General features: G+C 42.1%; 5 protein-coding genes across 6 annotated transcripts in view; 3 read left to right on the forward strand and 2 right to left on the reverse strand.

Annotated features, from left to right (window-relative positions):
* Positions 1-6,724: 6,724 nt before the first annotated feature.
* Positions 6,725-10,590, reverse strand: LOC127766857 (receptor protein kinase TMK1-like). Its single transcript, XM_052292017.1, has 2 exons — positions 8,211-10,590; positions 6,725-7,515 (listed from the first exon to the last, which is right to left on the reverse strand). Exons 1-2 carry the CDS (start codon positions 10,573-10,575, stop codon positions 6,986-6,988), a joined length of 2,895 nt encoding a protein of 964 aa, XP_052147977.1. The 5' UTR covers positions 10,576-10,590; the 3' UTR covers positions 6,725-6,985.
* Positions 10,591-18,517: 7,927 nt separating this feature from the next.
* On the forward strand, positions 18,518-21,641 carry LOC127767843 (probable transmembrane ascorbate ferrireductase 3). 2 transcript variants are annotated; one of them, XM_052293298.1, is made up of 3 exons: positions 18,518-19,117; positions 19,284-19,332; positions 20,866-21,641. In XM_052293298.1, exons 1-3 carry the CDS (start codon positions 18,941-18,943, stop codon positions 21,384-21,386), a joined length of 747 nt encoding a protein of 248 aa, XP_052149258.1. In that variant the 5' UTR covers positions 18,518-18,940; the 3' UTR covers positions 21,387-21,641. The 2 variants fall into 2 exon arrangements, with proteins under 2 accessions (XP_052149258.1, XP_052149259.1); XM_052293299.1 differs by having other exon boundaries at positions 18,522-19,117; positions 20,926-21,635.
* Positions 21,642-29,220: 7,579 nt separating this feature from the next.
* On the reverse strand, positions 29,221-35,477 carry LOC127768256 (splicing factor SF3a60 homolog). Its single transcript, XM_052293798.1, has 12 exons — positions 35,166-35,477; positions 34,575-34,685; positions 33,961-34,065; positions 33,151-33,293; positions 32,719-32,815; positions 32,311-32,469; positions 32,135-32,206; positions 31,880-32,041; positions 30,735-30,812; positions 30,328-30,456; positions 29,874-30,020; positions 29,221-29,675 (listed from the first exon to the last, which is right to left on the reverse strand). The coding sequence occupies exons 1-12, from the start codon at positions 35,337-35,339 to the stop codon at positions 29,529-29,531; spliced, it is 1,524 nt and encodes a 507-aa protein (XP_052149758.1). The 5' UTR covers positions 35,340-35,477; the 3' UTR covers positions 29,221-29,528.
* Positions 35,478-42,284: 6,807 nt separating this feature from the next.
* Positions 42,285-48,668, forward strand: LOC127766757 (probable histidine kinase 4). Its single transcript, XM_052291893.1, has 11 exons — positions 42,285-42,956; positions 43,320-43,553; positions 43,649-43,815; positions 44,117-44,335; positions 44,427-44,613; positions 44,696-44,747; positions 44,842-45,071; positions 45,303-45,401; positions 45,543-46,249; positions 46,686-47,201; positions 47,820-48,668. The coding sequence occupies exons 1-11, from the start codon at positions 42,612-42,614 to the stop codon at positions 48,076-48,078; spliced, it is 3,015 nt and encodes a 1,004-aa protein (XP_052147853.1). The 5' UTR covers positions 42,285-42,611; the 3' UTR covers positions 48,079-48,668.
* A 6,502-nt stretch (positions 48,669-55,170) lies between these two features.
* Positions 55,171-56,776, forward strand: part of LOC127767243 (UV-B-induced protein At3g17800, chloroplastic-like) — a 2,593-nt gene continuing 987 nt past the window's right edge. Inside the window, exons 1-3 of the mRNA XM_052292513.1 lie at positions 55,171-55,484; positions 55,765-56,057; positions 56,636-56,776. The exon at positions 56,636-56,776 is cut by the window's right edge and continues 987 nt beyond it. Of these exons, the coding sequence (XP_052148473.1) occupies positions 55,227-55,484; positions 55,765-56,057; positions 56,636-56,776 (692 nt within the window). The 5' untranslated portion in view covers positions 55,171-55,226. The remainder of the gene's footprint in view (positions 55,485-55,764; positions 56,058-56,635) is intronic.

Below are 56,776 nucleotides of genomic sequence, written 5' to 3' on the forward strand. Positions count from 1 at the left end.
ATCACCTACGGCCTTACTTGAGCCCAAGCAGCCAAGATTTTGGAGAAGCTCTCCCACCTTAGGTCCCCTCTCGAATCCTGACGCCGTCCTCGCCTTCCTCTCTGGCCTCGGCATCCCTCGCCCCGACATCATCGCCGTGGTGGTCGCTGCCCCTAGCATTTATTACCTATATGGCAACATCACCGGAGGAAAGTCGATCGATCGCTGCGGCACCGCGTCTGGACCGCTCTACCACTACGGCGGTGGGCGCAGAGGCGGAAGCGCACATCGGGGTGGTGGATGTAGAGACGGAGGCGGGTGTCACAGCGATGAACTCAGAGACGGGGACTAGCGCCGCGGCAATGGGCGCGCCCACACAAAGGGGGAGGCGAGCTTCCCGGCAGTAGGCATGCCCGCACAGAGTTGGAGGTAGACGCCGTGGCGGCGGGCGCAGAGACGGAGGCGGAGGCGAGCACTGTGGAGGTGGGCGCGGACACGAGCGCCGCGTCGGGAGCGGAGGGAAGAGAGGGGCGGTGATGATTTTCTTATGACATGTGGGTCCCACGCTGATCAGTCGCCACGGCAGCGAAAACCGCTCTCAGTTTTGTCTTAGGATTCAATGTGACATGGTTTTGAAGGATTAGGGATGCGATATATTTGGTATTCCGGTTTTGAGACTATTTTGAAACTCGACGACAAGATGAGGGACCTCCAGTGAACTTTTTCCTTTTCAGATGCAGAGTGGTGCCAGTGCCATGGCAACATTGTTTGGATGTGAAGAATTTCCCTGGCGAACGTACGTAGCATTGGGCCTGAAGCCCTGAAGTTATCCCCATGGCGTCCACTGAAACCTGGACCTTCCTGTTCCATTTATCGAGCTGTTAGGAGGAGATTACTCTTAGCTTATGCTCCGTAGCTAAAATTTAAATTTTAAAACGATTTTAAGAACTTGTTTATTGTGGTTTATTTTTCACCATGTATATTGTTCTTTTACGCTAATAAGTATTACGGCTTATAGTGATACTGACGAAACAGAGGGACGTTATGACGTATGTGTTCATCATGTCTAAGGTACAAGAAAACAAATTACCACGCAAACCCTGAACAACAAACATCATGTGCTATACTAGTAGCTAGCTCCATCGGCCATCCTATTTTCCATCCTTAATTTCGTAAGACAAGTTAATTACTTCCCTGAAAAATCATCAATGGATAAGAACGTACCTAGAATTAGAAACAGCTAGCAGGTCAACTAGTCCCAAGAAGGTGAGGAACATTCCATACCATATTTCGATCCACTTGGAGGCATAGGGGCCCTACTGGATCGAGGCCTCTCTTCTAGCTAGTCCCGGACCAGCTATGGGCATCCATTCTACGCAGTGGTCACGCATGCAATGCGAGCTGGAGTACTCCTACTTTAGCTAGCAAGATAACCCACTTTTCCGGCCGGCGCAATTATCGCCAAGCCAATTAGCCAAGCACAAACCGGTTCGGTCCAGCCCTTATCGACATAATCCTACACAGTTCTTAATTACTATGGCTACTAATCCCCGCGGTAGAAATCAGTACATGGATCAGATCGAGTCAAACCTTTGCATCCAACCATGAGAAGATTTCAACATAATACAAAGTGGAAATAGTTGCCATACTTTTAGTATATATCATGTGGAAAGGAGCAAGGCGACACCGTGGCAGCGGCACGCGATGTTTTTGCCCGGCTGTGTGACAGCGAGCAAACAGCTAGCGTTCGGACGGCGGACGAGAGTCGCGACTCCGGCCAGGCCTGGACGCTGATCGGTTTGCTTGGTCCCTTTCCGTCCTCACGCTCCACTGCACCACACCACACGCACGCCGCGGGAGCAGGGGTAAAAACGGTATGAAAACTTTCCGGATTCCGAATCTATTTTCGAAAACGGAATCTGTCGGTCGGAATTTTTCGGAAACGGAAGCGAATTCGGAAATATTTTCTCGGAAACAGAATCGGAAATGATAAGGGCAGTTTCCGTCGGAACTCGGAATCGGTCGGAAACTTTCCGGAAATTTTATTGGAATTTCTGGAAATTTCCTCGGAATTACCAGAAATTTTGTGACTGAAATACCCTTGATTCTTTTTTTAAGTGATATAAATAGTGAATACTATGGTGTTTTGCTGTTATTTTTTTAAAAAATATTTGTTATGCAAATCTAAAATTACATAATAATATATATTTTTTGTGCTACATTGATTTATCAACAACATTACTCTTTTAAACATAGATAATTTATTCAATTGGATTTATCAGTTTGAGGGGTTTTTTATTCCGATAAATTTTCGTTACCGTATTTGCGCCGGTTCGTTTTCGCTCCGTTTTTTATTTCGATAATATTCGATTCCGTTTTCGTATCCGGGGTTTCCGATTCTAAAAAAAAATATGAAAAAAAAACGATAAAGTTGCGCGCGGGAGCCAGAGACGCGAAGCGACGCGACCCGCGCCTCCTCCCGTCTCCCGAGCCCGAGGCGCGCGCAACGCACGGCGCGCGGCTCGGTGGATGGATTGGATTGGATCGATCTCGCGGCTCGCCGCTCGCGCGCGCGCGGTCACCACGGGTCACGGGGGGCGCGTCTCTCGTGTCGTGGCCGCCCATGTATGATGATGCGTACGAACGAACGCACAGCGCGCGCGGGGGAGTGGGGTGGGGGTGGGGGGAGGTCGGGGTCGCCATCGAGCGCGCTCTTTCGTGCGCACGCCGCCGTGGCCCGCTGCCGCGCACCGTACACTCGCGTGTCTCTTCACGCAATGCAGCGGGGGGGTGGCGGGCGGGCGGGCGGGCGGGCCGCGGGCGTACGTCCAAGCGCCCCAGCTGGGCGCTGGCTGTCGTAACGTAACGTCCTCCCCCTCGTAGAAGCAACGTGTGGTGCCTGTACCATCATGACGCATAATCGTTTCGGAGCTCGCGCGCGCGGCTGCTCGATATGGTCTGTGGAGCGTGTGTTCGCGTAGCAACGTGTGTTGCCTGTGAACACTTCTTAGATTAATTCCATTTGCTTTGGAATGGAATTAGTATATTATTTTAAGCGATTGTCTATGCAATATGTGAAAAAAAAAGGCTTATACAGTATCACGTTGTGTGAATTTTGTGCTATATATTGTATTTGCTTTAAGATTTGTGCAACTCAAATGGAAGTAGTATATTATTGTGATTGTCTATATATCATGTGACAAGAAATATTACTCCCTCCGTTTCTAAATATTTGATGTCATTGATTTTTTTTAAACATGTTTGACCGTTCGTCTTACTAAAAAAATTAAGCAATTATTAATTCTTTTCCTATCATTTGATTTGTTGTTAAATATATTTTTCTATATACATATAGTTTTACATATTTCACAAAAGTTTTTGATAGGACGAACGATCAAAAATGTGCTAAAAAGTTTTTCAGTATTTAGAAACGGATGGAGTATATCACATTATGTGAATTTTGGACTATTCTATTTGCTTTGAAATTTGTGCAACTACCCCCTCCTACTTCCTTACTCGTATGCAAGGTTGATTTCCCCGCGCTTCCTTTGATGCCACTATACCCAAGGAAGGCACTCGGCCTCGGGGCACGCTCCGCTCGGTCTATATCATCCGTCCTATAAAAAACGAATCTAGGACCGAATGTGACATATTCTAGTACCAGTACTAGGATGTGTCATATCCGGTATTAGGTTGATTTTTTATGGGATGGAGGGAGTACTCCTCAAGCCGGTGGCCCCCACCTCGACGATCCCCTCATCAGCGCTAAGAGCATCTCCAAGAGCCTCTCTATCTCTCTCCAAGTTACAATTTGATAATTTTGAACCAAAAACATACTCCAACAGACTAGCCAACTGGATGGGCAAGCCATCCGGCTAGCCAAACTCCTCCTCGCACTGGCCAACTTTGGCCAGCCAAAATTGCCTTGCCAAACATGGGCCCCACGGCTTTTCCCCTCTCCCTCCCCTCCCCCGGTCCCGTGTTCTCCTCCATCTGCGAGCGCTCCCCCTCCTCCTAGATTGATGACGCCAGCGCCGCCCCTCTGCCGACGCTGCCCCTTGTCCACCGCGCCGTCGACCGCTGCCGAGGCCGCCGCCGTACGCTGCCTCATCGTTATCCGCCGTCGCTGGCTTGCTCGCATCCTCCACCCCTGCTAGCCGTCACCGCCGGGTCAAGCGCCTCCGCGGCCGCTCGCTTGCATCCTCCGCCTTCGCCGCCGCTGCCGGGTCAACCGCTGTGGCTGACCGGTGCAGCGAGCGGAGTGGAGGCGGCGGCGCAACGGTGAGGGAGGGAGTAGCAAAGGAAGGAGGCTCGACGGCGGATGGCTATCGAGGAATACAGGGCTGGTGAGGAGTGGATCCGCCGTCACCGTCGCCTTGCGCGCATGGATTCGACGTCGCCATAGCCACCGCTCCCACCGGCCTTCGTCGCCCGCGCCTCTCCCGCCGGCGTCGCCTCCATCCCTGTGCCGCCCCCGTCGTCCTCCGCCACCTGCGCTGCTCCCGCCGGCGCCGCCTCTATCCCCGTGCCGCACTGCAAAGAAGAGGGGAGAAGGAGAGGTGGGTGAAGAACAACACGGAGATTGACATATGGGACCTACTATTAAATTGGAGGGTGTAAATGGAGATGCTGTTGGAGTAAAACGTAGATTTGGCTCTCTAAATTTTTATCAAGTTTTCAAATAGGATATTTGGAGTAAAAAATAGCCACTCTCTTGGATATGCTCTAACTCGTTGGGTCATCACCGATCAACAGAGTTGGACAAGATCACGCGTACGAATCTTCGGAGTGGATGGACTAAAATCTGCAAGATGAGGGCTTTGTTTATTTGTTGAATGGAGGTTAGCAATTCCGTTATTTTAAATCGAAGCCAAAAATCCAACCAAACATTACATATGACTTATGTCCAACCAACCAAGACACTACCGTTTATATTTTCGTTCCAAACAATATATTTAAAACTCAGCCAACCTAGGAGAAAACATGCACTCAAATTCGCCTCGTTGAGAACTTAAACTCGGGTGATCTGGGCATACATTGCTCAGTAGATCAGTTCCTCCTCAGTTCCAGACAATGTCAATACACAAAATATAGAAAACTGGTAGCCGACATTGTTGCTAACATCCATACCATTTTCATCCCTGTTAACTAAGGCTTTATTCGTTTTGAAAGATTCCTAAAGGAAATCTCAAATCCTTTGGAATAAGCACTATTCATACATTCAGTTTGTAGGATTCAAAGAAAAAATTTTCATAGGAACACTATGCCAATCCCCCAAAAATCCTCCAAAATGTACTAATTCCAGAGGAATGAAAACATATACTCTATCCTCTTTTGTTTAGCTTAGTGTATGAAAAATTCCTATATTGCAATCCTTTGTTTTGCACATGCATTCCTATACTATTCCTACGTTTTTACTATTCCTGTGATTTGGAAATTCTGTGAACCAAATAAGCCTTAAATCTTTCAGCTGCTCCTCCAACTAGCAACTAGCCATATGCCCATATATCCGGAGGTCGTCGGCCTCGCATCGCAGGAGTCCCAAATAGCAAGCCAACGACCACTCACAGAAAATCGACTTTTCTTTGCAACACCAACGCGGGAAAGCGCATGGTCCCCCGGACCGGCGCGTCCAACGCCAACTCCAACTGCCAACCAAACCAGAAAACTTTCCCACAAATCAAGGACGCTGTCCAAATCCTACTCACCCCCTCATCCAGCCACAGATGCTCAAATGGAGTAGTCGTGATCACACACACACACAAAATAAAAACAGCCTTGCCTTCTCCTGTTTTTGAGCCGGCAGACCAATGGCAGCTCATAAAGCAGGTCATGAAGTAGTATCCCCCAATTATGCCTACAGGCTACAGCGTCTACTGGCCCCATTTTCCCTGGAAATCCTCCAATTTGAGCTGCTAACTGCCACACTGTGACACCCTGGAGCCGAGAGTGACATGGCTTGGAAGTGAGCAGCTGGAAGAAGATACATACGCAGTGTTTTTGTCCATTGTCCGTCCATCCAACCAGGCAAAACGAGTGTCCACAAGAACCGGGAAATCGCCAGATATGATGTATGGAAAAATCTGCATTCAAACAACAGTGCCATGCAGATGAACACGCGCACCTGTGGGTCGCGATCAGAGAAAACTGGATCGCATTCCAGGTCTCAATCACCGTCCAGAAACCAGCGTCACAGTCGCCTCTTGTGTCTATTATTGTCTTATTTCGGTTTTAAGGCTACCTGATGACGCATTAATTCAGCAAAGCATCAGCGTCACTGTCCGTTGTCCCAGCTCCTATTGCAGTTAGGTTTCTCTAACATGGGAGCATAGTACGCTGTGCTGTCGATGCGTCGCACAGCTGCCTGAAACCTGAAGCTTTTTTTTTTTTTTTGGCAGGCACCAAACTGAAGCTGTGTGTCACATGATCTTAGGTACAACAGTGCAATCAGGGTTAGCGTGTTGGAGCAGCTGCAGCTTTGAAGATTGGAGCCGCACCCGATGCCTCTTCAGGCTCCAGGTACCAAACGGATTAGTTTTATAACTACTTCCAACCTGGTTAGCAATCACATGACAAGGTATCTATCGGTTCAATAATTTTGACAGTTAGGAGACGGCCTGACGCCCTGACCACGGTCTCCAATAATTGAGATGGTTCTGGTACAATCATGATCATCATAGAACTAAAAGAATACAGTAGCAACAATGACTACAACTGAGATGATGTTAAGGAGCAGGGAGTAGTGTTGATACAGCCCAGCAGCCCTTCACCGCTCCTGTTTTAAGCTCAGAAATATGGCAGAACAGAACAGTTAGCAAATTTGCAAACTTCCAGGCAATTCTTGAGTCAAGATCACAAGATACATGATCAAAGGACAGCTACAAGGCAGCACATAGCCAAACCAAGAAACATTAAAAAGCAGGGGAGTGAGGAGACTAAAGGAATGAACAAAAAGGATCACTTGGATGTTCTGCTTCCGTCAAGCTTGAGATTTCACACAAGCTACCTATCTTCCATCAGCAGAGGTGAATGATTCTGCAAATCCTGGAGGCCTCGTCGGTATGCTTGTCTGAGTATTATCCAAGCTAGCAAGGAATGAAGACGTCGCGCCATCAAAATGGCTGCTATCCTCAAAGGCCTGCCATTTCTTCAATGCTTGCGGCAGTGTCATGTCTAGATCGATACCATAGCTGTCATCTGAATCTGGATCAGATGGTTTCCAAACATCCGAAAGAGTAGAGAGCACATTGACAGCATGACCCATATCGGGCCTCTGGTGTGGTTCCCTAGCACAGCAGTGACCAGCAAGCTCAGCGACAGTGCTAACGCTTGCAAGTGTCTCCTCAGTGAGGTCAATTGTTGGGTCAATTGCTTTCTGGAATGTGTCTTTGCTAAGTTGCATTCTTCGGAACCATGTTACCAGGTGCATGCTGTCTTCAGGCTGAGTCTCATCAAGCGCCTTGCGTCCAGTGATCAGCTCCATCAAGATGACACCAAAGCTGAAGACATCTGCTTTTGTTGTTACTCGTCCAGTAACTGCAAATAGAACATAACTTGTAGGGTTAGTGCAAGTGATATACAAATACCAGAAGTGACAGTCCTGGGCATAAGAAATAATGATTTTAAAAATTGCATTGTTGCTCAAATCATCGAAGAGCTGGTATAGCATGCAAAAGAAACCTCTTATAAAAATGTTTGTCAATGCTTGTGTACATAATTAGAAATCAGCATTTCTTACATTAACATTTGTGCTTCATGTAATCAGAACGGTTAGCTCAACCATAGGCTAAAAATAATAATTCAAGTGAAATATCAAATTCTGATTACATGAACCTACTCAGGACACTGAACTCATCCTAGTTTATCACAGAAATGATTACCCAAGACTTCATATATGATTGAGTAAATGCATTTCGTTAGTTTTCAGATATCACATACTGCCCTACAACTTTTCCTTCGGAATCATCAAATTTTATTAATAAGCAACTACCACATCTCCTATAGATGAGATCAAATTTTATTAATAAGCAACTACCACATCTATAGAATGAGTAAGCTCATAACTAAATGAGAGTTAAATGATCATTTCAAACTTGAGCACTAAGCCTCTAGTTTTGGCATTTGGTCGGTGTTGCTACTTTAGACATCCCTCAGTTCTAATATATTGCGCTTGTTTGTTATACTGAACACAAAACATCTGAATACTGAAGCAAAAAGAAAAGGATGATCACCTGCATATTCCGGAGCAAGGTATCCAAAAGTGCCAGCAAGCCTTGTCTCTACTGACACGCACTTCCCATCAGCCGGTGCAAGCCGGACCAATCCAAAGTCTGCCACCTTTGCCTTCATGTCATCACCGAGAAGTATGTTTGATGGTTTCAAGTCTCTGTGGATGAAGGTCTGCTGTGCAAGGCTGTGAAGATACTCAACACCCCTTGCAACATCAAGCGCAATGCTAAGTCTCTTCTTCCATTCCAACGGCCGCAGATTGTGTTCTTTCCACTCAAACAGGTGTTGACTCAGTGTCCCCTGTGGCATGTACTCATACACTAGAATCCTCTCATTGCCATCGAGACAGTAGCCAAGCAGTGACACCAGGTTCCGATGGCGAACCTTGGTCAGCACAGCAATCTCTGATTTAAACTCATTTAGCCCCTTGTTACCCATCACACCAGCCTCCATTCGCTTCACAGCAATTTTTGTGCCATCATGAAGCTCACCCTTGTACACAGTGCCAAAGCCACCACGGCCAAGGACATTCTCATCACTGAAGTTGTTGGTCACATTGCGGAGGACTTGAATTGAAATTACCATATTTCCAGTTTCAACAACATGAATATCCCTTGGACCACTGCTCGCTTGACTGTATGTCTCACTTGCAGCTGCACCGCCATTGACATTGCCACCAGCAACTGTGATTTTAACCATATCAGGATCTGACCCTGAGTGCCGAGGATGAACGACCATAGCGTGTGGACTTTGAACCCTTCCAAAAGGCTTCTGTTTTCTTTTATAGCAATAGAAACCTAATGCAGCAAGAAGGCCTACTCCAGCAATAGCACCAACCACTGAGCCAGCAATGATTCCAGCAGAAGACGAAGAGGGACTCCCATTGCTTCCATCACCGCCATTCCCACCATCTGGCGCATTGCTGCCGCCACTACCACCTGATCCAGATGGTGCAGGAGCATCCTTGCCAATGTTCGGGTTGCCATTAGCTTTCACCAGCACATTCTTCGCTGCAAAGGTAGGGAGTTTCCCATAAAGATTGTTATTCGACAGATCAACCTCCGTCAGAGCAGGCAAAGCAGCAACCTCCTTCGGCACCGTGCCAGTAATATTGTTGTCTGCAAGAATAAGCTTCTGAAGTGTTGTAATCTTCCCGATAGCTGGGGAGATGCTCCCACTGAACCCCATCCTGGCAAAATTCAGCACTGTAATGTTCCCTGCATCGCATCCAACACCAATGTAACCATCACACGGATCATTCCCTTTCCAATTATCTGCGAGCTTCGCCGGGTACTGGAACCCAGCCGCCACCTCCAGCAGCAGGCTTACACGGGGATCACAAGGTTGTCCAGGGGTGCTCAAGCAGAACCGCTCCGTAGTCGGCACCACATCTGCTTTCACCTTATCGGCAAATTTGGGCGTCGGCCCCTGCAGCAAATTGTTCGTCAGGGTTACCTTGGTCAGAGATCCGAGCTTCAGAAGACTGTCCGGCACCGGACCGGTGAGCTGGTTGTCACGGAGCTCCAAATCGGAGAGACTTGCAAGCCCCGAGAAGTCAGGCAAGGGGCCAGTGAAGTCATTGGAGTGAAGCCAAAGCTCTTGGAGCGAGGTCATGTTGGAGATGAAGCTAATCGACCCGTTGAACTGGTTCTCCCCAATCTGGTTGTTGAGCCAGAGCGCCTGCAGCGGCGCGGTGGCCAGAGACGCCGGCACAGGCCCGGACATCTTGTTGAACGCCAGGCTGAGCCGCTGCAGCGACGGCAGCGCGGTCCCGAAGAAGTCCGGGAGCGCGCCGGTGACGTTGGCGGTGTTGGCGGAGAAGTTGGTGAGCGACGTGCAGTCGGCGAGGTCGGCGGGGAGCGGCCACGGGTCGAACGGGTTGTTGTCGAGCGAGACGGCGGCGAGCGCGGTGAGCCCCTTGAAGAAGTCCGGCGGGATGCGGGTGAAGCCGTTGTTGTGGACGAGCAGGTACTGCAGCGACGAGAGCCCCGCGAGCGACGGGAGCTCGCCGGAGATCGAGTTGTCGAAGAGCTCGAGGCGCGCGAGCGCGGTGAGGTTGCGGACCTCGGGCGCCAGCCTCCCCGTCAGGCTGCGGTTCCCGACCTGCACAGCGGTGACCCTCCCCGCCGAGTCGCACGTCACGCCGGCCCACGCCCTGGGCGACGAGCAGGGGTCGCCGGTGCTCCACCCCAGCGCCTTGTCCGCGCCCAGAGCCCTCGCCACCGCCCGCATCGCCGCCGCGTCCGACGCCGCCGTGTCCCCCACCGCCGCCCCCACCACCAGCATCACCGCCAGCGCCAGCGCCACCGCCACCGCCACACCCCCTCCTCCTCCGCCACCACCACCTCCCCTCCGCCGCCGCCACATTTGCGCCGCTCTAGAGAGAGAAACAAGGAGAGAGAAAGAGAGAGAGAACTAGAGAGAGAAACAGGAGTAAGTGTTGGGGTGGCAAGGATTTAAGCGAGGAGAGAGACGAGAGCACACCGCACCGGGCACATGGGCACATGCGTGGGACCCACGGGTTTTAGGGTTTTTTTTCCCCTCCCTCCCCGCGCACGAAATGACCGTTCTACCCCTACCGGCCGGTGCGGTCCGGACCCGGTTCAGCCGGCCCGCGCGGTCACCGAGACGTGGGGCCCACGTGGGGATGGCGCTGGATAGGAGGGGCAACCCGGGTATTTTCTCCGGGAGTGAAAAGGCGGGGGGGGCGATTTCGCGCTGGACCGGAGCTGGCAGGTGGGGCCCCGTCCGTGTGGGCCCACGCGGCAGCGTCACAGGTGTCTCCCGCGCCCGCGCGGCGGGGATTAGGGGAGGAGGAGAGAGGAGGCGAAGGGGAATCCAAGACGGCTCTCCCATCCGTCCGAGGGAGGCGGTGGGGGTGGGCCCCACGAGTCAGTGACCCGGAGTGGTGCCGCGTCCGAGAATTGAATGGACGGACCGCGAGGGATTCAGATTCTCGGCGGCTCGAATCCGTGTGACCGTCCCTGTGATCGCGAGTACTCTCTCCATTCCCGAATAAAATTATTTTTAGCCATCTGATTTGTTCTAAAATAAGTTTAGTTTTGAATATTCATTGCATCAGGATTTATAAAAAATTGTATCAGGATTTATAAAAGTAAAAAGCTAAATATATTTAAAGTAGATAAAATGAAAAACAATAACATCAAGATTTGACAAAATGAAAGTATATTAGTACTTTTTTTTTAGTTTTGTGAGGTAGCCCGCGCGATTGTGCGGGCTTCTCTTTTTCTCTAAGTATTAAAATCTTTTTATGATGACTATTTTTTTATACATATATAAAGTTTCCGTAAAAAGTTCATATTTATATATATAGCAGTCACCCACATCATGTAGTTGTTAGTCATTCAAATTTCTGATGGTTAAGAGTTTCACACCTTTGCACGTATAAACTTTAACTACAGCTGAGATCTTTCATAATACCGAACTAATTATTCTTTTTTATATCTGTATTTTTTTTCTTAATGACTCATGAGCATTTAATTTTCTCATGATTTATAGTGATATCAAATTGGGCATCCACAAATATGACTTCTAAATATGAAATTTAGAAGTTCCTATGGTATATATCCATTCTTCAAGCAACCTACGATCCATGATTCCCTAGCGTGTTTGTAGCCTATAAAACGGTGTAATAGAGACTCATCTATGCAAAAAGTTATTATAATTAAGTGGTGGTTTGGTACCACCATAAAAGTTTAAAAGTTTACATGGATAATTAGGTCAGCTTATAAATCAGTTTTGGCACTTTAAATATGATAATAGTGTGTTAACCATTTTACACTAAGTGAGAATGAATGTCTAAGTGAAGTACTATGTATGCATATGTATACATAATCCACATAAAATTTAGGGTAATATAGATTTTGGAGTTAGGGTATGACATGGCTTTGTTCTAGTTTCCCTACTCCAATGATGCTATGTAATATTATTCATTGTACTATAAATTTATAGCGTGGTAATAAATATGTAGTGCCTCATTAAAGTTTTTTTTTGTTAGTCTTTGATCTCCAAACATGACATGAAAAAAATCATTTAAATATGTTTTCATCAAATAGTACTGTAGAAAAGTTTCATCAAGTTCATCATTAGATAGTTCTATTATAAAAACCTCAAATAAAATGATTTTGATAGAATGTCCTACCTGCTCTACTCTTAAATAGTATGTTAATACTTTGGAATAAGTAGTTTGCTGAACCGTCTAATATTTTTAAATAAAACACTCATCTTATAAAATGGGTAATATTCACTAAATGCTTGAACCCTTCTCTTTGTTTCTCTCTTTCCAGGGATTAAAATTCAATATCAAAATTGTTTGTTACCCACTTGAGTTCTTGTTTGGTATTATTATTCCAAGGTTAAGGGGATTAATTGAATGATTTCATATGTAGCCTCTTTACCGCAAAGATTTACTATGCTATCATTTTGTGCATGTTAATTTTAAATGATGTGATATAAATAATAATGCACATATATGGCAGTTGAAAGAACGTTTTATCATTATAATTTAATTATCATGGCCTTTCCTTGTTGGCTTGTTGTTGTGGCTCTTTGGAACTCCTACTGGGTTCTTTTAGTGTTGTGATTGGATGGTTGGCAATCTCGTACGACTCGGTGCTAATAATCCTTGCTATAACACCGTACACCTTGCAACAATCACTATAACCCCACTTGACACCTTAAGTGATTTGATTTTCTATAAGATAACATGCTTTGATTATTTTTTTCTTCAATATGGTGGCCTAGCTATCATGTGTGTATACATATGTAAAGCGATTGAAATCATCCAATGGCCAAGATAAAAGGAACCATGAAATTAATGGAGGATTAAGCGTTGAATGTTTTGCCTTTTATAGAGAATTTTTGAAGTTTATTTTCTTATTTCTTAGAAGCTTTAATAGATGATGTAGGATGGTTCTATAGGACGTTTAATGGTCCTTGAAATGGTTTACAATTCTATATATCCTATAGATTAGCCGTTGATATTTTTTGTTTACTGTTAGGATCAATGCTCTTGAGTTTTTCTATTGTTTAAATTCTTATAGAATCTCTTTCTCATTATCGTGGACATGTATGTTTTTGCGTTAGCTTTAAATTAAATAATGTTTGTATTCAACTACGTATATTTATAAAGTGATATAAGATAATATAATCTACAATATAATGTCACTTTATCTTTATGATATGATGTTACACACTCATAGTAGCCGATGTGATGGACGGATGCTTCGCTACCATTTGTAACTCGACGATCGGTGGATATGTATTTCTACATGAAAGTGACACATTAGAGATTAGTGGAACATATATATGCTTGACCTTTAATTTATTCACGTATAACCTGACCAGATTGAACCCTACTAAGAGCTTTATATTTATCTTTTCTACTTCCGTTTCACAATAAAAAAATCTGTATACATGAAAAATAGTTTTCATAACAGATTTAATAAAATTATTATCAATTCAAAATAAAATGAGTATTTTTTTAAGGAACATCGATCACTCATAGTTAGGTTCTTTTATTTCTTATGGCGTCGTAGATATAATTTAGTTATCTGTATCTGTTGACTTCTATACAATAATATAATCACGATTACCATGTTTTTAGAATTTTATGATGGTTAAGATTTGACGTCAAGATATGTATTCGTAATATATATATTTAAAATATAAATACATGAATTTAGTTTTCTTATAGTTTTCCTTATAAATCATATAGTATCATGATTCCATAGTAGCAGGAGTATTTTCTTCTCTATTTTTCATTTACATTTTTATGATTATTTGAGTGACCGGTAAAATTTTAGAACATGAGCCAACACAACGTATTTTATTTTCAAGAATACCTACGAAGTAGATTTTTTTTCTCGCACCATAAATTTAGTCGTGATAATTTAAATTAGCAGCTTGATTTATATGTTATAATTTTTTTAGGTTTTTTGTTTTTTACTTAATCAATATAGGAGAAAAGGGTGGACACCGGCTGATTAAGTTTTTTTTGAAAACTATTATGATAAATAGTGATTTACATCTGACTAATATAGCATGGAAATAGGAGTTATCATATAGCATAGAAATAGGAGAGAATTAAAGGGATAGAGGGGAGAGCGTACATCTCTGATCTCCTGTACGCACGGCATGGCCAAGCGGGATATGGATTTTTTTTTCCAAAAATATATCTAATTCCATATAATGTTGGGTCCACCAAATAAGTGTAAATCAAATAACTGAAAATCTGAAATAGCGGGTCTACCAGTTTATTAGATTACCACGTGGCGGCTTAAGAGCGTTTGTAGAAGTCCCATGTGGCGGCATGAGAACGTTTGTAGGAAGTTTAATGGACTTTTAGTATATAATAGATAGATAGATAGATAATAGATAGATATGGGTATGTTTAGTTTGCGAACGAAAAATTTTTAGTGTGTCACATCGGATATACGGACTCACATTCAAAGTATTAAACGTATACTAATAACAAAACAAATTATAGATTTCACCTTAAAACTATGAGATAAATTTATTAAATCTAATTAATTCATCGTTACCAAATACTATTTCGTTCAAAAAGAATCCTCGCGATCAAATGATTGCTAGAGTTTGTCTTTTTTTTTTTTTTAACTCCTACATGCGATTGTTGAGGCAAAAGGCTGCAGAGGTGCAGGCGTTTCAGTGTTTTCGCAGCCTTTATTGTTTTTGCTGTGATGAACAGCTCGTGTAGTACTACTGGATGAGAAGAGAACAGTTTCTCTTTTTTGGATTCCCTGTATCCAGCTTTGCGCGTGATGGCTTGTGTAGAGTTGTAGTAGTACCAGCTGTGGCAGCTGTGTGTTGAGATGGATGCAGTGCAATTGTAGCTTAGCTTATCCACAGTGCAGGCTTTGTTTCTTCCATTCCTTTTTCACGTAAAATGAAATTAACAACGAAACGAACCGATCAATCAGGGCTACCTGAGCATGCAGCAGCAAGCATCCTGGATGCATAGCCACGCGCCTTTGTTTTTTACTACGCGCTGTGTGGTGGCTTGTGTACTGCGTCAAAACAAATGAAAAATTGTCTCGATATGCTACTGACATGTGCGCGAACTGCGAAGCCGGTGCACCTCCGGCTGCTTGGTAGCCAGAGCTTCACTGGATTTTTCCTTTTGATTTGTACTCCACGAAAGAATTTTTTTTTCCTTTTTCTTGTGTAGCCAGAGCGTCTGTTTATTACTGTGCTACTAGAATATATAGTAGCACATTCCAAAATAAGCAAGCGCTGAATATGTTAGAGCATTAATTAATATTACAATGAATCTAGATACGCGTACGATAAGTCTGAATAACCACTTATACAGGTTCGCTATACTAGTTAACTTCTCATTTTATTTTAAATTAGTTTTTTTAAAACGGATGAAGTACTTTCTCCGTCACGAAATAAAATTCCTTGTAGTATTATCCTACTAGTAGTTTGGAACAGAAGGACTGAAGGACTATCGGCCCAGTGTGTTTATTTGGAGAATTGGAGGTACCTATACTTTTGGCCCAGATTTGGCGGTTCGTGCTAACTGCCTAGCTAGTTTTTGTGAACTAGTTTGGGCCTGAATCTGAATTGCTGTTTGTAAACTGAGAGGACCCGGCTACACCTCCAATTTTATTTCTGAAGATAGCACGTACCAATCTATCCAAAAACAACGAGATGACCATATATAGAGTAGGTTATTAATCTTTCCTTTCCATCTCCCTTTTAGAAAGTGGCTCGCAAAGCTTACGAGTGTGCAGGCCAGTTTAAGAAATTATAACAAACAGTCCTTGGCTCCTTAAACAGTTTAGCACAGGGGATCGCAGTAAAGACATATATGTGGGGTGTTACACTGTTACAAAAGCCGGTACTGCTAATTAATCACCCTCAGTTAATGGACCGTACGTACTGTCTGCACAGACAGGGCGTAATGCATCATTCAGGCGTGTAACTAATCTCTCGTCATATTTACTGCGGTTTGCACGCCTTTAATTACCCTATCCACGCTGTGTACGTACTACCTACCCTCTCTCGGTAATCATAAAAAACCAACTTTAAAGGATGCTTATTGAGATTCATTTCTTAGAAATTGATTTCCATATTCATCTCCAGAAATTTTTTTTACGAGACGAAGGGTGTATACGTTGTACATAGTTTACCGCATTTACGCGACAATAATGACTTGTTTAGATTGTACACATAGCCACTTTCAACTCTACTACTCTGTCCCAGAAAGAATCAAACCCTAGGTTTGAATCTGGACACATGTGTGTCTAGATTCAAATCTAGAGTTTGATTTTTTTGGGGACGGAGGGGTACACTGCTAGAGAACTCATCTTTTATCCAATGCTCCAAACACATAAATACTACTCCCTCCATCTATTTTTGATAGGCATATTTCTAAATCTGAAAAATTTATTTTTGATAGGCATATTTCAATCCAACAGCCTATCAACTTAATGACTTTCTCGAATTTAATGCATGACTCTTTATTCTTTCACGCAAGATTGGCTACATGGGCATCGAGAAATGTAAATATTAATGAATCGCTTGTTTACGAGAAATGACTAGTAGCATGTTTAAATAGATGGTAAGTAGAATTACTTACCCTTGGTCTGTGTGTCAAGATCAAATATAACTATTAAAAGTAGATGTAGAAAGTATCTTAGATGGACTAAGAACCGATACTTAATCTCTTTAGTACCGATTCTAAAAACACAAGTCCCTAAAAACATCTTTAGCATCCAGTTGATGTTACCAACCGGAACTAAAAATGCATTTTTAGTACCGGTTCGTATTACTAACTAGTACTCCCTCCATCCCAAAATGTTTGACGCCGTTGACTTTTTAAAAAATGTTTGACCATTCGTCTTATTCAAAAAAATTAAGTAATTATTAATTCTTTTCCTATCATTTGATTTATTGTTAAATATACTTTTATGTATACATATAGTTTTACACATTTTATAAAAGTTTTTGAATAAGACGAACGGTCAAACATGTTTAAAAAAGTCAACGGCGTCAAACATTTAGGGAAGGAGAGAGTACTAAAGATGTATCCAGGATTAGTTCAAAAAGAAAACAACTCTATCCAAATTAGATGTTTGTAGTAGGTGGAATGGTAATACGTGTGAGGGTTGAAATGCGAGATCTTGAGTTCGAATCCTACATCCTACATATTTTTTTTATTTGGTATGCATCTTATCTCGATTTATTGATCAGGTTGCTATAACCAGGATTAATGGTATGTATTTTGTCTCGATTTGCTAATCACGGTTGCTATAACCGGGATTAATGGGGTTCTCAACCGGTGTTAAAGATGATTTCTCTACTAGTCCTAGTGGTAGATTTTGGCATCACCCAACACGTTGGTTGTGTTTAGTTCAATGCCTTGCGAAAATAATGCAAACTTTTGAAGAGCGAAAAATATAGAATTACCACATTAGTTTGTTGCCTTAAAAAATTTGATAATGCTAAAATTTAGTATGGTTTAAAATGGCAATAAAGCGAACCAATTTTGGGAAAGCACCATTGTTGTGGTGTAGTAGTGTGTGCAGAACTCAAATTATGGTGCTCATGAATATTCCGCATATGTAGGTAGATTTTCAACAAGATTCGGTAAGATCAGGGATGTGTGCTGCTAGTTTTCATTTCTTAGACCATGTGTTCGGGGACGTATTTATAGGAGTATGAGTGTGGTGTTGCATATACTAGCTCTGTTCGTAAGTCCTAGTTCCCAACCCCATCCGCCTTGTTTTCCACGCGCACGCTTCCCAAACTGTTAAATGGTATGTCTTTTGTAAAAAGTTTATACAGAAGTTGCTTAAAAAAAAATCATATTGATCCATTTTTGAAAAAAATATTAGCTAATACTTAATTAATCATGTGCTAATGGACCGCTCCGTTTTTCGTGCGCAAGAGATGGTTCCCAACCCATTCCAGCGAACACAGCCTTAGCCGTGTTCGGTTTCAGGGGATGGGAAGTAATCCCTCCCGCACAGAAAATGGAGCGATCCATTAGCACGTGATTAATTAAGTATTAGCTATTTTTTTGAAAAAAATGGATCAATATGATTTTTTAAGCGACTTTCGTATAGGAACTTTTTTAAAAAAAACACACCGTTTAGCAGTTTGAAAAACGGGTGCGTGTGGAAAATGAGAGGCGAGAGTTGGGATCCCCTGGATAGGAACGCAGCTAGTGGTGTGAGCGTGCACGTGAATAGTAAAGAAAAAAAAAAGAAGGGTGAACAAAGCTCTAAAACGTTAAACCCGGAGAAATATAATGGTTTTTCTCCGCGCGTGATGGAGATTACTTGCTCCCTTGCAACGCTAGCTAGCCGGCACGCATGCGTATGTGCACGTAAGTGCTTCGTTCGCTACCTTAAAATGGTGGGAGATCACCATGTGTGTGTGGTGTGTTTGAGAGCGAGAGAGAGATGCCTTGCTTGAACACCGGAGACTCGCGCGCTGCTGATTATACCAAACCCAAAACCCCCTCGCCGGTGTAACCCCAGATTCCTCCCACCCCCCTCCCGGCCCCGCCGCGCTCGCGCGCGGCCGCCGCGTTCGCCCGCGTTAAAAACCTCGCGTTCTTGAAGCAGCAGCAGCAGCAGGAGGAAGAAGAAGAAGAAGAAGAAGAAGAAGCGGGTGATCGAACGAAGCTACTAGCGCGAGCGCTTCCCGAGAGAGATCATCGGTTAGCGAAGCAACTAGCGGCATGGCGATCGGGGGAGGGATCATCGGCGGCGGGGGGCACCACTCGGCGGTGGCGGCGCGGGTGGCGGCGGCGGCGCACGTGCTGTTCCTGACCACCGCTGTGCTCATGCTGGTGTGGCTGCTGCACTTCCGCGGCGGCATCAACATCCAGTCCGACGACCCCGAGCAGATCTTCAACGTATGCATACTTAACACTTCAATTCTTCGATCTTTATCATATTAATTAATTAATCTGCCCTGATTGATTTCATGATTTCCTTGGCAAATAGTAAAACGTTTGTTGATTAATTAAAGCTCGTTTCATTCGCGCTTCTGATAACACTATTGTTTCTCCAACAATGCAGGTCCATCCATTCGTGATGTGCTGGGGGTTCATTCTTCTAATAGGAGAAGGTATGTGACATCGATCATGTTTTATCCGAAATTCGCTTCAGGATATATGTTTTTACATTGAGAATTTAGCCCCTCAAATATCACAATATAAAATTCGCTACTATAAAGATTTGAACTCAGAATTTTAAAGTGGATTCGTATCATTTCGCTCATGTGACATCGATCACGTACATACGTACGTTGTTTGAAAGTTCAATGTACGGTTCGATCATGTGTTGTTGATCTGGTAAAACAAATACTACCAAGTACCAACCTAACACACTCTGAATCGATGTGAATTAGTGTCTAGTAAATAATTAAGGTCCAGTAACTAAGCGCTGCTCTGACAAAACGTTGCAACAAATTAAATTAACCAATGCCAAAAGGGGCGGAGCTAGTATATATTAGGGGATGCTCAGGAACCTGGTTAAGAAATTTTTTTAGCTATAACTCATCTATTTTCATCATGTATGTATCCCCTCAATACAAACTTAGGTACCCGCATAAGCTTAAACTCGATCAAAAATAGAGTAAATTAAGCAAGTGGTACCACCATCCATTTCGCTCTAGCTCCGCCCTTGCCAAAAGCCCCCGGAAGATGGATCGATGTAGTAGTAGTAGTGTTGTTGTCAACATGGGCCATCATCGGCCACTGGCTTTTAGTGAGAAGATTACAATAATTTGTTCAGTAATCAGCACTACTGCACTGCACTTTATTTAGTAGGATATGGGCTTCTGTAGAGGTTTGGTGGCTGCAAAAGGCATTCGACCTGTGCCTAGCTCATTTGATCAGTGCAAATCAGTGTGTTGGGTGGTTGTCCTTACCAAGGGTCACCTCTGATTTTCGCGATAATGAACCCCTGCGATCGCTACGTTTTCCTGCCAAGTTCAGTCCAACTGATCGATGTCCTAGTTATTTTTCCCTGCAATACTATTTTGCCAGGTAGCACAAAAAGTTTTTTTTTTCAAGAACAAGGATAAAGTTGAAGCCACATAAGCACTGAGAGAACTTTTCAAAAAGTTAATAACATTTTTGCAAAGTACAATCATAATGCCACTTATTATATTTTATATTTCTATATAATTCAAATCTGATGGTAAGAACTTTAAGTCTTCGATAAAATCCTGCTAAACAACAGGTAACTATAACTTGGAGGAAATGAAAGAAACTATAGATTAATATTAATCTGAAATTTTAGATATTCTCACATTAATCTAAGGGCATGTTCACTTTGATGCCAAAAAAAACTTTACCAAATTTTGGCTGCCAAAATTTTGGCAGGATTTCTTATATAGTTATCAAAATTTGGCAGCAAAGTAAATGTAGCCACTTTTTTTTAAAGTAACTTTACCAAAATTTGGTAAGGTTGAAAATGACATCAAAGTGAACAGGCCATAAGGCTATGTTTGGCACGACTCTTTATCATAGATATGGTAAATTTGAAGTTTGTATGTTAAATTATAGTAATTTAAAATTTTAAATTTCATATAAAATATGACGTAATCAAAGAACCAGATTTATGGATTCGTGAAACTAGAAATACCCTGTTTCAGAAAATCTTGGATCCAGAGTTGTGTGCAAAGAGGGCCTAAAAAACAAAAAAAAAAATGCAGCTATACTGGCGTACACGACGATCCCGATGGATCACCGGACGCAGAAGATGGTGCACATGCTGGTGCACCTGGTGGCGCTCATCCTCGCCATCTTCGGCGTCTACGCCGCGTTCAAGTTCCACGACGCCGCCGTGGCGCCCGACCTCGTCTCCCTCCACTCCTGGCTCGGCATCCTCGCCGTCGCCCTCTTCGGCCTCCAGTGGCTCTTCGGCTTCTTCGCCTTCTGGCTCCCGGGCACCCACGAGCGCACGCGCGCCGCCGCCGCCCCCGCCCACGTCGCCGCCGGCCTCGCCATCTTCATGCTCGCCGTCTGCGCCGCCGAGACGGGACTCGTCCAGAAGAGCGCCGCCGCCGCGTCCGCCGGCGAGGCCAAGCTCATCAACGTCACCGGCATCTTCATCCTGCTCTACGCCGTCGCCGTCGCCGTCGCCGTCGCGCTCCGCAAGGCCTTCTTCTACTGAGGCGTGGCGTGCGTGAGAGCCGTTGGATGGCTTGTACGGCTAGATGTTGTTTGATCTGGTCCGTCGATTTGATGGCGTTGGTGATTTTTATGTGGTGTGAGTGAATTTTTTTCTGTTACATTTATACAGTGAACGTATGTTCACCGAGTGTATATAAAAAAGTGACATAATTTTTACTGTGATGAATAAAGGAAAAGGGTACGTGTAAAAAAAATTGTAACTAACTTCTTAATTACTAACTCCGACGTGGCGATTGAATCAAATGGTTGATAGCTCTGTTACTAAGAAAAAGTTAAAATTATGTTAGAGTAAGTTTAATAATAAACCAATTACTGGTTCGAAATCATCTATAATCAATCTAATAGCTCAATCATATAATAGTCGTGTTGTAGCTGGCTACAAATTTGTAGTCCGATTTCCTCTCTATCCTCTCTTCTCTCTTTCATATATGCTTATAGCTGACTTAGCCTGCTATTGTACTTGGCTACTTGCTCTTAGTAGGCATAGCACTGCTCAAGGATAAAAACCGAGAGAGAATCCTCGCCCCCCAAAAAAATAGGGAATAAGTTCACTTGAGGTCCCTTAACTTATCAACGAATCCGATTTTCGTCCTTCAACTGAAAAACAAGATATAATGGGTCCCTCAACTATTAAAACCGGTGCAAAGCATGTCCCTCAGCGGTTTTGATGATGGTTTTGGCTGATGTGGCACCTATGTGGCCGGTTTGACTTGGTACTCGTACTACGTGGCGATGACTTGGCATTGGAAGCAAAATATAAAAATAAAAAATAAAAACAAAATGTGGGGCCCACATGTCAGTTAGACAAAAGGAAAAAAGAGTGGGACCCACCATCCTCTTTATCCACGGACGACTGGACGACGGGAGAGGGAGCGACCGGCGCCTCCTTTCTCCCTCCCGGCATCCTTCCTTGTTGGCCGGCGAGCGCGCACGGAGAGGGAAAAAGGCATCGGCCAGCGAGAGGGGCGGAGACAGCCGCTGGCCGCCGCCCGCTGCGCAGTACTAGGGTTGCGGAAGTCAGAGGGCAGCGGAAGGATGGCGTGGATGACAGTAAGGAGGGTGCGGACGAACTAGTCCGGGAGGTCAGCGCCGTTGGCCTTGAGCTTGGTGTCGAAGTCGGCAACTCCATCTCCAAGGTTCTCTGGATGGCCACCCTCCACCCCACCTCGCTGCCTAGTAAGCTTCTTCTACCTCAAAGTTCTCATCCGCCATTGTTGCAACCAAAAACTGCATCAAAGCTCTAACCGATCTATAGATTTCACGCAGACTGGAACAGGATGCGGATCTCGGTGAACATCATCACGCAGAACCGCGCCAAGTCGCTGCGGCGGCTGCTTGCGTCGCTGCGGAACGCGTACTACATCGGTGATGAGGTGGTGTCGATTAGCTTCAACATGGACAGCCGTGGCGACGCTGAAAGCCGTCAACTCTTTCGACGCTGAACCAGTACTAATGTGATTCACTCCACCTGACTGACATTGCTCAATGTTGAGGTTTATAATTTACCCAACATTGTTCTTTGCAGCTTGTGCTACAGCAATTAGTACTGGTAACAAATTTCATTGTGTTTCTTGACATGCTCTACCCCTTGTATATATGTACACAGCAACAAGACCTGTCCATGGTGATGAACCTGCTCTACATAAAGCAGCACCAGGCTCGCGCCCTCTCCTCATCCACCACCGCTGGAAGATGGAATCCATCCTGGACCACATGCTCAGGGAGGCTGGCGTCGTGATCCAGCAGCAGCAGGCGGAGGAGAAGAACAGCAGCGGCGGCACGGCCATGGTGCCGCCACCGCCGTGCCCCGGAAGTAGCGTGACCTGCTACGTGTGCTTCGAGGAGGTCTCACCGGACGCCGATCAGCTTCAGCATGGACAGCTACATCGACGCGGCGATGCTGAACGCCGTCAACTCCTTCGACTGGCCGCACGGCGGCAAGACGCTGCAACGGAGGATCATCCAGGGCGGGCTGATCCGCGTGCAGAGGGCGGGCGGCCAACGGCCGTCTCCGCCCCCCTCGCCGGCCAACGCCTTTTTCCCTCTCCGTGCACGCTCGCCGGCCAGCGAGGAAGGATGTCAGGAGGGAGAGAGAGGATCAGAGGAGGCGTCGGTCGCTCCCTTTCCCATCGTCCACTCGTCCGTGGATAGAGAGGATGGTGGGTCCCACTCTTTTTTCCTTTTGTTTGGCTGACATGTGGGCCCCACATTTTTTTATTTTTTATTTTTATATTTTGCTTCCAATGCCACGTCATCGCCACATAGGACGAGGAATAAGTCAAACCGGCCACGTAGGCGCCACATCAGCCAAAACCACCATCAAAACCGCTGTGGGACCTACTTTGCACCGGTTTTGATAGTTGAGGGACCCGCTGTATCTGGTTTTCCGGTTGAAGGACGAAAATCGAATTCATTGACAAGTTAAGGGACCTCAAGTGAACTTATTCCAAAAAATAGAGAGAAACCCAAAATTGAGAAGATTAGGCCTTTTACTTTGCAAAATAAAGCCCATAAGGACTCGCTAGAAGGGCCCAAAAATTGCTCAAAAGCCCAAATTGAAAAGGCCCAAAGTTTGGACGCCCAGAAGGCCAGAACTCAAAACCTGAACCGGTTCAAGTTCACAGAATTCTTGTGCTCCTCCTGTCCTACTCTCACCACACAAAAAAGGCAACGTCAATTTTCTCTTTTCCTGAAATTGACGGCATGATTCTCTCTCAAGTAAAGTAAAAAAAAAAGGAACAAATGCTAAGCATGATTCCATCCAATCGGGAGTGCATAATCTCGCCGTTTTTGACTGACAGTGAGATAATGCTGGCTAATCCTGTTCTCCAAAGGGCGGTTAAAAGAAGAGAGTGCCCTTCTAGAACGTTAGACAGACATCACCAGATTATCTTGTCCCGGCCAAGCAGTAGAATCAGTGCCATGTTGCAAGAATCAGTAGCATCAGAACAATACTAGCAATTTATGCGATGACAATTGACTTATCGACATGGAAATTTTTTTTGACAGGAACACCAAGAAATGAAGAGTTCAGGTAGAGCGGAATCTACGGCAACACTTTGCAAACTCAATACTAACATTTTTCATTATTATAAACTAGCATGGTGGCCCGCGCAGATTGCGTAGCTAACATCATTATATTATTCTCATATATATATAATAGCATATATATTTTCTCATTATATTATTAAAATATATTACAATGACAACATAATTTTAAATTTTGCAATAACTCTACGAAACTACTAATGTGTAATATTCATATTGTATTTTATATACGTGTTAGTTATTAATTATTTTTAATATCAAATTTTAGTTTTGTAAATTATATATATTTCTATATGGACTCTATACTCGTCTTTTAATATTTCTTTTTTAATTCTGAATTTTTATTATTTCTAATTGTATTTCTATGTGGACTCTAAAGTCATCTTTCAATATTCTTTAATTTTTAATTTTAAATTTCAGTTACTTCTAAATTGTATTCCTATATTGACTTTAAACTCTTCTTCCCATGTTTTTCTTAATTTCAAATTTTAGTTATTTATAAATTATATTTTTATACGGACTCTAAACACTATTTTCATTTTATTATGTTTATTCCGAATTTTAGTTAGTTTTAAATTTCTATATGGACTCTATACTCTACTTCTAATATTCTTTATTTTTTAATTCCAAATTTCTCTTTTTTTTCTTAATTGTATTTCTATATGGACTCTATACTCTACTTCTAATATTCCTTATTTTTAATTCTGAATTTCTATTATTTCCTAATTGTATTTGCTTTATACTCTACTTCTAATATTCCTTATTTTTTTAATTCCAATTTCAGTTATTTCCTAATTGTATTTCTATATGGACTCTAGTCTCCTCTTCTATTATTCCTTATTTTTTAATTCCGAATTTCAACTATTTCTTAATTGCATTTCTATTGGACTCTAGTCTCCTCTTCTAATATTCCTTATTTTTTAATTCCGAATTTCACCTATTTGTAAATTGTATTTCTATATAAACTCATATTTCAATATTCTTTAAATTTTAATTCAAATTTCAATTACTTCTAAATTGTATTTCTATATTGACTTTAAACTCTTCTTCCCATGTTTTTCTTAATTTTGAATTTTAGTTATTTATAAATTGTATTTTTATACGGACTCTAAACTCTACTTCTAATATTCCTTATTTTTTAATTCCGAATTTCTATTTTTTTTTCTTAATTGTATTTCTATATGGGCTCTATACTCTACTTCTAATATTCCTTATTTTTAATTCTGAATTTCTATTATTTCCTAATTGTATTTCTATATGAACTCTATACTCTACTTCTAATATTCCTTATTTTTAATTCCGAATTTCAAATATTTCCTAATTGTATTTCTATATGGACTCTAGTCTCCTCTTCTAATATTCCTTTTTTTTAACTCCGAATTTCAAACTATTTCTAAATTGTATTTCTATATGGACTCTAGTCTCCTCTTCTAATATTCCTTATTTTTTAATTCCGAATTTTAGCTATTTCTAAATTGTATTTCTATATGGACTCTGTCTTTTCTTTTTCTCCGATTAATGTGAGAATTTCTAGGCCATGAGAGCGAACGTGGAGGCTCCTTTTTCTATTCCTTTAATAATATAATAGATAGATAGATAGGGAGGGGGCTTAGGTCGGCCTACAAATAATAGTTGGCAGTGACAAACCCAGAACAAAATTACCGAGGATCCAATACATACTAGTTATCTAATTATCGAATGATGCACTCAATTAACATGATAGAAATTAGTTAGAATCGGATATTTTACTTGGGGTCTTGTGAAAAAAAAAACATATGAACGTCATTGATAGTTAGTCCAGTTCAATGAAATGAACTAAATTTTGTTCTTTTAGGGTTTAAAAGTGAAACTTCATACATCCAAGTAAATTTTTAGTTGCTCGGCGCGCAATAGATTTTTAATGTATTTTTCGTTGAATCGGAACAAAGTTTTCATAGCAAATACTTGGTAAATAGAATTTATTCTGGATGCCACGGACCTTTCGAACAAAAAAGGTTTGAGAAAGCATACTCACTCTGCAATACTGGAAGTCTGGAACAGTTGGCACCGACGAGAAACCGCTCTTGAATGGCTACACTCCTGAAGCATTCATCAGTGGCAGAGCATTTTCAGCGGCTGCTACTGCGTGTAACCAGAAGTTCACAATTCCCTCATGAAAAATTACCAATCCGTAGTACGCTACATCAATAATTCAACAGCCAGCCAGCCAGTCACTAGATCAGCAAATCTTTCAACACTGTGAAGAAACACTTGTATTCTCCAGTGACTTGTGATTTTTTTTTCTGACAGACATGAGAGTGCCTGAGATTGATCACTCTCTGCAATCAGCAGTTCTAGCCCTGTAGAAAGGGATACATAGCCTGTTTGGGGAGCTTTATATTCTGAGAAGCAGCTGTTTAATAGCCAACTTCTAAGAATCTGGAAAAGCTTTGAAACCCAGCTTCTCCAGTTTCTGGCTTCTTAGTTCATTTCTCAGAATCTGTAACTACAGATTCTCAGAAGCTGTGGACTGTTTAGAGCAGCTTCTAGCAGAAGCAGCTTTTTTTAGCTGGGAGAAGTTTCCCCAAACATGGCCACAATCTGATCCAATTCAACTCATTCCTGTAGTATAATTGATACCAGTAGCACTAGTCTTGTGGATCCTGTTAAGGAGCACTACGGCTACTACTCCTAGTAGATCATAATTATTTGGGGAGAAAATTTTAAGCTGAGTGGCAGCAGCAGCAACAGAGATTCGTGCAATGCATGCACAGCACCGGTGATCTATGATCTAGCCAGGACTATCTGGTCTGATGATAGTGCTGGCAATGGGCCAATAATTGTACTACCACCTGCCAACAATCAGCCAGTCCTGCAGTGGGAGTACTTCTCTTCACATGGCAAGAATCCCGACATCCTTGTACTGATATGACTAACAATTAGCAAAGAATTAAGATTTTTCTTTTTGCTAATGAAATCATTTGCAGAATAGCTTCTGTTTGTAAGTAAAGATTAAAGAAAAAAAATTGTAAGTCGGTGCCGATCGATAGATAGTTTGGCTTAGGCCCCGTGTAGTTCGCGAAATGAAAATTTTTTGGTGTCACATCGGACGTTTGACCGTATATTGGAAGGGGTTTTTCGACACGAATGAAAAAAAACTAATTTTATAACTTGCATGGAAACCGCGAGACGAATCTTTTGAGCCTAATTAATTCGTCATTAGCACATGTGGATTACTGTAGCACTTATGGCTAATCATGGACTAATTAGGCTCAAAAGATTCGTCTCGCAATTTCTTCCTAACTGTGCAATTAGTTTATGTTTTTATCTATATTTAATGCTTTATGCCTGTGTTTAAAGATTCGATGTGATGTTTTTGGAAAAAACTTTCTACATGGCCTTAGCATTGAGCACGAAGGTCACGTTCCTTTTCTGACGGTATATCTGCGCATTTTTCTTCTTGTTTTTCATTCGTTTTGACTGACCTCTCTGCCATTGGTAGCCTCCAAAACCACTTGGATTCTATTTTCTTACCATGGGTTGAAAAAACCTTTTTTTTTTACCCCTAGTTTTGGACATATTACTCAATTGTAGTTGTCATGATGGTGTAAACCGTTCTTTTTACCCCTAGTTTTGGATATGTTACTCCATTCTAGTGTCATGGCAGTGTTTTCTCGCTGATGTAAATGCTACTTTGACATGGGCAGTTAGTTATAAGTATACCTAATTTGAAGATGAAGAATGACAATCCCTTTTTAAATTACACGGAAGACCGTACACGCACACAAATCACCACATGTGTTCACGAATTTAATCTGATAAGTAAAATTTATACATCCATAACTCTACCGCCACACTTACTACTCCCTCCATAATTTTTTTTGTTTGAGTTGGTTAGCTCAAAATTAAACTAACCAACGTCATATATTTATGCATGGATGTAGTACTTAACTGGCATGTAGTAGAAGTTAAGGCTTCTAGCAGAATTGAAGAACAAAACAATGTTACCTGCTCCCTATTATCTGTGTGCAGTCGTCCGATTTAGCCCGGATAACCTTCCGAGGTGATTTTGACCCATCCAAAAAATTGCCTCTTCTGATGGCAGACAGGAAACAAGCCATATCAAATTGGGTCCCTCTCTAGCTTTTCCCTAAAGGGAAAAAAAATGCAACATGGAGCACACAGAACAGGAGCGAAAATTCAAAGCTTGCCCAATTAGTGGTGGGCCATGAGATCTTCTCATCATCTTGCAAAAGTGACATCTCGATCTCATCATGGGAGCATTGAACCTTGCACAAGAACTCTTGTCTCTGCCTACTTTCATTTGCTTGTGAATATGCTGTGTTGCTTGCAGGGTTCCCCACCTGCCCACACGATTTAAGTATTCTTCTTATAAACTCTGGATTTTGCCGTTTTGAGTTTTTAATAGATTCGGGTTGTGACTCCATGCGAAAATTACCCTAGAGAGGCCAATCAGTAGTAGCTGTATTTTACTGCCAATTGGGCGTTCTCTAAAACTATAAATATATAAATAGGTAGTTGGAAGCAATTGGCAGGGATAGGTTAGGCCTGCTGATTTGCGACATATTTGTTGTGTTTTTATCCCAATTCCTATCAGCGTTGATGGCACTAAAGCGACATTTTAGTCTTGCAGACCAAACATCGAGACATTGAAAACTACACCCTCGTTCCTTCCTCTCTTTTTTCTCTTTGGCCTTTTATGCTTTTTTATAATCTTTGTGTGTGCATTCTAGATCATGTTTAAACCTATCAAAATTAGATGTATAGGACGCATGCCTCTAGAAGTATCCATTCTAGTGTTCTGGATATAAAGTTTGACTCCGACATCTCCGACACAATGGCGATTTAACCCTGGATTGTGCAAACAGTATACCAGATGGTCAAACAGGGTACAGGGATATAGTGCAATATACCATGTAGTAGAAAAGAAACATTTGAGCAATGGAGTACCCATGGTGCTACAAGTATCGAGTGCTACAACTACCCAGAGGTCAACGAAGTTCAATAGAACAAATGGCCAACCACTTCAGCAGCAGCCCATAGGAGCCAAAATGTTAGGATCGCATCAGGGATTCTAAATCAGGCCCTGGCGCTGCAGATCAGTGTAGGTCTTCTTGTTGTAGATATTTCCCTCCTGATCTTCGTACTCTTCTTCTAGGTCTGGCCGCCACTTGTTCAGCCCTTGTCGTTGTTGAATTTTCTCCCAGAGTTCTTTTGCCTCCTGAAAACAGAAATAAGAGGTGTCAATTGCCCCTTCCATTACCAATTTACCACATTCGCAGCAACAGTAATTTCTGAGAACATGTATAAAAACAGCCAATATGGGAAGATTAAGCAAAGTACTCATTTCTCTCAAATTTCTGAGAGAACAAATTAAGCTATTCAGTGGATGTACAGGTAGCATAAAGTGATGATTTACCTGGATGGATGTGATTTCATTGAAGTTCTTAGTATTAGGAATTCCAAGACAGCGCATCCCGTGCTGATGGCGCCACTCCTTGAAATGCCGCTCATAAGCCCGTCGCCCCCAGTAGCTGTGGTTTCCACATATCTCACATTTGAATTCCTGACAAAAAAATCATAGCAATTAAGATATGTTAACAATTTAAAATCATATGTAAATATCTAGAACTGTATGGGAAAATGATGCCACCAATGCTGAAGCTCAGGGTATTATTGAAAAATGAATAAAAATACAAAAAATAAATGGAGCATGTGAGAATGCAAATACCATTTGTAGTCTATAGAAATTAGCATTCTGTTTTGGCAAAACAGGAATTTTGCAGCTCTAAACATTGGTAATACTAAGATATGATTTAGCAAAACAGCCATGAACTAAATAATCTTTAGATATAAACCAATGAGATATTTACCTGACCAAGACCATGGAGCTTATATAGCCAATAGGGTATAGGTTTGCCGTCCCAACCCATCGGCAACTTAAGAGGATTGTAGATTTGTTGGTCTTCATCATCACTTTCACTATCAGCTTGCACTTCTTCCTATAGAAAAAATACAAAGGACAAAAGGTTCAGTACTTTGAGTAGAATATTATTATTTTACTTCTGTGAAGTACGGAGAAGAAAATAGAGGAAAAGTAGAACCAAGTTGTGAACTCTTGGACAAAATTAGAAGCGAAGTATCACACTAATAGCTAAAATTCTAACTAAACATATCTTTACTCCCTCTGTTAAAAAATGTATGACCTTGACCTTTATTCTACTATCAGGGCCTTTTGCAGATCAGAAAACAGAATTTAAGAGGGCTGCATGCAGATTACCTCTTCTCGTTCTGCTTCCATTTCTTCATATGTGAGAGTCAGCTTCTTCTCTGCATTTTCCTTTGTCCGTACAATGATCTGCATAAATAGCATAAGATATATCAAAACATGAGCACAGGTTAACTTCATTATGGACATAAAAATGGTGTATTAAAAATATAGGCACACATTAAATATGGGATATCATGATATCAGCAAACACAGCAATTACAAGTGTTAACCTTGCTATATATTCTTGGTAGTAAGGAACAAAACAGAGTACTTTTTAACTTCTACATGTAATTTAATATGTTTGTTAATTATCTTGTGCACAAAATCTAAGGTTTTCATGACTGCCTAGCAGAACAAGCATCTTGTGAAAAGTTGATGCTCCTGATGCATACTCAGGTGGTTTTGCTTTGCTATTCGTGTATTCCATGCTTAAGTGCCTAGATAACCGTTTTTGTGCCTTTTACAGCACTGGTTATGCAGTACACCACACGAGAGTGAAATACCACGCTATGGGTGTGTTCGGATGCCCCTTTTCCCAAATCCTCTCCCTCGTTTTCCGCGCGCACGCTTTTCAAACAGCTAAACGGTGTGTTTTTTGCAAAAAGTTTCTATATGAAAGTTGCTTTAAAAAAATCAAATTAATCCATTTTTTTTAAAAAAATAGCTAATACTTAATTAATCACACGCTAATGGACCGCTCCGTTTTCCATGCAGAGGGATCCGGTTGGGATCCAGGAATAGCGAACACACCCTATATCAGACTACTAGACTTCTAGCCAATCAAGATAAGAAAGCATCCTGAAGATCTAACAAATTCAAAGGATCATAATATACAGCATGGATTAATAAATCCCAGTAGGTTACACTTAATAAAGCCAAAGTAGAATATATAAAGATTGACTACACGAGTACTCCCTCCGTCCCATAAAAAACCAACCTAGTACCTGATGATGTTGACACATCCGAGTACTACGAATCTGGACAGATATATGTCCAGATTCATAGTACTAGGATATGTCAACGTCAGGTACTAGGTTGATTTTTTGTGGGACAGAGGGAGTAAAAGAGAAGCATGTCATTAGATAATGCAGCTATACAAGTCCATATCAAAGGAAAGATATATACAGCCACACATAGAGCAAGGCAAAGCTGACCTCATCTAGTAGCTCACAAAGGCGCCTCATCTTTACTTCCATTAAAGCAATTTCCTTCTTCAAATTATCCTTGAAATTGTTACCATTAGAAGTAGCATTGGAGACAGAACTGTGTGAACCTTTGGCAAAATGCTTACGATCCAATTGTTCCAAGGGTGTATGCTGCAAGATATAATCATCGACAAGTTCAGAATATTTGGTAAATATTTAAAAAAAGATGAGCTGAATATCCAGGTTTAAAAGTACATTAATTACCTTCAACAAGAAAAGTCGCTCAGCACGCTGTTGAACAGTACCACCACTTTTTAATCCACGAGCAGCTAAAGCCTGGCAAAAACCAAAACCAATCAATAGGGTACAAAAGCCCAACGAAAGTTGAATGATAGGACAGGAAAAAAAAGGTAATAATAACAACGTATTGCAAGTCATACCTCTTTCAACTTTTCTGGGCCCAGCTCAACAAGCTCTTCAACAGTGGTATAGTAATCAAGGTCTATTACTGACTCTTGTGCAGATTCTTTCTCTGGGTCCTTGCTCTCCCATCCAGGCACTTCACCATTGGTCCACTGTTCTTCAAACTCGCTTTCCAACTGAACAAAGTGTACTGCTTGTTAGTTTTTACTTGTTGTCTTGTTATTGTGTGAAATGCCTAACTTACATAGGAATGAAGTGTCTACGTGAACATAAAAGTGAAAATAACAGTGAGGAACCCTAGCTAAAAACACTAGAAATAGTTGCTTGAACTCTTAAATAGAATACATTGTCATTACATAGAAGTCAGTAGGATAATAAAACTAAAACATATGATGCTCAAAATTGAAAGTAAAGGGAATAGGAACCTTTGCAGAAATCTTCTCAATGTCTTGCAATGGTTCTGTGCGATACAGAAATGATGTCAGATACTCCAAAATATGCTCCAGGTATTCTCTGTATTGCCTGTCATATTTAAGAAAATTATAAATAAACAACCTTTACATAACTCATATTATTGCATATCTAAAAAAAGAGTACTACATCCAAAACAATGCAGAACGCATGAAACAAATACTAGACAGGATAAAGAAGTAAACTACGATTAATTACGCAAATACTTGAGCACATATAGTCCTATTATTCCAAAATTACGTAAGGTCCTTTCTACCCTAAACCTCCACCAGAAGAAAAAAAAAAGAAAGCAAACAGACCTAAGCAGCATGACATGCACATTCTTAATTCAAAATTCAGGTCAGGGGACATGTTTTTGGTCTAAGCAAAAAATGCATACAGCATACCTGGAGGTTTTCAGATTTTGTGCCATCTTCTCCACGTGAGAAAAGGTGCCAACATATGCTGAGTATTCCATTGGAGTTCCAAACTTGGAATTTATGAACTCATTGTAAAGCTCATGCAAGTCCAGGTATCGGCCAAAAGCTTCCTATTAAATTGCAGAACCAAACCATTAGCATACTTGAATTCAGCAATGATAAAATAGTACATAGCAATGACAGCCACAGTGGTGGACATGCGATGCGACTCTGGTTGGATTAGAAGTACATTGTGTGCATAGAACCAAGTCAGTAAAGATTTTAACATGAATAGCAAAGAATATTTCTCAAGTTATGGTTCTTGCGCCATAATGGTATCATTGCCTAAATCTTACCATGTATACCACCGAGATCCTACAAGAGGAATCAAACAATCCTGCAGAAATTAAAATACACGTATCACAATGGAGATACCTTCGAGTTCAAGACTACTGCAGTTAAAAGGGGTGGAAGGTGCTGATGGACTTAATGAAGTACAAGGACTCTATCGATCATTTAAATATCTTGGATATGTATGACTATTCAATCAAGGTTAAAAACAAACCTATGTAACGGAGTTACCAACTTCTGTTAAGAGAATTATATATAAACATGCTTTGTATGCCCCCAATCATTTCTAAATACTCAGAGCAAACTGCTTTATTAAAGTGTACAGAGCACACATAGTCAACATAAGTTCACAGGTACTCAGTTTAAACATGGTATACATTATGATGTACCAGTACGAAGATAAACAAAGGCAAGATTACAAGGAAAAAAATGTTACAAGTTAAATACCTCTCCAGTGAATTCAATAGCCGGTTCCTCCTTTAGTAGCTCTTCGAAATCATCAGTTGCACTAACAAAACGGGCAGAAGGATTACGCCTATGGTAATCACGGATCTGCAAACATGAAACAAGTAAACAGATTAGAAGTTAAAACGGAACAAATGCACCAAGAATAGCCCTCCACAAACATGGTTTTGGTTTGGATGGCATGTGTTTACCACAGAGGATAGATGGTCACAGGGCAACAATTAGGAAACAAGCAGGACCAACAAGGTGTGCATAACAGGAAATATAGCCAATATGCAGAGTTGCAGACAGTTCAATAAAGACGACTCTTGGTGAGCGAAATTCTGTTCTACTAATTGTTTTGCTTGTTGACCATTTAAATGTTTGGAAAACAAAGTTTAGCTTGTAAAATCATTTCAGTTATCGGTTAGCCAGATTTTGGTACACAAAACAGACTAAAAGGGACAAAAAAATAGAAGAGAAGGCGTGTGATGCTCTTTTAGCATGTGAAGCGCACCATAAGTGGTTTATCATTTTCAGCTGTCCTAATTCGATGGCATACCCCCAAATTATATGCATTTATGTGATACAGTCAGGCTAATATGATAGATCATTACCTCTTTGAGCCTGTCATAGAACTTTGGAAAGATTTCAGCTTGCACTGTGGAACTAAGATGGTTGGAGATCTCATCCTTCCTAGCATTATCCTTGTCCTCGTAGATTTCCACCTATGTAAAATGTAGTCACATTAGCAAAAGCAAAATGTAACCGCATAAAAATGACTAATTATGCCATTATGCATCTCTCAGTCGGACAGTCAGACAACATAAACTGAGGCAAAACAAGCAGGGAAACAATCATCTAAGATCACCATGACATTTGCCTTAGACTTTGGCAGGCAAAAGGCCCAAAAATCCATGTGCCTAGCTAGAATTCCCATCTCCAATGAATTAATACGTATAAGCATAGCCAAACCAACAAAAGGAGAATATTATCTTAGAACAACTCTGCAGCCCCGAGTCCACCTTAAGTAGCCCCGATTCAGAGTATATCGCAAAACCTAAGCATCACGGATGCACCGACATGCGAAATCATCAAACCCTAGCTGCAACATAGCTCAGGCACGAAACTAAATCTAGTACATCCATGAGTCAACCTGGAAAACCCTAGGCCGAGGGAAGGGGGGAGGGAGGAGGGGGGTTGCTTACGAGCTTGCCGGAGGTGGAGATGACGAGGTCGAGCATGTGGCGCACGCGGTGGGACTGGTAGAGGCGGTCGCGCGCGTTGGCGGGCTCCCGCTGCAGCTCCCGCACCGCCAGCCGCTCCAGCCTCTCCATGTCCTCGTGCTTCGCCCGCGTCGCCTCCAGCACCGTCGACGCCATCGCCCTCCGGTGCGGCCTCGACGCCGCGGCGGCGGAGGAGGGGAGGGGAGCGCGCGCCGCCGCCGCTAGGGTTTTGGGGGAATTTTTTCGCGGTCGGTGACGGTAAGTGTAGGAGGCTACAGAAACCGGCTCGGGTGGACGCGGCGCGTTAAGATGGGAAAGGGGAGGCTCTTGGCCGTTCGGCCAGTCGGCTGTGTTATGTTCACAAAATGAAGCAGTACATTTTAGTACATTTACGCGTGATTAATTAATTAATTAATATATTTTTAAAAATATATTAATATAATTTTTTAAACAATTTTTATATAAATTTTTTTTAAAAAAATGCACCGTTTAACAGTTTGAAAAATGTACGTGTAAAATATGATAAAAAGGGGTTGAGAATCCAAGGTTCCAAACCTCGTGATCCGCTCTCTTTTTGGAGCTTAACAATTGTGATAAATTAGTTAATAAGAGTTTATAAAAGTTATTCTGATTTTTAGTTTATTTTTTTATTCTATAACTATAGCTTCTTAGAATTAGTTGCAGTTTCTAGAAGAATCTTCGGCCGTAGGAAGATCCCCAAACAAGCCTTATATGGCATTTTATTATTGTCTTTTCTTTCTCTGTGTGCTTGTTATGTATAGTTTTGGCTAGAATCTACTCACACATTTCGAATTTTTTAGCTCTAATTTTAACAGTGAGTTTAAGTTTCTTTTTTATTTGAATTTTTTTCATTAGTAGTTAGAACTGAGAAAAAGGAATAGCTAACTAATAATAAGTTTAGGTGTCTTTTTATTAGAAGTAATCCTACATCAAAATCTAAAATATAAAATCACTATCTGGTGAGTGAGGTTGTGTTTGGCAGGCTATGCAAGGATTTTTCATGTATTGGATTGGGTTAATTGTAAAAAAAATTGCAGGCCATCAGGAGATGTGATATTACGATTGGTGGTGTGTTCCATGGTAGATAGGATCTATGAAGATTGAAAAGGGCAAGGAGCATGAAAATTGCTGACCACATGTATAATAATACTACTAATTAGAAGAAAAAAAATGTATTATGGTAGTTTTGTGTTAGGGCAAATTATATAGTTAATAACTTCTCCCTTTTCTCTATGTTCTCGCGTGTAATCCCAAAACATGTTGCTCATCCATTGGTTACTACTCCATAGTTATCCCCGCATCTTCTTATTCTCAACAAATCATGGGACCCAATATACTTATTTTCCACATGGAAACACACATTGCAAGGAAGTCGATATAATGATGGCCTAGAAAAACTATTAACACTTCAATTGCCATCGAAATCGACAATGATAGTTACATACTTCTTTGCTGATGGAAATGGTTGTTCCTCTTGTAATCTTAACATGACAAGGCCTTGCTCTTCAAGTCCTCTTGCCGTCAACGTGTATCACGATAACAGTTATATGGTTGATGTACAGTATATCGATAGCTATCGGAGTAGTTGTTTGGACTGTTTTTTAGCACTTCATCTCTAATTTCGTGTAACATACTCCCCCTCTGTCTAGAGATATAAGCGTGTCTGTAATTTTTTTTAATTAATGCTGTGATTAGTTGATATGAGAAAGTGGATGGTTCATATGAACAAGTAGTTGGAATTGTGCAAAAATCAAGATGTGTTTATATTCTTCTATGGAAGTAGTAGTTTGAAGTCAAAGCCAATGACAATCACATATGTAGGTATTTATTACAAGTACCATCAATTATTCTCAAATTGGTCGATTCTTAACCATCCTATTGGTCCACGTGTCACCCTAATATTTGAAGATAAATCTAAAATATCTACAAGAAGAAAATACAGAGAAGAAAAGAAACCATCCAAAAAAACACAATCCGCATAAAGCCCGAGGCTTCTCGAAAAGCTTCTGCCCCATGGGTAACGGCGCACAAGGCCGAGGCTCAAGACCGTCTCCAATATCTCCCAAATGCCCATGTTTGCACTTTCACCCCTGTGAGTTTCACCAGATAAATAATACTAAAAAAACACCATTAGCTGGTCCATTCAAGACTACCTCCATTATTCTGCTCTTTAGCTTATTAGCTGCAGGCATTTTTTCCAATTTTATTTTTAAAATCATAAGTTATTTCTTTCAGTTATAAGAGTTAACTCCGACACTGCTGAATTTTTATAAACAGAACCTTGGAAGTTCTCGTGTTAGGACTGACACTTATTAATTTCAACCTCTATATAATAATTAAACTAAGTTCTAAAGAATTCACAGCATATGTCTAAAATAACATCACTTAATATGATTCGAGGGCTAAAATTTTGCCCAAGCACCAATAGGCACGTAGAATTCCTAGTATATAAAAAAAAACATGACAATTAGATGCTACGATGCCATCCAAATGTCACAGCATTTCTTTCTCCACTCCCAACTCATTATCCTAAGGCCATGTTCAACGCTCCAGCGTGGAGCGTGGTCTCACCACACCCGAGGGGAATATTCCCGCCAGCTCGGTCATAACTGCACCCCGGCAAAGCACCCGAGGGGAATATTCCCGCCAACTCGGCCGGAACTGCACCCCGGCAGAGCGCCGCGACCCCCAGCAGAGGGCCGCGTAGTTTGGGCAGTTTTAGGGCGAGGCACGGGCGAGGAGCCGCGTTGGGGAGATGCCTTGCCCCGAGCCGTCACCCCACGTCGTTGTTACAACTACCTCTCGCCTCGAAGATGGCGAGGAGCCGAGGAGGTAGGCGGGGAAGAAAAAGACGGCCCCAATCCTGGCACCGCTGTGGCTAGATCTGCAACCGCCACCGCTCGATCTGCCACCCCCAGGCCAGGCCCACTTACATCTGACAGCTTTTATAGGTCATAGACTGCCCTCACAGACCAACACAAGTCTTTTCTGCACACTTTGTCCTCACTCGTGTGCACCCATCCCTAAATTGCTCTAGACCAAGCACGCTTAACCTCAGAGTTCTTTAGAGATCGGCTTCCGGAAAAGAAGTTGCAACTTGTTGATATGGGTATTCTATTAATCCTATTAAGCCCTGGACCGGGATGTCACAGCCTCGATCCGCTGCCGCCGCTGCTCGATCCACCGCCGTCGCTGCTCGATCTACCACCGCAGCAGCTCGATCCGCCGTCGTAGCGCCTTGATGCACCGCCGCCGCGCCTTGATCCGCTGCTGCAGGAGCTCGATCTGTCGCAACCACTGCCGCCTAGGGCCGGGGAGAGTGGCGGCGCTGGGGAAGGAGAGCTGGAGAGAGAGAGAGGAGGTGCTAGGAGAGATGGGGAGGAGAGAGGGGTTGATGTTATATATATGTCTGTGATTTTTAGGAGGTATACTGCAAATAATGGATGTATATAAAAATAAAAATAATCCAAGAGTTTAAATGTAAAATGTGACCGACTAATAGGTGCTGCAGTGCAAAAAAAAAAAAAAAAGATGGGCATATGACTTGCATTGAGTGAGACATATCCTTAGCCGGGTCTCTAGTCACTTTTGTCCATGTGGATGGTGGGGGCCTCCTTGCGTTGAAGATGGCCTAAGGTCCTTGAAGTAAGGACTGCCCTGAGAAAAGAAAACATGGAGGTGGCGCAAATTAGGAATTATGTACTTATGTTCATGTTTTATTATAGCCGTCTCATAATCATGCAACCACGATATATCAAAGAAACATGATTTTGGTGAAACGATGACAACATACATAATTAAAAAAAACAGTAGAAAGATTGGAACAATACTACCACCGTCCCAAAATATAGCTACCTAATACGGGATGTGACATCACATAGTACTACAAATCTGGACAGATAGCTATATTTTGGGACGGAGGAAGTATAATCTATAATATCATACTACTATAAGTTGTTTTCACTCTTTTTTTTTTGAAAAATAATACTATAGCTCGTTCCAAAAGCACGTGAACAAGCCTATAAATGTGTCACACCTGTCAGTTCAAGCTATTGAAAGAATGGTACTAGTATCATCCGCCATGCTAGGCTGCCCATCCATTTTGATGAAGCAAATTAATTTACTCTATAAATTATTTGTTGCCATTCTACTACAGCATTAGCAAAGAACCAACTGACATAATCCCTTCGTCCAAAAAAAAAAAAAGAAAGAACCAAGTTATTCAGATTTATTGTTCTATATGGTGTTAAATTATCATCTAGACTGGCCTTTTATTAGGGCGGGAGTGCTTACTATAGGCTGTGTTTATTTTACACTAAAATTGAAAGTTGGGTTGAAATTGGAACGATGTGACGGAAAAGTTTGAAGTTTGTGTGTAGCAAAGTGATGTGATGGAAAAGTTGGAAGTTTAAAAAAATATTTTAGAACTAAACACGGCAGTAATTAATAATGACTCACTCCCGCACACAAAAATTATTACTCCACCACCAGCCTACCCGTAACGAAGGCCACATGAAAAGAGAACAGCAGCTGCTGCTGTACTACGCTGCAACATTTGCAGGCGGATACGAGGTTTTATCACTCAATGCTGCGTGTGTGAACAGAAGCTATGAGCTGATATAAATGTGACACACAAAACATTGGAGTATATTATATACGAACAGCTCTAAATTAATACCGGTTATACGAAAAATACCAGCCATTTTTTATACCAAACTTAATACTACTTTTTAACTTAAACTTTCATTGTAAACCTCAATGTAAACCTTGAACTTTACATTGTTTAGCGTTGTGACAAGTTAGAAATGTTTTTTTTTTCACAAGTTATGTATGCACAAGTGAAGAGTAAACAATGTAGCGTAATAGCGCATACGTGAACAATGTCTACGTAGGAGGGCCAACGACCTTGATACGATTCTGATATACATAGTACGTGAGACAGTACGCAAGTTGGCAAAGTCAATGTGTACAAAAAAAAAAAAGGAACTAAACAATGGGATCCGATCCGGTCGGACCGCACAGTAGGTTGGCTGTGGTTAGCTATATTAATACAGCCTTAACCCACAGTGATCCGTTGTTTAATCGGTTACTTAGGCATGTGGCCTAAACCAGACACACGCATGCATGCGCCGCGTCAAAAATAATGTGAACAGATGCTTGTACTGTGTAGTGCGTGCTAATGTGCCATTTATTATTTTTTATTTTCTTCACCTTTTTCGCTATAAAAAATTTTAAAAAACAGTGCTCGTGCTGCCTGATGATCAGTTCTGCCGTGTTTTCGGAGCAGAAAGTGATAAATAATTCTCCAGCTAATTAATGATTGACCTTACACCTATTTATGCTGCTGGAACTAATGATTTGGATCAGCTTAAAAATAGCTTAAAAATTGGTTACTACTATAACACACAGTTGGTGGCTGATGAGATCGTCTCGAATCGCCATAAAAACGAGCTTACGCCTCCGAAAGCTGTGACACGTAGTCACTGACTGCTGCTCCATTACGTTGCAACTATTCACAAACCTCAAAAGAAAAATTTGAAAAACAAGAATAGCCGCTAATGAAACCCATGTGCTCGCAGAGACAAGATAACAAACAACGAGAAAAAAAAGGCAATTGTGTTTATCCTTTTTCCCGTAAGAAAGATCAGTGATCGCAACAACGAGCAAAAAGGCATCGTGTTTATCTCACTTTTTTTTCCTTTCCTGTAAAAAGGTTTAGGCTGTGGTTAGATCCTTAGCTAATTTTTTTTTAAGTATACGAGCACACATTTAAAATATTAAATGTAGACTAATAACAAAACAAATTACAGATTCCGCCTGTAAACTGTGAGTCAAATTTATTAAGCCTAATTAATTCGTCATTAGTAAATGTTTACTGTAGCATCATATTGTTAAATCATTGCGTAATTAAGCTTAAAAGATTCGTCTCATAATTTATATGTAAACTATGTAATTGGTTTTTTCGTTCATATCTAATACTTCATACATGTGTCAAATATTTAATGTGATGTTTTTTTTAAAAAAATTAAATCTAAAAACGGCCTCAGTGCTATCGTAGCAGAAAAGTAAATCGGGCGAGATTTGTCCGATGCCTGTGACAGATGGAGACAGCATTGTTGACCACACTCTCTATTGAAAAAAAAACAACTACTGATTATGTATCCAGATACATAGCCCATAATTGTTTTTCTCCAAAAAAATGTATTGATGCATCAGTGTCTTCTATCCAATTATAAACAGATTGTTATAATAGTTTATCTAGACAATTATAACATACAATCAATACTTGAATAAACAAATTTAACAAACAGTAATAACCAAACGATCTAATTACAATGTAAATAGGAAAAGTTTAGAGTTGGAAATAATTATTAAAAATAGGTAGAATTAAACTGAGAGATATTGTGATTGGTTGATAAGTGAAGATACGTGACTCGTGATTGGTTAGTAAAAAAATACTGGTGGAGAAATTATTATATTTTAAGCTAAATTTTACTACCTCCATATTTTAATGTATAACGCTGTTGACTTTTAATCAAAAGTTTAACTATTCGTATTATTAAAAAAATTTATGTAATTATCATTTATTTTATTGTGACTTGATTTGCCATCAAATGTCCTTTAAATATGATATAAATAATTTTATATTTGCACAAAAATTTTAAATAAAACGAATGGTCAAACGTTAATAAAAAAGTCAACGGTGTCATAGGAGTAAAAAGCTAAGAAAAGGGAAATAGTTAAAAACAAGCCGGGATCACGTGGGCCCCCACCTGCCAGGATTTGCCCCGACCCACACAGCCGGGTGGCAGTGCCAGGCAAGCCGCCAAAGGCGCAAGGCACGGCGATCCAAGCAAACCGAACCACAGCTCGCTCAACCACTGGCCGCCCGGGCGCGACCGCGCGATCCGATCCCCCAGCCGAACCACCTCCCCGGAGGCGGTCGGCCCGGCTGGCTGGCCGCGCGGCGCGCCTGGGCGCCAGTGGCGGTGTCGCCGCGTTGGTGGTGGGATAGGGGAGGAAAGCAACGGGGCACCAGCTGACCAGCAGCGGCGGCGTCAGGGGGCGGGGCGGAGCCGCAAAAAGGCGGGAGGCCCGTGGGCCCCGCCGGCGAGGTGGGGGCGAAAGAGGAAAAAAAAGATAAAAAGAAATCCCGGTTATTTTAAGGCGCGGCGTATCTCGGGAAATCCAGGAAATTCGATTCACTCGTCGACGCGACGCTGCTCGCAAGAGAAAAAAAGCTCCCAAATACCTCCACCACCACCACCAAAGCTGCGACGAACACGAACGCCACAAGCACAAGAGAAAGAGAGAGAGAGAGAGAGAGAGAGAGAGAGAGAGAGAGAGGGGAGGGAGAGAGGCCTTCTCTTCTCTGCTGCGGCGGCGGCGCATGTGAATTGGGGTGGGATGGGTGTGGGAGGAGGCGGAGGAGGAGGAGGGGAGGCGGCGGCGGCGGTGGCGGTGGAGGGGGATGAGGCGGGAAAGGGGAGGAGGTGGTGGAGGGTGAAGGTGAAGCTGAGCACGGTGGCGGTGGTGGCGTGGGTGCTGGCGTCGGCGGCGCTCTGGGCGGGGCTGCACTGGCGCTTCCGCCGCGCGGCGCTGCACAAGGCCGAGGAGGCCCTCGTCTGCATGTGCGAGGAGCGCGCCCGCATGCTGCAGGACCAGTTCGCCGTCTCCGTCAACCACGTCCACGCCCTCGCCATCCTCGTCGCCACCTTCCACTACGACAAGCACCCTCCCGCCCTCGACCAGGTCGGCCCGAACTCCGACGAGCTCTTCCGCCGCCGCCGCGATGATCCTGTTGCATCTGTTGTTGTTTTGCCCCCCGCGGTTAATTGCGATAATGCCTCGATTTTTACTCCACATCTTGCCCGTGTACTTCGCTCTGCTGCTTCTTCGGCTTCATTTAATTCTACCGTGACCTTCCGTGTCAGCCATGGAAGCCATGGATTACTGCTGCTGTCTCTTGCTATTAAATGGAGCGCACTTTTTGTTGGGAGGGAGTGAATTGATTGTACTTGCTTGCTTCTGTTGGTAGTAGTACTAGTGATTTCTTTGGCTGTGTGGCTGATGAATCTTCTTCGATGTGTTGTGCGTGCGTGCGCGTGTGTGCAGGACACGTTCGCCGTGTACGCCGCGAGGACGTCCTTCGAGCGGCCGCTGCTGAGCGGCGTGGCGTACGCGCAGCGGGTGGTGCACGCCGACAGGGAGAGCTTCGAGCGGCAGCAGGGGTGGATCATCAAGACCATGAAGCACGAGCCGTCCCCGGCGCAGGACGAGTACGCCCCGGTGATCTACTCCCAGGAGACCATCTCCTACATCGAGGGCCTCGACGTCATGTCCGGCGAGGTGCGTTTCTTGGGTTACAGCTTCGCAGCTGCTGCTGCGGTTATCGCCATGTCCGCTGCTCTGAACTGTGCTGCTGGGTGTGCTTCGGCCTGCAGGAGGACAGGGAGAACATCTTGAGGGCGAGGGCGACAGGGAAGGCCGTCCTCACGAGGCCGTTCCGGCTGATGTCGAATCACTTGGGTGTTGTCTTGACGTTTCCTGTCTACCTCGTCGATCTCCCAAATGATACCGCGGTGGAGGATCGTGTTGCTGCTACTGCAGGGTGAGGGATTACTTTACTTTTCTGAATGAAGATTATTCTCTCCAACTGATTCCTCTTCTGTCTGGAATCCACTGCCTTCAGCTCTTCGTTTTGTTGCAGTCGTTGTTGGATGCTTTTAGTAGTGGAAATGTGTGCGTTTCAGGGATATTTGATCACATGCAACATTTTCACTCATAACTGGCTGAAAAAGTTTTGCATTAATAGAGCTGAAATGTCTAGATGGATAAGCAATTGCAGTGGTATTTTAAGTACAACATGTGCAACGAATGGCTCCATTTAACTTTTTCTTTTTGTTCGGCAGATACCTTGGAGGAGCATTTGATGTGGAGTCACTAGTAGAAAATTTGTTGAGACAGTTAGCTGGTAACCAGGAATTGGTGGTCAATGTTTATGATGTCACAAACCACTCAAACCCTCTTGTCATGTATGGATCTGAGGTTCCTCTTGGTATTCCCTCACCGTCACACACCTATACGTTGGATTTTGGTGATCCATTGAGAAAGCATCAGATGGTTTGCAGGTAAATTTGTGTGAATTGATCGTTGGTTTTCCCATTTTATATTATAGAACGATCGGTTTTTTTAACATCCATTGGCCATAAATCTGAGCAGATACAGAAACAAGCTTCATGTTTCATGGTCCGCAATTACTACACCATCAGGGGTCTTTGTTATATGTATGCTGGTGGGCTACATAATATATGCTGCTTGGAGTCGCTACGATAATGTTAAGGAAGATTGCCGGAAAATGGAAGCGCTGAAAAAACGGGCAGAAGCGGCTGATATTGCTAAATCTCAGGTATAGTTGGATGTGGTTTGCTTCTCTACTCCTATTGCAAGCTTATTGTTATATCTAAAAGGTTCTTATTCATTTATGACAGTTCCTTGCAACTGTTTCTCATGAGATCAGAACACCCATGAATGGCGTGCTGGGTATTTTCTTTGATCTTACAACACATTCAGTTTAATGTTATGCAACTCATTTCTTTTGAAAAAATGGAATCATCTCTTTGTTTCTTTTCCCTAGGAATGCTTGATATGTTATTAGACACAGAGCTGAAGTCAACCCAGAGGGATTATGCACAAACAGCCCAAGTCTGTGGAAAGGCATTAATATCCCTGATTAACGAAGTGCTTGACAGGGCCAAAATCGAGGCTGGCAAGTTAGATCTCGAGTCAGTACCATTTGACCTGAGGTCCATCCTTGATGATGTCATCTCGTTATTTTCTTCAAAATCAAGAGAGAAAGGAATTGAGGTTAGTTAAACTGATTTCGGTCATGGTTGGACAAAGATCACTAAACGTATTAAGTTTCTGCCAGCCATCAATTATTTCTTTTAGGAAAATATCATGCACTAGTTCCACCGACATCTTTTAGTCTCTTAGCTTGATACTCTTTCCATGAACTTCTCTGCATTACCGTCATGCACCATGCACGTTTAACTTTGTTTAATCCCAGTTGATTTTCTTCTATGTTGTAACTTCCAGCTTGCTGTATATGTTTCTGAAAGAGTTCCTGAAATCCTGTTGGGCGACCCTGGAAGGTTTCGTCAGATAATTACAAACTTGGTGGGAAACTCGATCAAGGTAAATGCGCATAACCTTTGTATCCATTCATGATTTTCTTTAACGATACCAATAGTTCTCACCAATGACATCAGGCAACTTGTTTCTTAGTATACTATTGTTCAATGTGAACACAAGATAACAATATTTACCTTGTCGCAGTTCACAGAACGGGGGCACATTTTTGTACAAGTTCACCTGGCAGATCACTCAAATCTTGCAACAGAAGCAAAAATTGAACCAGTAGTCAATGGGATGAATGGACATAAAGACGAGGCTATTGCTATACCCACCAGTGGGTCTCATAACACTTTAAGTGGTTTTGAAGCAGCTGATAGCCGAAATAACTGGGAAAACTTCAAGCTTTTGCTCTCTTACGAGAAAAATGAAATGCCATATGAAAGTGATTCTGATAAAGTAACTCTTGTTGTTAGTGTGGAAGATACTGGGATAGGCATACCACTGCATGCCCAAGGCCGGGTCTTCACCCCTTTCATGCAAGCTGACAGCTCAACTTCTAGGAACTATGGTGGAACTGGCATTGGATTGAGCATCAGCAAATGTCTTGTTGAAATAATGGGTGGTCAGATAAACTTTGTCAGCCGACCTCTTGTTGGGAGCACATTCACATTCACTGCTGTTCTGAGAAGGTGTGACAAAAATGCTATTAGTGACAGTAAGACTGTTGCTTTGCACCCATTACCGTCCAGTTTTAAAGGCTTATCTGCACTATTGGTTGATAAAAGACCTGTAAGAGCAACTGTGACTAAGTATCATTTGCAAAGGCTTGGAATCACTTCTGAAGTTGTTGGTACCATTGATCCGACATTTGGTGTGTTGTCTGGGAGAAATGGCAGTTCTCTAACCAGGTACTTCTATCTTCTACATTCCTTTCAAAAATTGAAATCCTGGAGTTAATAGGCTACTTTTCTCTGGAAATTAGAATAAACGGAGCATGCTTGCATACTAACTTCTTATGCAAATATCACTGTTCTATGTATAAATGATTACACGATAATGATTGTTTTTTGGTAAGTATTACTGGGTAATACTTGGCCATCATAGTTCTTGCCTTTATTTTGTATCACTTCGGTATATTGCTACTTCTGCGGCAGTTCTCTTTACGCTACCGAATGTGATATATTTAATTGAAAATTGATTTTATTTTAATCTGTGAAAAGAACATTTTTTTAAGGCCCCACAATTCTCAAATAACTAGTAAGCTGATTGCAGATGATATTTGAACTATCTTGACACCCAGTTTTTTTTTTAATCTAACTCGTTTTGTTCCAAATTTGTTGTCAGCATTGGTAAGAAGCAGCCATGCATGTTGCTAATCGAGAGTGATTCCTGGGGACCACAGATGGATGTCTCCTTACATGCTAGACTTCAGGAGATGAAACAGAGTGATCGCATACATGTATTGCCCAAGGTTTTCCTTCTTTCTGCTGCAGAATCAGACAAAGTAAAGAAGATACATGCAGTTGATTCTGTGATACCAAAGCCTCTCAAAGCAAGTGCACTTGCGGCCTGTCTGTTCCAAGCACTTGGTATCACACAGCCGAGCCATGAGAAACGTGACGATTCAGGTTCTCTTCATGGGCGTGATGGTTCAGGTTCTCTTCATGGGTTGCTTCTTGGCAAGAACATATTGGTAGTTGATGACAACAAGGTAAACCTCAGAGTGGCCGCTGGTACATTGAAGAAATATGGGGCAAAGGTGGAGTGTGTGGAGAGTGGAAAAGATGCTCTTTCCCTTCTACAAGTGCCGCACAAGTTCGATCTGTGTCTCATGGACATTCAGATGCCGGAGATGGATGGGTAAGCTTATGTCCCGTTCAAGATTTATTTCTTTTGAATTTGAGCCTTTTATTTCATATGATCCAAAGCGTGACATGTCATCTGGATAAGTGCCACCTTGTCGACTATCAATTTATTCACGCAATGAATCAGGCTTTCTGCCTCTTTTTGAAGAAAAAAAATGTTATTCACACTTCGTGGTTAATGGAAACAAGCATATACATTGCTGACGCCAAATACTGATTATAACTAGTAAAAATGTCAGTCTTGTGTTAGTTTTTTATGTGCGAAAAATGCCGTGTCTAATTCATTATGTGAAAATTTTCGAAGACATTAGCCCTGATATCGTCCTGCATTATGCCAAACAGTACTTTAAATATTAATATCAGAAGGTCTAAAATCCGTGCAGTTACCATTTGTTCATTGTAGTTTTAACCATCATACTGCAATATGCAGTTCTTGGGCTAATGAACATAATGGTATGCTAACACCCTCATGACCAATTAACTTATGTCTCTTGAACACTTGCTGCATATTGACATCTCTGTTCCTATATTTTCTGAATAGTAACCAAGTAATGTCAAACCATGTCATTATTTTGTCTTCGTTTAATCAACATAGTTTTGCTTCATGTGCTAGATTTGAGGCAACTCGGCAAATACGAGCAATGGAAGGGAAGGCAAATGAGCAGGCAGACGACAGCGAATCGGGTTCAGAAATCGCAGCAAAGACGGCCAAATGGCACTTGCCAATCCTGGCAATGACCGCTGATGTCATCCAGGCCACCCACGAGGAATGCACAAAGTGCGGGATGGATGGCTACGTCTCGAAGCCCTTTGAGGAGAAGCAGCTCTTCCAGGCAGTACAGAAGTTCTTGGGCCCATGCGTTTCCAGCTGACACCAACCGATGCATTCTGCTGTACACCAAGAGAGTAAAGAATGAGCACTGACTGTGAACTGAGGCGGCTAAAATTCTTCTCCATTTTGTTGCTCTTCAACAGAGGATGCGATCTGAATGAGAGCCTGCACTCAAGGCGACATTGCACAGAAAGGATCGGAGCCTTCATTGTGTACATGTATTTTTATCGGCAGAGACCAAGAGCTATAGTTTTAAGCTAGGAGAAGCATAAGTTTTAGGGTGACATGTCCGGCCTCCTGTTATCGGAGCCACAGGTGTGTTGCTGGGCTATTGGAATCTTGAGCAATTTTTTTTTTCCTGTACAGCTCCCACGATTTTTCGGCTCCAGCCCACTGTTGACAGAAGACATGTTTGCAGGGTGCAGCATCTTGGAAAAACCTGATAACCTGAGAATTTTTTGTTGTGTCATTCTGTGTGCAGTATATTAGAATTTGAGCAGTATTGTATATCAATGTACCATCGGTGTATGGATGTGAACAAGGAAGGCGAAACCTGTGTTTAGGACACTGATTAAAACTTGCACTCGTTTTTTCCATCCCGTACAGAATATGTATCAAGCAGTGCATTTATATGCAGAATACTTTGCCATGATGCGGAAATGATGAGAGAGCGCTCGTTGGAATTTTGGGAAGCCACAGCTTCTGCTCAAACTCGGCCGACGGGCAAAGGGCATTCACTGAAACATTGGCATATTAGTACAGTACTAGGGAAAAGTATACCGAAGGTCCCTCAACATTGGCATATTAGTACAGTACTAGGGAGTACTATGCTGTAGGCTGGTAGGCTGGGCCAAATTTTGGGCCTAACACGGGCTGCTTACATAACCACCGCCGCGCAGAGGCATCGTGGCTAACATGGGCCGAAATCACTAATTGGCGGCAGAGCGTGCGACCAGCCTTCATTCCGTTTTGGGCCTGCCTGGGGGATCGGAATTTTTTTTTTGGCCATCGACATTTTTGGCTTTTTTGCTATATATTTATCAATAAATTTTCTTCCAAAAAATTATCAAATGCAAATATATCTTAATTAAATTATAACTTACATGTAACTATGGGTTGGTTTGGTTTGTGACCTAAATTGACATTATCAATTTTTATCAATGGCAAATTTTGGCATGGCAAATTTTGGCAAGGTAAAGTTGTGTTTGGATTGAAGCCAAAATAGCTCAAGTTAACTATTGAAATGACTCTTAGGCATGCCAAAATTTGGCTTCAAACCAAATAGATACTAAGGGGTTGTTTAAGTTCTTTACCCTACCAAATCTTTGGTACTGCCAAATTTTTGGTCTATTTTGGCACTACCAATTTTTTTGGTAGGGTAGAGATGTATGGTACATATTTGAATTGCTACCAATTTAAAGCCAAATATTGATGATAGAGAGAAGAAAGTTCTAGATTAGTGTCAAATTGTTAATAGGCATTACCAATGATTTAGCTACAATCCAAACATACACTATCACTATTCAAGATACCAACAAATTGATAAGGTCACATTTTGGCTCCAATCCAAAATGGCCCTAAACACTATTGAAATTACCAAATATTGGTAAGGCCAATTTAGGCCTCAAACCAAACCAGCCCTATGTTACATAATAATTTTGTCCATTAGGATTTGCTCCGAGATTTTTTTTTTTGGGGCAGGTGAGGATGGAAAAAAAATCACACTGCAATACTGCATTCGCTGGGTGGGGGATTTGATGAAGGGCTGCCACTGTGCTAATATGAGACTTCTAAAATTTACATACAAGTTTATACTATAGTTATATGTAGGTTATGATAAAGTTACATCACAATTACACTATATTTATATTTGCTAAATTATTAAAAATAAATTTATCGATAAATAGATAGGCAGTTCCTTTCAAGATTGTTTTTTTTTCATGGGCCTGGCACATTCCTCGCGGGCCACACGACAAATGGCTCATCCCCTTTTTCATTTATCACGTACCTAATATGAATTAGACAATAAACTTTGTATACGTCAGTTTATATATAATGTGGACAAAGTTTACATACACATACACACACACACACACACACACATATATATATATATATATATATATATATATATATATATATATATATATATATATATATATAAACTATTCTATACCACCTCCCACCTCGGTCAAATGCCCCTCCCACCGGTCAAACCCGCCTACTACCTCCCCCCACCACCCACCTCTTCTCAGCTCTCATCCCAAGACGGTGCAGTAACACGACGACCACTGTGCAGTAACGCTGTGTCTTACGTGCAGTAACAACGTTAAAATATAGTTGAAATATAGTCATGACGGATCTACTTTTGATAAGCTCTTTTTTTCTAGCATTATGGTGAAAATGGTTTTAAAAAAACTTACATCACTTGGGAGATATTGTTCTTCAAAGCTTGACTTTTTTTCAATTTGTCTCTCCACAAGTAGTAATACTATACTATTACTTGTTACTACTTGTCTGTTGTACGTTACTACAATCACATCACGATGTTACTACACTGCGTTTTACTGTATTTTTTGGGTAGTGTTACTGCATAAACACGTGGTAACGTGTACCTTCCGTGCAGTAACACTTTTACTTCTGTGCAGTAACAAGTATATGGTTAGCATCTAAGACTTTTAACCTATATATTTTTGTTTCAATTCTTGATTTACTGTAATTCACCACAATATTACTGTCACATCTTACACATACAGTAACGCTATATTGGTGGGAGGAAACCGGTTTTCTTGAGAAGAGGGAGGAAGAACGGTTTCTTGAAGAGGGGAGTACGTAGATGCATTTTGAAGTTTAACCCTCTACATGCAGTAACACTATAGCATCATGGTGGGAACGATTTTAAAAAATAATATATATCTTGTGAGATATTGCTTTTCAAATATTGGCACTTTGAACTTTAACCCTCCACGTGCAGTAACAGAATGTGTACCTTGCAGTAACAGGGGCATATACATGCAGTAACATGGTTTTTACTAAATGTATAAAATTATTCAAAACGCTCCTACATCAATCAGACATCGCTCAAAGCCACCTACAGACTTTACATATAGCCCACCTATTCGATCTTCATCTCGTCAAAATAACATAGTAAAACTACAATTGTCGTGCAGTAACATAGCTCCTTGAAAGTGGTAACATGCACCTATCGTGTAGTAACACTTCTAGTTTTGTGCAGTAATAAGTATATGGTTAGTATGTGAGGCTTTAACCTAGCAATACTAGTCACTTGGCCGTAATAAGAACTTATATATTTGTAGTAACCAGACGCGCTACTATATTTCGTGATATATGAGAAGATAAGTTTTTACTAAGAAAACTCTATCACAATTGAGAAATGGTCTATTGGTTAGTGCCATGTGGTAGTTTGAGTTGAAGGTCTTGAGTTCTATTCCAATTGAAGACAAATTTTTCCTTTATTTTTTTCTCTCTCAAAAAAGGGGAGGGGTGGAGGTGGGATCGGGAGAAAAAAAGGGGAGAGGGGGAGCGAGCGCTCCAATTCTATACCCTGGGTGTAGAATAGTCTTACCCTATATATATATATATATATATATATATATATATATATATATATATATATATATATAAAGTTTATGCACATAATTTTTTAGAGATTTTTTTTCCTTTTAGTTGGTATTTTATTTTTCTTGTGATGGGCACAGTGAAGCCATGCCAAGCTTACCCAACCAAGCTAGCCTCAAGCCTCAACAAGACCGGACAAAGGCAATGTTTGGCTAATGGAACAGGGAAATGATTTCCCACCCACCAAAAGACATTTTTAAATTCTAACCATTCATTCTTTCTCTTTCATTTAATCATAACATTTCAATCATTTACCAATCCCAATCCCACCCTCATTTCCCATTACCCAAACACACCCAAAGGGTGTAAGTGGTTAAATTGTGAACTCATTTGTTAGGTGACTTATTTTGAACTTGCTGGTTAGCTACTTATTATATCCTTGCCCGTGGCTTCACCCGCACGTGAGCTGAGCGCTCGCGCAATTGTGACATGCAAGTGGGCTTTTTCCCGACCGCGCATCTATGACTTCTAGCGATTAATCGCGCATTGGCATACCCAACATGAGTCGCCTTGCTACTAAGGACTCATTCAGTTTAGAGAATTTTCATAGGATTATTGTAGGAATTGAATCCTTAGAATTTTTTTTCCTGTATGCATCATTCGTTTCATAGAAATCCTACCAAATTCATAAGGGTTGTAGTATTACAAGCTAATTCCATATGATTCTTACCATCAGGTGAGACCTTTTGAAAAAAAATATTTAAGAAATGGAGTGTATGTGACATACTAATTCTTTATTTTTTCTATTCATTTGACTTGAAATTCTATGAAATGAATAAGCCCTGAAAGAGGTGTCGTTTCTATCGGCCAAGACTATAATACGTGCAAACGTGCAATCCATCCGCCACAAATTATAACCCGTGATTCCATTAGGATAGAATGGCCAATGGGAATATGGGATCCTTCAGTCAAGATGAACTAGGCCCACCCATCCATCCAATCAAATTCCAGTCCTCCAGCAAACTGATACCATCTTATCATTGTTTTTTTTAGCTAATTATTATCACCAATTAGGCCTAGTTTAGTTCCCAACTTTTTTTTTTAAACTTTCAACTTTTTCATCACATCAAAATTTTTCTACACATATCCTTCCAACTTTTCCGTCACATCGTTCCAATTTCAATCAAACTTCTAATTTTAGCGTGAACTAAACACACCTTTATTCGCTTCACACATATAAAATTACGTTTCTCGAAAAACTTATAAATATAAAGTATGGCTCAGACTACTTTGTTCTACGCTCTCTTTTATTTTTCTTAAAAAAACTATATATATGCTTGTATTTCTTGACTATCCCAGATAGATGAGGTCGGTCGGTCGCGCCACTCGCGCGGTCATGTGAGTACACGATCCGTCCACATTCAGATGCAGGCGAAAAAGGAAAAGAAAAGCTCAAACGCATGAAAAATCGCCCAAATTAACGACGGATCACCACTAATCTCTTCCGGCAACAGCCCAACTTCCCAGCGGCCGGCCGGCCGGCCGGCCGGCGGACACGCGCACACGAGCGCACACCGCGCTCGTGCCGCGATGCCTGCCTCACGATGCCCCCGGCCGCACGACCGGCCACAGCCCACAGCCTCCTGCATGCAATCGTACCGCCGGCAGCGTACTACGTCAAGAGAGGAATCACCGGGCCGGCCGATCGAGCTCACCAACGCCAGCCACGTACAGGGAGGAGACGGGGACACGACACGGCGCACGAGCGAGCGCGGTGGAAAAAGATCTTTCATTCCAGTTCGGCGATCCTGTCGTTGCCGGATGGAGATAGAGAGAGATCGAGAGGCGGGTGCGGGGGATGGGGATCGGTGGGGAGCTAGTTTTGTGAGGCTGTGGAGCGGCCAGGTCGCGTCGCCGCCGGAGGAAGGCAAATCGAGTTGGGTGGAGATCGGAGGCGACGTGGAGGCGGGCGTCACTCCGGGTGGTGGAGATCTCTTCGGACGGACTCGAGAGGCGCGCATCCTTTTTTGTCTTGGCCGGCCTGGACGTGTAGGATGAGTGTGAAATAAGAAAAAAAAAATCCCACGTATTAGCTACTAATTAGAGATTTTTCGCGATATAGATTTTAGTATATTTGTATACTCACTCCATCTACTTTTGATGGTCATATTTCATCCTGACATACAGACTAAGGATAAATAATTATACTTATTATCAATTTAAACATGCTACTAGTCATTCCTCGTAAACAAACGATTCATTAATATTTACATTTCTCAATGCCCATGTAGCTAATTATGTGCGGAAGAATGGAGAGTCACGCATTAAATTCGAGAAAGTCATTAAGATGATAGGTCATTGGATTGAAATATGCCTATCAAAAATAGATTTTACAAATTTGAATATATGACTATCAAAAATAGATAGAAAGAGTATTTTGGTAGTGAGGAATTCGATGATAGAAGTGTTTGAGTACCTTTATAGTAGAGTAGAATAAAAGGAGTGCATGGATTTCAGGCATATGAATTTTTCAAAAATTCTAGGTACGTACTTTTCTTATTCCTTAGATGATAGTAATAATCTAGCGACTCTCTTATCGCTCATTTGTTATACTTGTCTAAACAAAGTCTCTTCTATATATAAAAGATAAAACAATAAGTTATTTTGATATGCAAATTTTACAAAATTGCATGATCGAAGCAAACTTATAGCTCATAAAAATATACAAATTACATGAAAATTTTCAATCATAAATAAAAATAAAGTAAAACCTTACAGTAGAATGAACTTAAAAATACATGTTGCATAGCAATGTAATTTTAGACTTAACAATGTGCACTTTTAGTTTTAGACAATTGATTATTGGGCGGAAGTCTAACGAATCCTTAAAATAAATACAAACATATATTTTTTTTCTCTGAATAAATAAATCTACCATCCCTACCCGCCCTATGCCGTTACCACCATAGTTCCACCCTAAAGTCTTGTTCACGAGTTGCTTAATGTCAACACAACAAATTCCTGACCTCACGGTTTTCTATTTGGTTGTAATAGCATGATGTGTACTAAGCATGAGTCCCTATAATTTATTCATCAATTATAAACAATTTTTAATAATTTACTTCTTCAGCAATGTTGACTATGTTAATGCCGAGAGCTAGCATATACCCGTAAACTACTTACTGATTATTCCCAGTTTCGCATTAAAGAATGTTAGTAGCTGCAGGCCTGCAGCTCCATTTCTTTATCAACCAGCCGGTTCTAACGAAAAAGAAGAGAAGAAGAAAACCTCCCGTGACAACTGCGTCTTCTAGACCTTTCCAGACTCCGTTGCAATTCATCTCTCACCACCCAAGATTTTTTTTTTAAAAAAGCCATCCTTCTCCTCTCATCCGAAAAGAAAAAAAATCCATCTCTTTCCACAGAAGACCAGCAAGCAACTATTTTTTTCTAATGAAAAAAAAATAATGAGAAAGAAGAAAAAAACAATTTTTTTAGTTCGGCCTCCCGTTTCTACCACGAGAAAGAAGAAGTGGAGAGCACGGCGACTCGTGTTGCGTACTTGGGCCAGTCTGACCGCCGCGAGCGAACGCGGCGGCTTCGCTATATATGCATCAGATACCTCGATTGCCCAACCCAACCAACCAACCACCGCCGCGGCAGCAGAAGGATCCCCAATTTCCGCGAAAAACCCTCGAATTCGACCCGGCATCCCAGCGCGTCGGTTGTTCCCCGATGGAGGCAGCAGCAGCAGCCGCCGCGGCGCTCTTGTCGCCGCCCGCCGCCGCCGCGCCCTCGCGGCGGCCTGGGACTCCCGGTGCTACCTCGCTCCCCTTCGCCCGGAGGCGCGGTGTCGCCGCCGTCAAGGTAAGGAGTGAATCCCGGTGAGGTGTGGCGCTGTGTGGGTAGTGGTTTGTGGTTAATTGCTTTGGGTTCTTGGTGGCGACGAATTCTTGTGCGCTGTTCTAGTTGAGAAATCAGATCTTGATGTGTTGGGTTGTTGACTCGATTTCTTTTTTTTTTCTTTTTTTTTTTGCCGTGTTTTGTGGAGTTCAATTCTGGGGGGTGTTTGAAGGCAGAAATGGATTGATTTCTTGACATGGGTTGCTCGTTTTTGGATATGTTTGACATGGATTGATTTCTTCAGGGTCTTGGACGGCAGCAGCTCACCTGCAGAAGGCGAGGCGTCGTCGTGAGGGCGGCGTCGTGGTCGCCGTCGGGGCCGGAGTCGCTGCCGCCGCCGCCGTCGTCGTCGATCGCGCCGCTCCAGATGGAGTCGCCGGTGGGGCAGTTCCTCTCGCAGATCCTGGCCACGCACCCGCACCTGCTTCCCGCCGCCGCCGAGCAGCAGCTCGAGCAGCTCCAGACCGACCGCGACGCCGCCAAGGACAACGGCGGCGACAAGCCCGCGCCGTCGGACGGCGACATCGTGCTGTACAGGTATACACTTCTTTCTTTTGTTTGTTTGTTTGTTCCTTTGCAATGGTGGCTTCCTTGTCATTTCCTGTAGGTCTAGCCGTAATCAAGATAAGATTTGGTAAAATTGATTATTCTAAGCTATCCCCTTGCATATTAAGTGCCCGAGTTATACAGACTGTTACATAGTAATTGTACAACTATCAAGCTGTCTAGGCCAGCCGATATGCTGCCTCCAGCAGTGATAAATATTGTAGCTCATGGACACTTAACGGTGTGTTTAAACATAAGCAGGTTTAAATAGCATATAAAGAATTAAGAACATAGATTGAGGGTTAAACTGTACTGGCTTTTTTTATTAGGATGGAGCTATCAAAGTCCATATACTGCAGTTTAAAATTGCTTTTGGAGTAACAATATTCCTAGTTTTCATGGTTGGAGTTTACTGGGTTCATTTCAAAAGGAAAAGGAGGGCTTGAGTTAGATAGGAAATCTGAGCTTTGTCATAGTGCGACGGGACTGTGAGAGTTATATCTCAAGTTGTTCTTATAATATCCTGCAATTTTGGCTAAAATTTCCCCCTTTTCTTTTCTGGAATATAGGCGGATTGCTGAGGTCAAGGAAAAGGAGCGCAAGAGGGCTTTGGAGGAGATACTCTATGCACTTGTTGTCCAGAAGTTTGTTGAAGCTGGTGTTTCTTTGGTTCCAGCTCTTTCCCACTCTATCAGTTCTTCTGGAAGAGT

This window comes from Oryza glaberrima, chromosome 3 (genome assembly GCF_000147395.1).
Source record: "Oryza glaberrima chromosome 3, OglaRS2, whole genome shotgun sequence".
Taxonomy (NCBI): domain Eukaryota; kingdom Viridiplantae; phylum Streptophyta; class Magnoliopsida; order Poales; family Poaceae; genus Oryza; species Oryza glaberrima.

What these genes read in the sequence shown, in the direction of transcription:
- LOC127766857 (XM_052292017.1), bottom strand. Translation starts at nt 10,575, where the DNA reads ATGTGGCGGCGGCGGAGGGGAGGTGGTGGTGGCGGAGGAGGAGGGGGT. An exon ending in CCTTGCTCCGGAATATGCAG is followed by an intron (nt 7,516 to 8,210) that starts GTGATCATCCTT and finishes TTCTATTTGCAG; the next exon opens with TTACTGGACGAGTAACAACA.
- LOC127767843 (XM_052293298.1), top strand. Translation starts at nt 18,941, where the DNA reads ATGGCGATCGGGGGAGGGATCATCGGCGGCGGGGGGCACCACTCGGCG. An exon ending in ACCCCGAGCAGATCTTCAAC is followed by an intron (nt 19,118 to 19,283) that starts GTATGCATACTT and finishes CCAACAATGCAG; the next exon opens with GTCCATCCATTCGTGATGTG. An exon ending in CATTCTTCTAATAGGAGAAG is followed by an intron (nt 19,333 to 20,865) that starts GTATGTGACATC and finishes ACCCTGTTTCAG; the next exon opens with AAAATCTTGGATCCAGAGTT.
- LOC127768256 (XM_052293798.1), bottom strand. Translation starts at nt 35,339, where the DNA reads ATGGCGTCGACGGTGCTGGAGGCGACGCGGGCGAAGCACGAGGACATG. An exon ending in TTTGTGAGCTACTAGATGAG is followed by an intron (nt 30,813 to 31,879) that starts GTCAGCTTTGCC and finishes CTATTTATGCAG; the next exon opens with ATCATTGTACGGACAAAGGA. An exon ending in ATGAAATCACATCCATCCAG is followed by an intron (nt 29,676 to 29,873) that starts GTAAATCATCAC and finishes TTCTGTTTTCAG; the next exon opens with GAGGCAAAAGAACTCTGGGA.
- LOC127766757 (XM_052291893.1), top strand. Translation starts at nt 42,612, where the DNA reads ATGGGTGTGGGAGGAGGCGGAGGAGGAGGAGGGGAGGCGGCGGCGGCG. An exon ending in CGTGTTGCTGCTACTGCAGG is followed by an intron (nt 43,816 to 44,116) that starts GTGAGGGATTAC and finishes TTTGTTCGGCAG; the next exon opens with ATACCTTGGAGGAGCATTTG. An exon ending in TGGTGGGAAACTCGATCAAG is followed by an intron (nt 45,402 to 45,542) that starts GTAAATGCGCAT and finishes ACCTTGTCGCAG; the next exon opens with TTCACAGAACGGGGGCACAT.